Source organism: Caretta caretta, chromosome 1, assembly GCF_965140235.1.
Source record: "Caretta caretta isolate rCarCar2 chromosome 1, rCarCar1.hap1, whole genome shotgun sequence".
Classification (NCBI taxonomy): domain Eukaryota; kingdom Metazoa; phylum Chordata; order Testudines; family Cheloniidae; genus Caretta; species Caretta caretta.
The window spans coordinates 144,177,752-144,249,840 of NC_134206.1; the positions used below are offsets into that span (position 1 = coordinate 144,177,752).

The 72,089-nt window shown below is 44.8% G+C and overlaps 1 protein-coding gene across 1 annotated transcript; it reads left to right on the forward strand.

Moving 5' to 3' along the window:
* The first annotated feature begins 9,987 nt into the window (after positions 1-9,987).
* LOC125642255 (organic solute transporter subunit alpha-like) lies at positions 9,988-58,711 on the forward strand. The gene is made up of 8 exons (XM_048863273.2): positions 9,988-10,695; positions 34,744-34,895; positions 35,012-35,085; positions 38,934-39,092; positions 41,429-41,540; positions 44,268-44,414; positions 48,535-48,640; positions 53,969-58,711. Exons 1-8 carry the CDS (start codon positions 10,629-10,631, stop codon positions 54,154-54,156), a joined length of 1,005 nt encoding a protein of 334 aa, XP_048719230.2. The 5' UTR covers positions 9,988-10,628; the 3' UTR covers positions 54,157-58,711.
* Positions 58,712-72,089: the final 13,378 nt, after the last annotated feature.

Consider the following 72,089-nt stretch of genomic DNA (forward strand, 5'->3'; position numbering starts at 1 on the left):
CCACCATCAACCTCAGCCTGGACCACTCCAGACAAGAGATCCACTTCCTGGACACTACAGTGCAAATAAGTGATGGTCACATAAACACCACCCTATATCGGAAACCTACTGACCGCTATGCCTACCTACATGCCTCCAGCTTTCATCCAGACCACACCACATGATCCATTGTCTACAGCCAAGCTCTACGATACAACCATATTTGCTCCAACCCCTCAGACAGAGACAAACACCTACAAGATCTCTATCAAGCGTTCTTACAACTAAAATACCCACCTGCTGAAGTGAAGAAAGAAATTGACAGAGCCAGAAGAGTACCCAGAAGTCACCTACTACAGGACAGGCCCAACAAAGAAAATAACAGAACGCCACTAGCCATCACCTTCAGCCCCCAACTAAAACCTCTCCAATGCATCATCAAGGATCTACAACCTATCCTGAAGGATGACCCATCACTCTCACAGATCTTGGGAGGCAGGCCAGTCCTTGCTTACAGACAGCCCCCCAACCTGAAGCAAATACTCACCAGCAACCACACACTACACAACAGAACCACTAACCCAGGAACCTATCCTTGCAACAAAGCCTGTTGCCAACTGTGTCCACATATCTATTCAGGGGACACCATCATAGGGCCTAATCACATCAGCCACACTATCAGAGCTTGTTCATCTGCACATCTACCAATGTGATATATGCCATCATGTGCCAGCAATGCCCCTCTGCCATGTACATTGGTTAAACTGGACAGTCTCTATGTAAAAGAATAAATGGACACAAATCAGACATCAAGAATTATAACATAGAATCATAGAATCATAGAATATCAGGGTTGGAAGGGACCTCAGGAGGTCATCTAGTCCAACCCCCTGCTCAAAGCAGGACCAATCCCCAACTAAATCATCCCAGCCAGGGCTTTGTCAAGCCTGAACTTAAAAACTTCTAAGGAAGAAGATTCCATCACCTCCCTAGGTAACTCATTCCAGTGTTTCACCACCCTCCTAGTAAAAAAGTTTTTCCTAATATCCAACCTAAACCTCCCCCACTGCAACTTGAGACCATTACTCCTTGTTCTGTCATCTGCTACCACTGAGAACAGTCTAGAGCCATCCTCTTTGGAACCCCCTTTCAGGTAGTTGAAAGCAGCTATCGAATCTCCCCTCATTCTTCTCTTCTGCAGACTAAACAATCCCAGTTGCCTCAGCCTCTCCTCCTAAGTCATGTGTTCTAGTCCCCTAATCATTTTTGTTGCCCTCTGCTGGACTCTTTCCAATTTTTCCACATCCTTCTTGTAGTGTGGGGCCCAAAACTGGGCACAGTCCTCCAGATGAGGCCTCACCAATGTTGAATAGAGGGGAACGATCACGTCCCTCGATCTGCTGGCAATGTCCCTACTTATACATCCCAAAATGCCATTGGCCTTCTTGGCAACAAGAGCACACTGTTGACTCATATCCAGCTTCTCGTCCACTATAACCCCTAGGTCCTTTTCTGCCAAACTGCTGCCTATCCATTCGGTTCCTAGTCTGTAGCGGTGCATAGGATTCTTCCGTCCTAAGTGCAGGACTCTGCACTTGTCCTTGTTGAACCTCATCAGATTTCTTTTGGCCCAATCCTCTAATTTGTCTAGGACCCTCTGTATCCTATCCCTACCCTCCAGCATATCTACCTCTCCTCCCAGTTTAGTGTCATCTGCAAACTTGCTGAGGGTGCAATCCACACCATCCTCCAGATCATTTATGAAGAAATTGAACAAAATCGGCCTGAGGACTGACCCTTGGGGCACACCACTTGATACCGCCTGCCAACTAGACATGGAGCCATTGATCATTACCCGTTGAGCCCGACAATCTGGCCAACTTTCTATCCACCTTATAGTCCATTCATCCATCCCATACTTCTTTAACTTGCTGGCAAGAATACTGTGGGAGACCGTGTCAAAAGCTTTGCTAAAGTCAAGGAACAACACGTCCACTGCTTGTCCCTCATCCACAGAGCCAGTTATCTCGTCATAGAAGGCAATTAGGTTAGTCAGGCATGACTTGCCCTTGGTGAATCCATGCTGACTGTTCCTGATCACTTTCCTCTCCTCTAAGTGCTTCAGAATTGATTCCTTGAAGACCTGCTCCATGATTTTTCCAGAGACTGAGGTGAGGCTGACTGGCCTGTAGTTCCCAGGATTCTCCTTCTTCTCTTTTTTAAAGATGGGCACTACATTAGCCTTTTTCCAGTCATCCAGGACTTCCCCCGATCGCCATGAGTTTTCAAAGATAATGGCCAATGGCTCTGCAAGCACATCTGCCAACTCCTTTAGCACTCTCGGATCCAGCGCATCTGGCCCCATGGACTTGTGCTCATCCAGCTTTTCTAAATAGTCCTGAACCACTTCTTTCTCCACAGAGGGCTGGTCACCTCCTCCCCATGCTGTGCTGCCGAGTGCAGCAGTCTGGGAGCTGACCTTGTTCGTGAAGACAGAGGCAAAAAAAGCATTCAGTACATTAGCTTTTTCCACATCCTCTGTCACGAGGTTGCCTCCCTCATTCAGTAAGGGGCCCACACTTTCCTTGACTTTCTTCTTGTTGCTAACATACCTGAAGAAACCCTTCTTGTTACTCTTAACATCTCTTGCTCGCAGCAACTCCAGGTGTGATTTGGCTTTCCTGATTTCACTCCTGCATGCCTGAGCAATAATTTTATACTCTTCCCTGGTCATTTGTCCAATCTTCCACTTCTTGTAAGCTTCCTTTTTGTGTTTAAGATCAGCAAGGATTTCACTGTTAAGCCAAGCTGGTCACCTGCCATATTTACTATTCTTTCTACACATCGGGATAGTTTTTCCCTGTAACCTCAATAAGGATTCTTTAAAATACAGCCAGCTCTCTTGGACTCCTTTCCCCCCTCATGTTATTGTCCCAGGGGATCCTGACCATCAGTTCCCTGAGGGAGTCAAACCAGTCGGAGAACACTTCAATCTCTTTGGTCACTCGATTACAGACCTAAAAGTTGCAATTCTTCAAAAAAAACCCTTCAAAAACAGACTCCAACGAGAGACTGCTGAATTGGAATTAATTTGCAAACTGGATACAATTAACTTAGGCTTGAATAGAGACTGGGAGTGGATGGGTCATTACACAAAGTAAAACTATTTCCCCTTGTTTATTTCCCCCCTCAGCCATTGCCCACTGTTCCTCAGACGTTCTTGTCAACGGCTGGAAATGGCCCACCTTGATTATCACTACAAAAGGTTCTCCCTGCCCCCCTCCCCACTCCCCGCCCCCGCTCTCCTGCTGGTAATAGCTCACTTTTTTTGATCATTCTCCTTACAGTGTGTATGGTAACACCCATTGTTTCATGTTCTCTATGTATATAAATCTCCCCACTGTATTTTCCACTGCATGCATCCGATGAAGTGAGCTGTAGCTCACGAAAGCTTATGCTCAAATAAATTGGTTAGTCTCTAAGGTGCCACAAGTCCTCCTTTTCTTTTTGCGAATACAGACTGACATGGCCGCTACTCTGAAACCTGAAATTAGGAAAATGTGGTTTAATGTTGAACTGACTCTAAACAGAAAAGGAGTACTTGTGGCACCTTAGAGACTAACCAATTTATTTGAGCATGAGCTTTCGTGAGCTACAGCTCACTTCATCAGATGTTTACCGTGGAAACTGCAGCAGACTTTATATACACACAGAGAATATGAAACAATACCTCCTCCCACCCCACTGTCCTGCTGGTAATAGCTTATCTAAAGTGATCAGCAGGTGGGCCATTTCCAGCACAAATCCAGGTTTTCTCACCCTCCACACCCCCACACAAATTCACTCTCCTGCTGGTGCTAGCCCATCCAAAGTGACAACTCTTTACATAGTCAAGTCGGGCTATTTCCTGCATAGATCCAGGTTTTCTCACATCCCCCCCACCCCCATACACACACAAACTCACTCTCCTGCTGGTAATAGCTCATCTAAACTGACCACTCTCCAAGTTTAAATCCAAGTTAAACCAGAACATATGGGGTGGGGGGGGTTAGGAAAAAACAAGAGGAAACAGGCTACCTTGCATAATGACTTAGCCACTCCCAGTCTCTATTTAAGCCTAAATTAATAGTATCCAATTTGCAAATGAATTCCAATTCAGCAGTTTCTCGCTGGAGTCTGGATTTGAAGTTTTTTTGTTTTAAGATAGCGACCTTCATGTCTGTGATTGCGTGACCAGAGAGATTGAAGTGTTCTCCAACTGGTTTATGAATGTTATAATTCTTGACATCTGATTTGTGTCCATTTATTCTTTTACGTAGAGACTGTCCAGTTTGACCAATGTACATGGCAGAGGGGCATTGCTGGCACATGATGGCATATATCACATTGGTGGATGTGCAGGTGAACGAGCCTCTGATAGTGTGGCTGATGTTATTAGGCCCTGTGATGGTGTCCCCTGAATAGATATGTGGGCACAATTGGCAACGGGCTTTGTTGCAAGGATAAGTTCCTGGGTTAGTGGTTCTGTTGTGTGGTATGTGGTTGTTGGTGAGTATTTGCTTCAGGTTGCGGGGCTGTCTGTAGGCAAGGACTGGCCTGTCTCCCAAGACTTGTGAGAGTGTTGGGTCATCCTTTAGGATAGGTTGTAGATCCTTAATAATGCGTTGGAGGGGTTTTAGTTGGGGGCTGAAGGTGACCGCTAGTGGCGTTCTGTTATTTTCTTTGTTAGGCCTGTCCTGTAGTAGGTAACTTCTGGGAACTCTTCTGGCTCTATAAAGTCTGCTGCAGTTTCCACGGTAAACATCTGATGAAGTGAGCTGTAGCTCACGAAAGCTCATGCTCAAATAAATTGGTTAGTCTCTAAGGTGCCACAAGTACTCCTTTTCTTTTTGCGAATACAGACTAACACGGCTGTTCCTCTGAAACCTGTCATTATGCAAGGTACTGCATTTAGCTGTATGGAGTGGAAATCTATCAACTGCATGAAAAAACTTGTACAGATACAGACAGACATCATCTTCCTTTCCAAATGCAAACAGATGGACATCGTACCAAAAGGACTGAAGGTCAAAAATCCATTACAATCTACATACCACACAGACTATGCTGACAGCTTGTGCCTCACGCTCTCAAAGAAACTGCGGAATCACCTGATCAAGATCCTCTACAGCAAACAGGGAAAGATTAAGAATGAGCTCTCAAAAATGGATACTCTCATAAAGAACCAACCTTCCACACAAACTTCCTCGTGGCTGGATTTTACTAAAACTAGACAAGCCATTTACAACGCACACTTTGCTTCTCTACAAAAGAAAAAAGATACTAAACTTTCTAAACTACTACATGCTACAAGGGGCCACAGCAATGGTTCCCTCACCCCACCTAGCAATACTGTTAACCTATCCAACTATACTCTCAGCCCAGCAGAAGCAGCTGTTCTATCTCGGGGCCTCTCCTTCTGCCCCTCCACCCCCATGAACATGATACAGTTCTGTGGTGACCTAGAATCCTATTTTCGACGTCTCCGTCTCAAGGAATATTTCCAAAATACCTCTGAACAACATACTAATCCACAGAGGTCTCCCTGCCAACACTACAGAAAGAGGGATTCTAGATGGACTCCTCCTGAAGGTCGAAACAGCAGACTGGACTTCTACATAGAGTGCTTCCGCCGACGTGCATGGGCTGAAATTGTGGAAAAGCAGCATCACTTGCCCCATAACCTCAGCCATGCGGAACGCAATGCCATCCACAGCCTCAGAAACAACTCTGACATCATAATCAAAAAGGCTGACAAAGGAGGTGCTGTTGTCATCATGAATAGGTCGGAATATGAACAAGAGGCTGCTCGGCAGCTCTCCAACACGAGTTTCTACAAGCCATTACCCTATGATCCCACTGAGAGTTACCAAAAGCAACTACAGCATTTGCTCAAGAAACTTCCTGAAAAAGCACAAGATCAAATCCGCACAGACACACCCCTGGAACCCCGACCTGGGATATTCTATCTACTACCCAAGATCCATAAACCTGGAAATCCTGGGCGCCCCATCATCTCAGGCATTGGCACCCTGACAGCAGGATTGTCTGGCTATGTAGACTCCCTCCTCAGGCCCTACGCTACCAGCACTCCCAGCTACCTTCGAGACACCACTGACTTCCTGAGGAAACTTCAATCCATCGGTGATCTTCCTGATAACACCATCCTGGCTACTATGGATGTAGAAGCCCTCTACACCAACATTCCACACAAAGATGGACTACAAGCCGTCAAGAACACTATCCCCGATAATGTCACGGCTAACCTGGTGGCTGAACTTTGTGACTTTGTCCTTACCCATAACTATTTCACATTTGGGGACAATGTATACCTTCAGATCAGCGGCACTGCTATGGGTACCCGCATGGCCCCACAGTATGCCAACATTTTTATGGCTGATTTAGAACAACGCTTCCTCAGCTCTCGTCCCCTAAAGCCCCTACTCTACTTGCGCTATATTGATGACATCTTCATCATCTGGACCCATGGAAAAGAAGCCCTTGAGGAATTCCACCATGATTTCAACAATTTCCATCCCACCACCAACCTCAGCCTGGTCCAGTCCACACAAGAGATCCACTTCCTGGACACTACAGTGCTAATAAACAATGGCCACATAAACACCACCCTATACCGGAAACCTACTGACCGCTATTCCTACCTGCATGCCTCCAGCTTTCACCCTGACCATACCACACGATCCATCGTCTACAGCCAAGCTCTGCGATACAACCGCATTTGCTCCAACCCCTCAGACAGAGACAAACACCTACAAGATCTCTGTCAAGCTTTCTTACAACTACAATACCCACCTGCAGAAGTAAAGAAACAGATTGATAGAGCCAGAAGAGTTCCCAGAAGTTACCTACTACAGGACAGGCCTAACAAAGAAAATAACAGAACGCCACTAGCGGTCACCTTCAGCCCCCAACTAAAACCCCTCCAACGCATTATTAAGGATCTACAACCTATCCTAAAGGATGACCCAACACTCTCACAAGTCTTGGGAGACAGGCCAGTCCTTGCCTACAGACAGCCCCGCAACCTGAAGCAAATACTCACCAACAACCACATACCACACAACAGAACCACTAACCCAGGAACTTATCCTTGCAACAAAGCCCGTTGCCAATTGTGCCCACATATCTATTCAGGGGACACCATCACAGGGCCTAATAACATCAGCCACACTATCAGAGGCTCGTTCACCTGCACATCCACCAATGTGATATATGCCATCATGTGCCTGCAATGCCCCTCTGCCATGTACATTGGTCAAACTGGACAGTCTCTACGTAAAAGAATAAATGGACACAAATCAGATGTCAAGAATTATAACATTCATAAACCAGTTGGAGAACACTTCAATCTCTCTGGTCACGCAATCACAGACATGAAGGTCGCTATCTTAAAACAAAAAAACTTCAAATCCAGACTCCAGCGAGAAACTGCTGAATTGGAATTCATTTGCAAATTGGATACTATTAATTTAGGCTTAAATAGAGACTGGGAGTGGCTAAGTCATTATGCAAGGTAGCCTGTTTCCTCTTGTTTTTTCCTAACCCCCCCCACCCCATATGTTCTGGTTTAACTTGGATTTAAACTTGGAGAGTGGTCAGTTTAGATGAGCTATTACCAGCAGGAGAGTGAGTTTGTGTGTGTATGGGGGTGGGGGGGATGTGAGAAAACCTGGATCTATGCAGGAAATAGCCCGACTTGACTATGTAAAGAGTTGTCACTTTGGATGGGCTAGCACCAGCAGGAGAGTGAATTTGTGGGGGGGGTGTGGAGGGTGAGAAAACCTGGATTTGTGCTGGAAATGGCCCACCTGCTGATCACTTTAGATAAGCTATTACCAGCAGGACAGTGGGGTGGGAGGAGGTATTGTTTCATATTCTCTGTGTGTATATAAAGTCTGCTGCAGTTTCCACGGTATGCATCTGATGAAGTGAGCTGTAGCTCACGAAAGCTCATGCTCAAATAAATTGGTTAGTCTCTAAGGTGCCACAAGTACTCCTTTTCTTTTTGCGAATACAGACTAACACGGCTGTTCCTCTGAAACCTGACTCTAAACAAAGAGCCCTGGCTTTCAACAATCCCAAATATTCAGAATCAGGTGAAAGGAAATATTTCATTTTTGTTTTCCCAATAGAAAATGAAAATGGCAGCATAATTGACATTCTCCTGTGAAACATGTCAATTTTGTGCAAAATGAGTTTTCCATTGGAAAATACTTCCAACAAAAATTCCCAACCAGCTCTACCTGTTACAGAGATCAAATTGAAAAATTCCGCCACTTAAAAAAAACAAAAACAAAAACAAAAAACCGACTGTTTGGAATTTTTATTGTTTTCTTGAAGTTTATAAATACATTGTAATGTAATTCTCTCTCTTGAACTCCCCTCCCCTTTTTATGCAAAAGGTAGTTTTGGTTTATGTGGCAAGAACTTGCAAAACTGGATCAAAACGACACAGTTGTTTGTTTAAGCTTTGAGTAAAATCCAGCTCTCCTGTTTAAGCATTTGTAAACATGATGGAAAAAGTTTAATTTTCACTTGCTTCCCTTCCCCATTTTTGGTTCCTTTAGAGGTGAAGTCTGTGGTAGTTTTCCACTTTAATAGGAACACGATCTGGTCCGAAATGTAGCCATTACTCTCCCCTGCCCCTAACTACACACAGAGGGGTAAATGCGGAGTGCAGTACATATGCCTCCTGCTCATAAGTTGAAAATAGAAAAGGAGTACTTGTGGCACCTTAGAGACTAACCAATTTATTTGAGCATGAGCTTTCGTGAGCTACAGCTCATTTCATCGGATGCATACCGTGGAAACTGCAGCAGACTTTATATACACACAGAGAATATGAAACAATACCTCCTCCCACCCCACTGTCCTGCTGGTAATAGCTTATCTAAAGTGATCATCAGGTTGGGCCATTTCCAGCACAAATCCAGGTTTTCTCACCCTCCACCCCCCCACACAAATTCACTCTCCTGCTGGTGATAGCCCATCCAAAGTGACAACTCTTTACACAATGTGCATGATAATCAAGTTGGGCCATTTCCTGCACAAATCCAGGTTCTCTCACCCCCTCACCCCCCTCCCAAAAACCACACACACAAACTCACCATCCTGCTGGTAATAGCTCATCCAAAGTGACCACTCTCCCTACAATGTGCATGATAATCAAGGTGGGCCATTTCCAGCACAAATCCAGGTTTTCTCACACACACCCCCACCCCCACCCCCATACACACACAAACTCACTCTCCTGCTGGTAATAGCTATTACCAGCAGGAGAGTGAGTTTGTGTGTGTGGTTTTTGGAGGGGGGTGAGGGAGTGAGAGAACCTGGATTTGTGCAGGAAATGGCCCAACTTGATTATCATGCACATTGTGTAAAGAGTTATCACTTTGGATGGGCTATCACCAGCAGGAGAGTGAATTTGTGTGGGGGGGTGGAGGGTGAGAAAACCTGGATTTGTGCTGGAAATGTCCCAACCTGATGATCACTTTAGATAAGCTATTACCAGCAGGACAGTGGGGTGGGAGGAGGTATTGTTTCATATTCTCTGTGTATATATAAAGTCTGCTGCAGTTTCCACGTATGCATCCGATGAAGTGAGCTGTAGCTCACGAAAGCTCATGCTCAAATAAATTGGTTAGTCTCTAAGGTGCCACAAGTACTCCTTTTCTTTTTGCGAATACAGACTAACACGGCTGTTACTCTGAAACCGAAATAAGTTGAAAATGTTTGTCTCAGAGCCTTGCAAAAGTGACAATAGCTGACAATTCAGGTGGTGTGGGAGGTACTGTCTGGTGCTGGGGTGTGTGTGAAGAAGAGAGTGAAACTCTGAAGCTTGGAACTTGTAGGGTAAGTATTGGTTTCAGAGGAACAGCCCTGTTAGTCTGTATTCACAAAAAGAAAAGGAGTACTTGTGGCACCTTAGAGACTGACCAATAAATTGGTTAGTCTCTAAGGAGCCACAAGTACTCCTTTTCTTTTAGGGTAAGTATTAACGCTGCATGCCTTAGGGAGCTCTGTCTCTATGTCTCCCTTGCGGAACAGGGGCGTCTTTATTGTATGCCTTTTATCGCACCTCGCAAACAAAGTAGAGGGGACAGGGACACAAGCGTATTGGTGTCAGTGTGGAGCCGCCCGGGGAAGAGGACGCTGCGAATGCGCGAGGCAGGCGTGTAAATGGGGAGACACACAGTGAGCCCAGCGAGGCCGCCTTCAGTCTCCGACCGCTCGCTTTGCCCTTCGCCTTGCGGTCTGCGCCCCGAGCCGCCGGACTCCGCCGCCCGGTCACCGAGCCGCTGCCGTGCCCGGGGCGGCGGGGGGGGGAGCTTCGCCCGGCCCCTCGTGCCGCAGCGTGGTTCGAGCGGGGAGAGACGGAGCTGGCTATTAGGCCCTTTTACCCAATCGCAAGGTGGATGGGAGGAAATGTACATTTGGCAAGTCTCAGCGCCTGACTGGAAAAGCGAAGAAAAAGTAGAAGTGCTCTTGTTACTCGGCCATGCCCACGCCTCTGCGGAGCGGGGACGCGGACAAGGAAGCAACCTCCCAGGGGCAGCGAGAGGAGGCAAGTCTCAACAGAAGCTACAGAAATGGAGAATGGGACCGAGCCTGCCTGCGCGGCAAACGAGCGCCCGTTTGCTCACGAAATTGTCAGAAGTAAGTTTTGCGGCGGCCGTCGCTTTAAAAATAGTGGGTGTGGGAGTGGGAGTGGGAGTGGGTGTGGGCGGGCGGGCCGGCGGGTGGGCGCGCGCTCGCGGGAGGTGGGGGGATTTTTCAGGAAGATTTCTTAACTGAAAACTTGTCTGGAGGGAAAGCCCTGTTTTCTCGATGCAGACCATGTGCAGCTCCATACCCGGGCACTAGTTTCCCGTTTTAGTTCAGTGATATGTAACATGAGGAAGCTGGGTTAGTGTTTGAAAGGGATTCCAATAATTAAAAACGCTAAAAAAAAAAAAAAAATGGACCCACTGTTAAAGTGTGTGATAATTATTAATATTTTATAATAATATAATTTTGTTTAGTACTAAAGTAGTTCACCAGAGTAACAGAAATGTAATGAGGAGTCCAGTGGCACCTTAAAGACTGACGGATTTATTTGGGCATAAGCTTTTGTGGGTAAAAAACCCACTTCTTCAGATGCATGGAGTGAAAATGACAGATGCAGGGATTATTGTCCTGACACATGAAGAGAAGGGAGTTACCTCACAAGTGGAGACCCAGTGCTGACAGGGCCAATTCGATCAGGGTGGATGTAGTCCACGCCCAATAATATAGATGAGGAGGTGTCCATTCCAGGAGAGGTAAAGCTGCTTTTGTAATGAGCCAGCCATTCCCAATCCCTATTCAGGCCCAAATTAAGGGTGTTAAATTTGCAAAGAATTTTAGTTCTGCTGTTTCTCTTTGAAGTCCGTTTCTGAAGTTTTTATGTTCAAGTATAGCTACTTTTAAATCTGTTATAGAATGTCCAGGGAGATTGAAGTATTCTCCTACTGGCTTTTGTATGTTACCATTCCTGATGTCCGATTAGTGTCCATTTATTCTTTTACGTAGGGACTGTCCGGTTTGGCCTATGTACATGGCAGAGAGGCATTGCTGGCACATGATGGCATATATCACATTAGTAGACGTGCAGATCAATGAGCCTCTGATGGTGTGGTTGATGCAGTTGGGTCCTCTGATGGTGTCGCTAGAGTAGATATGGGGACAGAGTAGGCAACGAGGTTTGCTACAATAATTGGTTCCTGGGTCAGTGTTTCTGTGGTGTGGTGTGTAGTTGCTGGTGAGTATTTGCTTCAGGTTGGGGGGCTGTCTGTAAGCAAGGACTGGCCTGCCTCCCAAGCTCTGTGAGACTGAGGGATCATTTTCCAGGATAGGTTTCAGAGGAACAGCCGTGTTAGTCTGTATTCGCAAAAAGAAAAGGAGTACTTGTGGCACCTTAGAGACTAACCAATTTATTTGAGCATGAGCTCACGAAAGCTCATGCTCAAATAAATTGGTTAGTCTCTAAGGTGCCACAAGTACTCCTTTTCTTTTTCCAGGATAGGTTGTAGATCGTTGATAATGTGCTGGAGAGGTTTTAGCTGGGGGCTATACGTAATGGCCAGTGGTGTTCTGTTATTTTCCTTGTTTGGGCATGTCCTGTAGTAGGTGATTTCTGGGTACCCGTCTCACTCTGTTAACCTGTTTCCTCACTTCCCCAGGTGGGTATTGTAGTTTTAAGACTGCTTGATAAAGATCTTGTAGGTGTTTGTCTCTGTCTGAGGGATTGGAGAAAATTCTGTTGTATCTTAGGGCTTGGCTGTAGACAATGGATCGTGTGATGTGTCCTGGATGGAAGCTGGAGGCATGTAGGTAATTATAGCAAGTCAGTAGGTTTCTGGTATAGGGTGGTGTTTATGTGACCATCACTTATTTGCACTGTAGTGTCCAGGAAGTGGATCTGCTGTGTGGACTGGTCCAGGGTGAGGTTGATGGTGGGGTGGAAGTTGTTAAAATCCAGGTGGAATTCTTCAAGGGCCTCCTTCCCATGGGTCCATATGATCATAGAATCATAGAATCACAGAATATCAGGGTTGGAAGGGACCCCAGAAGGTCATCTAGTCCAACCCCCTGCTCAAAGCAGGACCAATTCCCAGTTAAATCATCCCAGCCAGGGCTTTGTCAAGCCTGACCTTAAAAACCTCTAAGGAAGGAGATTCTACCACCTCCCTAGGTAACGCATTCCAGTGTTTCACCACCCTCTTAGTGAAAAAGTTTTTCCTAATATCCAATCTAAACCTCCCCCACTGCAACTTGAGACCATTACTCCTCGTTCTGTCATCTGCTACCATTGAGAACAGTCTAGAGCCATCCTCTTTGGAACCCCCTTTCAGGTAGTTGAAAGCAGCTATCAAATCCCCCCTCATTCTTCTCTTCTGCAGGCTAAACAATCCCAGCTCCCTCAGCCTCTCCTCATAACTCATGTGTTCCAGTCCCCTAATCATTTTTGTTGCCCTTCGCTGGACTCTCTCCAATTTATCCACATCCTTCTTGAAGTGTGGGGCCCAAAACTGGACACAGTACTCCAGATGAGGCCTCACCAATGTCGAATAGAGGGGAATGATCACGTCCCTCGATCTGCTCGCTATGCCCCTACTTATACATCCCAAAATGCCATTGGCCTTCTTGGCAACAAGGGCACACTGCTGATTCATATCCAGCTTCTCGTCCACTGTCACCCCTAGGTCCTTTTCCGCAAAACTGCTGCCTAGCCATTCGCTCCCTAGTCTGTAGCTGTGCATTGGGTTCTTCCGTCCTAAGTGCAGGACCCTGCACTTATCCTTATTGAACTAAGGAACTTATCCTTGTTGAAGATGTCATCAATATAGCGCAAGTAGAGGAGGGGCGCTAGGGGACTAGAGGTGAGGAAGCGTTGTTCTAAGTCAGTCATAAAAATGTTGGCATACTGTGGGGCCATGCGGGTACCCATATCAGTGCCACTGACTTGAAGGTGTAAGCGGTCCTGAAATCTGAAATGACCTACAATATCTTTATCAAGCATTCATTTGCAAATTCAACACTGGGTCCACTTGTGAGGTAACTCCCTTCTCTTCATGTGTCAGGATAATAATGCCTGCATCTGTCATTTTCACTCCATGCATCTGAAGAAGTGGTTTTTTACCCACAAAAGCTTATGCCCAAATAAATCTGTTAGTCTTTAAGGTGCCATCGGACTCCTTGTTGTTTTTGTGGATACAGACTAACATGGCTACCACCTGATACTTGACAGAAATGTAATGGCCATGCGAAGTATAATCTATGCTGTATTGTAAATTTGATGCTATACAAGTAAAGCATTAAGGTCCTGATCCTGCAGACATTTATTACCAGACCAGGTGCTTATATTGTGGTGAGTTACATAAGGTAACTCTAACAGCCATACTGGGTCAAACCAAAGGTCCATCGAGCCCAGTATCCTGTCTTCTGACAGTGGCCTATGCCAGGTGCCCCAGAGGGAATGAACAGAACAGGTAATCATCAAGTGATCCATACCCTGTTGCTCATTACCAGCTTCTGTCAAACAGAGACTAGGGATACCGTAGAATCATAGAAGATTAGGGTCGGAAGAGACCTCAGGATGTCATGTAGTCCGATCCCCTGCTCAAAGCAGGACCAACCCCAACTAAATCATCCCAGCCAGGGCTTTGTCAAGCTGGGCCTTAAAAACCTCTAAGGATGGAGATTCCTCCACCTCCCTAGGTAACCCATTCCAATGCTTCACCACCATCCTACTGAAATAGTTTTTCCTGATATCCAACCTAGACCTCTCACACTGCAACTTGAGACCATTGCTCCTGGTTTTGTCATCTGCCACCACTGAGAACAGCCGAGTTCCATCCTCTTTGGAACCCCCATTCAGGTTGTTGAAGGCTGCTATCAAATCCCCCGCACCACACTCTTCTGATCTGCAGATTAAACAAGCCCAGTTCCCTCAGCCTCTCCTTGTACATCATGTGCCCCAGCCGCCTGATCATTTTCATTGTCCTCCGCTGGACTCTCTCCAATTTGTCCACATCCTTTCTGTAGTGGGGGGCCCAAAACTGGACGCAATACTCCAGATGTGGCCTCACCAGTGCCGAATAGAGGGGAATAATCACTTCCCTCGATCTGCTGGCAATGCTCCTACTAATGCAGCCCAATATGCCGTTGGCCTTCTTGGCAATGGGGGACACTCTGCTGACTCATATCCAGCTTCTCGTCTGCTGTAATCCCCAGGTCCTTTTCTGCAGAACTGTTGCTTAGCCAGTCAGTCCCCAGCTGACTGATGGACCTATCCTCCATGATATTACAATGGCCATTACTGATGGACCTATCCTCCATGAATTTATCTAGTTCTTTTTTGAACCCTGTTATAGTCTTGGCCTTCACAACATCCTCCGGCAAGGAGTTCCACAGGCTGACTGTGCGTTGTGTGAAAAAATACTTCCTTTTGTTTGTTTTAAACCTACTGCCTATTAATTTCATTTGATGACCCGTAGTTCTTGTGTTATGAGAAAGAGTAAATAACACTTCCTTATTTACTCTTTCCACACTAGTCATGATTTTATAGATCTCTATCATATTCCCCCTTAGTCACCTTTTTTCCAAGCTGAAAAGTCCCAGTTTTATTAATCTCTCCTCATATGGCAGCCGTTCCATACCCCTAATATTTTTTGTTGCCCTTTTTGGAACCTTTTCCGATTCCAATATATCTTTTTTGAGATGCGGTGACCAGATCTGCACACAGTATTCAAGATGTGGGTGTTCCATGGATTTATATAAAGGCATTATGATATTTTCTGTCTTATTAATTATCCCTTTCTTAATGATTCCCTTAATGAGTTGTGTGTGACTTGTAAATTTACTCAGGAAGTTCAGGAGGGGACTCCAATGCAATGAATCATCTCTCAGCTGGCATTATTGCATGATGATTTCACAGATACTAAGGTCAGAAGGGACCATTATGATCATCTAGTCCGACCTCCTGCACAATGCAGGCCACAGAATCTCACCCACCCACTCCTGCGATAAAGGATGTCTGATTTCTTCATACTGATTGATGTATCAACACATGCTAAAAATATGGGGCCCAGATCCTAGAGTGTGATTGGTCGCTGTGACCTAAGTCATCACATGGTGTTATTTCTGCTCCTTGATTGGTTAATTCCCAAACCCACAAAGAGTTTTCAGAATCACTGTGTGAATGCTTCTGGAGTGAAAACTCAAGCTAGTCTACACAAGAAGCGCTGTGCTGCTGTAGATGCTATGCCGACGAGAGAGCTCCCACCTCCATGAGAGGCTCTCCTGCTGACATAGCACTGTCCACACCAGCATTAAGTCGGTGTAACTTACATCACTCAAGGGGGTAGCTTATTCACACCTCTGAGCGACATAAGTTATACCGACATAAATGGTGGTGTACAAGCCCCCATACAGCTTCTATGCTGTCCAAGATTGTGGGGAAAAATCCACTGCCAAATTGAGGTGACATTAATTTTCTATTTAATAGAACGGGGAGGGGGAGAATAGATTCAGCAGTGACTGGGACACCTAGAAAAAGAGCTGAGAAAAGAGCTGATGCTTTGTCACTTGCAGTTTATAGACCATTTATAAGAAGAGGAATATTCCTTATTTTGGTGTATCTGTGACTGGGGTGGGGGAGCTGGGCAGAGGTGCTGTGTTTCTGGGTCCAGATGACCCTTCCTCCCTCCCTCCCAAGAAGAGTGGAACAAACAGTCACAGAATCTGTGCAGCAACCATCAAGAGGATGATGCAGCAGCTTCTTCCTTGCTATGCCCACGGTTGCTCTTCCATGTAAACTCAATGCAATCAGGGCTTCCTGGACTGTGAGTGGGTGGGCATCCCAGGGTGGGAAGGAATCAGAGTTGGGGAGCAGCTCTGCTGATCAAAAAGTCTGCTGGAAGCAGCATTAACTCCTTTTTATTTTTAATCAGTGACAGTAGGGAAATGTGTAGCCACAGGGAGTCTCCTAGCATAGCAGGACTCCTCCTGTGCAGCTAGGGGACTGAGAATAGAGAGGCACATGGAGGGAAAGTCCCATGGGATTGTGCTAAGCTCTCCCTGCAAGTCCTTAGGGTCTGTATTGTCATGCCACTTCCTTCCTGTCCTCTAAGGCCATGTCTTCACTCGGAAAAAAGTGTTTTTAAAACATTAGCCAACATGTTAATCTGCCTGGTCTAGAACAGGATTTTAACACACATTAAAAGTACAATTTATCCTGTCTACACTAGGTTTTTTTACACATGTTCAAAATATCCTTTTGTTTCTACTGAAATCTAGGCCTGTGCGGTCACAGACCTCTCCCCTGAGTGGCACATGTAGCTACATCTCTCCAACTTCATGACATTTTTGGAGAGCCCCCACCACCCCCCATAGATTTTACAATGGGAAAGGAGAAGTGAATTCCTTATCTCTTAATGAGTGTCAGAATGGAGCATGGTGGGACATCAACCCTGACCTTGGAGTATGTCTACTCTGCAAAAAACCCACCCTCTCTGCCCCCCTACTGCAGCAAGTCTCAGAGTCCCTGTCAACAGACTCAGCCTCACAGGGCTTGTACTATAGAGCTAAAAGTAGCATTGTAGACACTCCCGCTCGGGCTGGAGCTGAAGCTCTGAGAACCATTGCATCCACTCGCTGGGGTTCACCCACCTCCAGCCTGAGTAGGAATGGCTGTGCAGCTATTCTTAGCCCCACCATAGCACAAGCCCCACCAGCCTGAGTCCGTTGACAGAGTTGATCTGCTGCTGCAGGGTTTTTGTTTTTGGCAGTGTAAACATACCCTTTGTGTCCCATGGTACTGAGAGCTCCTTACATCAAGTAGTATGGCCTTGTATACACATACATTGGCACTGGCTTCCACTAAAAGTGCATTGTAAAATTATTTGATTTAAAGTAGGTGCAAAGCCCTGTGTGGACACGCTATAAGCTGCCCAGTGGATAGAGCAGGATCTTGCCTGTGGTTGTACTAGCAGTTCCAGTAATCGAGTATAGATCCAGGAATCAGGTACCAGTCCAAGAGTGAAACTGGAGTCAGGTTTGAGGGGTCAAACCAAAGGTCAGAAGCCAATGGGTTAACCAAGGGATGTAGCCAAAAGTCAGAGCCAGGAGTCAGAAACCAGAATGGAACAGGTACAGGCTGAGGTTGGAGCAGGAGTAGGCTTTAAGCAGAAATGGAGCAAGTTAAGCACTGCTGGACATGCGGTATGCACTGAACGGCCACTGATGTGAGACTTGGCAACACAAGGGGAAAAAAGCAGCACTGCCTTTCAGAACAAACCCAAAACTAGTCCAGCCCATTTCAAAGGGAAGGGTATGGGGGCAGTGCTTAATTTATAATGGAAGAGGTGCCAGGACTCAGGAGTACTGGAAGAGCCCGAGAAGTGGGGGGGCCACCGGCACCTGAACGGTGGCCCCTCCTCTTCTCCATCTCTTCCCCCGAGGCCCCGTGCCCGCTCCGCCTCTCCTCTTGAGGCTCCGCAACCTGCCACTCACTCCTCTCTGCCTCCTACCCCCTTTAAGGCAGGAAAAGAGTGATGGGACCATGGCCTCATGGTCCCCCCATTCCAGCTCCCCTGCGGGGCTCAGCCCCAGCACAAATTAAGCACAGGCTGGGTGGCCAAACAGCAGCAGCTGCTGGCTGGGCGTCCAGCTCTGAAGGCAGCACCGCCGCCAGGAGCAGCAGAGAAGTAAGAGTGGCGTGGAAGTCCACTATTACAAAAAAGCCCAAATAAGCAACCTCCAAATAAACCAAGCCCCAAAACCCCCAGCCCGCGGCTCTCAAAAAACTTACAGCGGACTTGGCAATGCTCCTCTGCACAATCAAAGTGAAACCATTTGGAGGGAGCACATTGGGTCCAACTGAGCTTGCTGGGTTCCCTAGCAACCAGGCTGGGAGCCAGCGTAAAGACAAACACTAAAAAAGAGAGTTTAACCTGATTTGTGATGCTTTATATTAAGTCAGAAAGGAATTGATTTAATTGAGACAAGCCAGTTTTAAAATGCGTTAAGAGGTTCCAAACAAGTATCTTGCGGTCATTTAACTAAAGTGGTTTTAAATCTGAGTTCATTTTGGCCCATGCAACTTACTATGTATACAAAGCCTGAGTTTTGATAGTGAGTACAAAACTATGGGATTTATACCAGGTCAGCACAATAGCATTGAAGCCACAGCAGCCCCAGCAGTAGCACAAGCTAGTCCTGCCCACCCAGCACCCTGGGTACATACTCGAGTAGCCACCAGCCGTGTTACCATGGTTTCACTGCTGTTGTCACTTGAGCTAGCTAGATCAAAGCTAACTTGGGCATGGGAGTACAGACGCTATTTCCAACTCTGGAGGTTGTATCACGAGTCTTGTGATATTTGGGATTTTTCGTATTGCCCTGTCTCTGGAATCCTGTGACTGTGAGACTCTTACCTTTCATTAAAAAAAGGGACTTTCTAGCATGATAGTTGTAGAGGAAAGTGTAAAAGCATGAATCCTAAAGTCTTCAAAACTAGAAAGAAAATAAAATCAACCCTCCATTTATTATTTTTTAAAATTCCATGGTTTTTAGTCAATCTCATGAGTTTTTGTTTCCTGACTCCTGAGTTTTGCGTGCTTGGGATTGGCAACACTAACTCCTGTCCCACAGCGCACTGGGGTCACTATAAAACCTGAGATGGATCCAGGGAAGGGGTGCATGTATTTAATTTCTTTGTTGTCCAAATCCCACTCAGGAATCCTGCACACTGGGTACTGTATGACATGTCACATACCTTTTACTAGAAGGGCTCTCAATCTTCATCTCTTGTCGAGTACTTTTACTCACCTCATTATCTTGGAGGGCCTGTAACATGGCTTCTGTGGTCAAGGCTCAGCTGTCAAGATAGTATCCTAAACATAGCCTTGAAGAGGGGCAGCCTTGACACAGGACAAGGGGAAGTGGGTGCTTTGTGTGCTGGCTGAAGTAGGGGACTGAGTGAGGCTGTCAGTCCAACTGGCCTGAGGGAACTAGAACGGGAGGGGAAAGCCGCTCTCACTCTAGCATTCTGCTGTTTATGTTATTCTTGTAAAAAGATAAATTAAGTCAAAAATGACATGAAAGTGACATTGAAAGTGTGACTTGGAGGGATGTGGGAGCGTGAGGGTTTTCAGGGTACATTTACATTTAAGCTGGGAGGTGTGATTCGCAGCTCATGTAGATGTAGCTATGCTAGTTTAGCTCAAGCTAGCACCTGAAAGAAGCAGTGTGTCCGGGATGACATGGGCGGCCACTTAGGCTAGTGCAATCCCGCCTGGCCCCTGGGTTTGTCCCTAGGAGGCTAGCGCAGCCTGCCGCAGACACACTGCTAGTTTTAGGTGCTAGCTTGAGCAGAGCTAGCGCGGGTATGTCTGCATGAGCTGGGAACCACACCTCCTAACTCACACGTAGACATTCCCTAAGAGTGCTAACAAAAGGCCCTTGCCGCTAATAAAGTTTGACTGCTAGTCAATGATACAGGACTGTTAAGCTGAGCAGGTTAGTGAATAAAGGCCGCCATCTTGACAAACTGCATTTTCTTATTATTTTTTTCAACATACAACATAACCCAATAGTGAGCACACCTTAAATCATGTCAGTGTGGTTACACATAGTCCTGCATCGGAATATCCCCTACTGGCACAGCATTAGAAAGAGGGTAGTTTTAGAGTGTGTGAAGGCAGTGAGCCAGGATGTTAGGGCTGGCAGAAGAAAACACGCCTTATTTCTTCCTACAGGAAGATCTCAGGTTCTGAGGAGACTGCAGACTCAGGGTCGGTCTATGCTAGAAAATGATATTGACCCAGCTGCATCCCTCAGGGGTGTGAAATATCCACACTCCTGAGCAACATAGTTAAGCCAACTTAAGTCCCAGTGTAGATGGCGCTAGGTTGATGGAAGAATTCTTCCATGGAATTAACTACCAGCTCTGGGGCAGGTGGATTACCTGTGCTGACAGGAGAACCCCTCCCCTCAGTGTAGATAGCATCTTCAGGGAAGCACTACAGCAGCTCTTCCACAGTAGCATTTCAGGTGTGGACACACCCTCAGCTAAATTACCCAGCAACCTTAAGAACATACAAGTCAGTGCGTGGCTCTTCACAACACAGATGACCTCTGCCCGGATGTTGCAATGGTGACCGGTTCCAGATTGGAATTGTCAGTGTGTCTGCAGCAGGGATTTAAAACTGAAAGCTGTAGAAGCTGTTACTGCAGGTCACCAATGAATTGAAAAAGTAAAGAATCTTTTCCTACTGCCCGTTGCACAACATTATGCTGTGCCCATTATGAAGCACTTGGATACACGATTCGTAGGGTTCAGAAAAAGCAGAGACATTTATATAAATAATGATAACATCCACAGGCCTGAAATGTTTGCTTTAACACGGGATGGGAACCCACGTACTTCAGGACATAAGACTAACTGATGGGGCTAGAAAGAAACTTCCTCTTTGGGCAGTTTATTCCACAGTTGTCTGTTGTGTAGTTTCTGCTCCTGAAGCATGTAGTACTAGCCGCTCTCAGAGAGAGAGGAGCAGAAGTTAGGTGGGCCACCACTTTGGTCTGGCATAGCATTTCCTGTCTCTTCTGGAACACAAGACAGCTGAAATATTTCCTGTAAAAGCACAGCTTCTTGGATTTCATAGTATTGTGTACAGCTGTTGTCTGTGGATTCCCTCACTTATTCATTACTCACACTTAATCTCCTAGTCATGTACACAGTGAGTGACTGTAGGCTGCTGTGGTGTATCACCAGCCAGGGAAGGGAAGCAAATGCTCTGGCCAAGTCCTTGTTAAGGTCCTTTAATCAGATCAAGGTTTATTGTGTATAACAAAGGATATAAACAACTCAACAGAAAATGCTGGACACACAATCCACAGCCAGGACTTACCTGTGTTCCCATCTTCAGCTTCCTTACACACCCTGCGCAGCCAGTTGATAAAGGGGGATCCCTTAACCCTTTCTAGGCTGCTGCTTTACCTGTTCCCAGTGGTCTTTCTGCAAACTTGCAATGATGCAGACGACTGCATGAAACAGAATGGCGAATGAAAGACAGAATTATGTTGCAGTTCTGTCCTGCATAAACCAGACTGTACACCGCATATGACTGTGGGCCTGCTTACTGATACTTTTGTCAAACTGCAGGACAACTGGGAATCCCTCCTTTGTAGACTGCGGCAACAACTGTGTTTGAAAGCACAAGCTGATGGGTTTTTTAAAAAATGTACCTACATTTATTAATCATTTATTCAGTGGCATAATTGTGCATTAGGCTTTATAGAACAAATAAAAAGCAAGGCCCTTGCCCAAAGGATCTTACATCTAATCTTACACAAAATGTGTACAGTGATGATAATAGGGGGACTGGGAACGGGGAGACAAAGGCTACACAGATGAGATGCTTTGGTAAGCTATAAATGCTGCTTGATGAGTCCAATGTTTAAAAATAAAATTTTGATGAAAACCAGATCAGGTGTGTTCCAATGGTTCTTTCTTTTTCATACGTGTACACAGTACCTAACTAAATGGGGATCAGTGACTGGGACCTTCGAGCACAAAATATTTGCAGTAGAAATAAAGAACAATAAGTGAGACCAGACTGAATTCAGGTTTGGAACAGGCATTTCACACTGCTCTCGTAAAGGTCACGGAGGAAGTGGAATTGTTTATGGTGTTTAATGGGAAAAGGAAAACTCAGGCTGAATGTCAGGAAAATTGCCTGTTGAGATAAAATAGAGTGTGAAATTCTGAGCCAGGGTTTCAGAAGACTACAGTGGCAGATGCACTCAGGAAACCTTCTATGTAAATTGCTGTACAGCAGGGCAACCTAACTGACTAGTTTAACAGGTCTGGCTTGGATCAACCAAGTCTGAGACTCAGGGGCCTGCCAATAGCTAGAATGTACATAAATTCCAATTTATGAGGCTTATTAAAGCCTTTGTCCATTGTTATATGTTGACACACAGGGAGATATGGGGCAGGAAAGACAGTTTTTGTTTTATTGAAGCAGGGTGAACGTTCCCTGCCGAAAGGTCAGGCTATCTTGTCTGCTGTAAAACCAGCAAAAGCAGGAGTTTCACAAATTGGTGTTTGGTGCAAAACCATTCAAACACTGTAAACTAATTACTGAGTGCTTCCTATCCATGGCAAACAGTTTTGCTGCTGCCTCACAGACCAGGAAACAAGGCTAGACGTTACCTACCGATGGAGAAACCACAGATAGTCAGTCAGCAAACTTCCAAGGAGAGCTGCAGCTCCCTTTAACACCTCTGGAGAATTGTGGATGCTCAGCACGCATCTGGAGTGGGTCCTGTGTAAAGGGAAGTGAGATTTTGCTAACTGTTATGTGGCGTGTTAGCTGTTTTCCAGTTGCACTAAATAATGCACTAGTGTCATTCTACTGACTTCAGTGCTGTTCCAACTGAGTTACAGGTGTCACATGAGAAACGACTCAAGCGCCTAGTGTCCCCATCTAATAATGTCCTAGGCTTAAAGAAAAAATCTTTGCAGCTTTTGAATATACTGACCAGAAATGAATACAATGAGACACTGTGCTGTCCAGCACATCTCACTCCCGGCAGTAGTAAAGAGGCAGAGTGAGAGAATCAGTCCTTTGTCGAGTGTTGCTAACCAATCAGCCTTCGCTGAAGGCCTGACAATGGGTTCCTGGCCTTGGTGAAACTGGTTGCCATGATGCTGGCTTTACTGCCTCTCACCCCTGGGGTGGGGTAAGGGCGATATGACAGCATGGTCACTCCTTACTGCTTGCAGCCAGGCTGGTGTTTGGATCATGGAAGGGGGACAACTACTGAGAGAGAAAGTGAAGCAATCCTGATAAACTTCACGTAGCTCCTTTGACCCAAATCCTAAATTTTGCTCCCAGTCACACTGGGGTAGATTCAAAGTATTTCCACTTTAGTCTATAGCCCCGTCTACACAAGAAAGTAAAGGTGCTTTTATCTTAAAATGACAGGGAAGCCCCCTTAGCACTTGTGTAGATACCATTTAATATAACGGTTCTCAAACTTTTGTGCTGGTGATCCCTTTCACATAGTAAGCCTCTGAGTGTGACCCCCTTATGCATTAAAAACACTTTTTAATATATTTAACACCATCATAAATGCTGGAGGCAAAGGCTGGGGTGGAGGCTGACAGCTCGCAACCCCCCAGGTAATAACCTCGTGACCCCCTGAGGGGTCCTGACCCCCAGTTTGAGAACCCCTGATTTAACAGCTTCTCAAATATTCTATAACCTAGGCAAAGCAATACCAGTGAGCAGTGATAGATGAATGGGTGCCTATTTGAATGGGATGTGGTGTCATTGCATTTTTTCGTCTATCTCAGGCAGCATCTTTCTTTGGGAGAGTACATCTCTTAGGCCAGGGCTATCCTACCAACGTATGTCGACTCAAATTACATTGGCATACTGTTGCCTCATTTAGTACTTTGCTTGTGTGCATGCATACTTGGCACCTTGTGTTGGCCGTGCACGTACTCACCAGGAGTGCTTGAGTCGATGCAGAGTGCCGTGCACCATGGTTAGGTATCCCACTGTGCAACTTGCCCCTGTCCAGCGCACTGTGTTTTTGGAAGTTTTGCCAAAGCATGATGGGACTGAAACAAGTCGTGCAGGGTGACTGGGAATACGGGGTCAACTGCCGAGTTTGCAACTATCTCCATCCCATAATGTTATCTGTATCCCATAATTTTTGTGCCTTTTTTTCAAAATCCCACAAACCTGCACAGTCCTCCTTGCTATCCACCATCTCTGACAGAAGCATGGAGCCTACACAGCTCTGAACTGTTGTCATGAGCATTGTAAGCACAAGGCACATGATCCTGGAGCGTTTGCAGAGCTGCAAGAAGAACTGAATGAGTGGGCAACATAACAATTTCGTGGAGTGCTGTGGAACCTAGGGAGAGCCATTTCAAGGTTGTTGCTGGCATTCATGGAGCAGCTGCACATGGTGGAGCACCACTTCTGGGCCTGAGAAACAAGCACAGAGTGGTGGGATTGCATCGTAATGCAGGTGTGGGATGATGAGCAGTGGCTGCAGAACTTTCAGATGCTCAAAGCCACATTCCTGGATCTGTTCGCTGAGCTTGCCCAAGCCCTCCTGTGCAGGGACACCAAAATGAGAGCTGCACTGAGAGAAGCAAGTGGTGATCGCACCAGGCAAATCTGCAACTCTGGATTGCTGCTGGTCAATGGTAAATCAGTTTGGAAGTGGGAAATCCACAGCGGGGGCTATTGTGATGCAAGTGTGCAGGGCTTTTTATCACCTACTGCTATGCAGGACTGTGACTCTGGACAATGTGCAGGACAAAGTGGATGGATTTACAGCAGTGGGGTTCCCAAACTGCAGAGGAGCAATACATGGCACACATATCCCTATTTTGGCACAGACCACCTTGCCACTGAGTACATCACCAGAAAGGGCTACTTTTCTATAGTTACTCATCATTGGTGGATCACCAGGGATGTGTCACCAACATCAGTGTTAGGTAGTCAGGGAAGGTGCATAATGCTCATATCTTTAAGAACACAGGATGTACAGAAAGCTACAAGAAGGAACTTTCTTTCCTGACCGGTGGATTAGCATTGGGAATGCTGAAATTCCAGTAGTGATCCTGGGGGAGCCAGCATATCCTTGGGTCATGAAACCCCCTTTCCAGCACTAAGTAACGATTCAACTACAGGCTCAGCAGGTACAGAATGACAGCTGAATGTGCTTTTGGTCATTTGAAGGGTTGCTGGCATTGTTTACTCATAAGATTGGATCTCAGTGAGAAAAATATCCCTATGGTTTATAGCTGCCTGCTGTGTCCGGCATAATATCTGTGAAGCAAAGGGGGGAAAGTTTCCACTGGAGTGGAGGGCAGAGGTGAAGCAGCTGTCTGCTGAATTTGAACAGCCAGATACAAGAGCTATTAGAAGAGCTCAACACGGAGCTAGATAGCTCTGGGTGGTTCTGAAAGACCATTTTAATAGTGAGCCAGATAAGTGTGTGCTGTTGTAGTGGCTCTCCCTGGCCCTCCTCTTTTGTGGCCAAGTCGGAATCATTTGGAGATCGCTGGACATGTAGGAATATAACTTTGTCAATGCACCTCTTAATTTTGTTTGTGAATGATCCTATGAGTTATGTGACATGGTTACTCTCAGAACTGCTGAGCACTCATTGGTATATGTTTTGACCTAATAAAGCAGAATGAGTTCCAAATACTGTAATTTTATTCTGTAATAAAATCAGTACAAAATAACCCGTGCAATTTTAAAACAAATACATTAAAAACTTAATAAAACTTAATAAATTAAGAGAGCAGAGCTTATGAAGAGCAAAGAACATTCAGGTCCATTTCAGCTACACATACACCAACCGTCGCTTTCACAGGTCAGTGTAGGTGAAGCTGTGATTGTCTTTAATGTGGAGTGGAAGGGATAGTGCAGTGACCCCAGATGCCACATGGAATATTGATATGGATATAGGGAGCCTGCAGCATCTGTGTTTGCTGCCTGAGAAGCCCCATTATGTCCTGGTGCAGCTCTCTCTGCTTTTCCTGCTGGGCCTCCTGGGCCTCTCTCCTCTCTGCTTTTTCCTTCTTCCGGCTGCCTGTAGTGTTCATTCTCCAGGCGCTGTGCTCACAGTCTGATCGAGCACTGGCTTGCATGATGCCCTGGAACACGTCATCCCAAGTCCCCTTCTCTTTCCTCCTTATCTGGCTCAGGTGTTCAGCAGGTGTAGAGGGGGAGATCCTGAAGGCTGCAGTGGCAGCAGCTGAAGATAACACACACACAGGTACCATTGTCGGCATATTCACTGCAGAATGAGAAACTGAAGATGCTGAATTCACTCCCCTTGATCCCCACAAGTTTTAAGCATGACCTTCTCACTTCTGCTTGGGATTGCTTATGCACAGTGCCAGTCACAACACCAGCCATGGAGAGTATGGCCCCCCAGGGGAGGGGAAATGAGGAGGAATTGCTTGGTTGTATGATTCTAGTAGTATAGGACAAGGGCACTGAATACTGGCACAGTGATTTTAGCTGATGTCTCACTCCTGAAGGTCACAAAGGCTGCTGCTTGTGGCCCAAAGCTGCCCAGGCCCATACTTTGCTAGCCTGCGTACTGCAAAGATGCTAGCTGAAGTTATGGCTGAGTGGTATGGGAAAGTGTCCTACTGTGGAGAAGAAATAAAGCAGCCCTCCCTAGAAACCATGGGCAGAGGATTGCAGAGTAACTCCATGAACGTTTCATCAAGATCTCTCAGGAGGATACAAGGGACATCCCTGTGTCCATAAACAAACTGCTCTGCATGCCATCCTCTGCCCCGCTTCACGCCTGCCTAACTGTAGAGGAGACTGAAAAGCAGAGTTGTACCACTGCCTCTTCTAGCACAAGTAAATTGATGAAAAGGCAAAAGATGTGTCCTGCTACTCTGGGGGGCCATCCCTGTCATTGAAAGCTTATCTACACACTTACCCGAGGTTCCTTCCCCTGCACCGGGTTTGCCCATGCTTTACTGGTGGGACTGGCTAGACTGCAGTGGAGTTAAAAATGGGTCCTGGCTCACTGGGCAGCTGGATTCCCCCGACACCTGTTCCCCATACTCCTCCTCCTCCTTGCTGTTCATGGAAGGGGCTTGTGATTTGGGCTCCTTGGAGGTATCCACAGTGCTGTGGGGCGTGGTAGTGGGATCTCTGCGGAGGATAGCATGCAGCTCTTTGTAAAAGGGGCAGGTCTGAGGTTTGGCACTGGATTGCTGGCCTCTCTGGCCTTCTTGTATACCGGCCGCAGCTTGTTGGCTTTCACGTGGCCCTGCTGCTAGTCCCTGGTGTAGCCCTTCTCCTGCATCACCCCAGCAATCTGCTTGGATATGTCAACGTTTCTATGGCTGGATTGGATCTGTGCCTTCACAGCCTCTTTTCCTCACAGACCAACGGATCCAATATCTCCTGTCTATTGCAGGCAGGGGCGTATCTGGAGCATGCAGCCGGCATGGTCAGCTGGGCAGTTGCGCACAGCAATGGAGAGCTGCTAGGTGTGCTCACCATGCTGGGCAATCAGGAAAAGGAATTTCAAAAATTTGTGGGGTTTTAAAGGGAGGGGAGGGCTTTTGGGTTCTGTGACCCCTGGGCAGTGGAGGTCACAATGGTAACCAGAACTGTCCCTGTGGGTTATTGTGGGACAGCTTCTGGAGGGTCGACATAAGTAATGCAGTATCTACACTTATCCGGCATTGACCTAAATACATTCACTGTGACTCTACACTGCTCAGGGAGGTGGTGTTACTATCTCAGCATAGCAGTGGGAGCCCAAATGAGTGTAGACACATGCACAGCTAGATTGATGTAAGGTGCCTTTTGTTGACCTAACCAAGTAGTGTAGACTGGGCCTTACACTGAGCCAGAGGTAAATATTAATATCAATACCTAGTGCCAAGGAAGAGAAGCACAATGATAAGAGAAGCCTGGCCAGAAACAGGCAGTTGTGTCCCAGACCCCTGGGAATCTATGATTAATGCATTCCTTGTGCAGGTAAAACTCCCACAGATATATGGGAATTCTGAATGCCCAAGACATAGAGTCATAGACTTTAAGGTCAGAAGGGACCATTATGATCGTCTAGTCTGACATCCTGCACAATGCAGGCCACAGAATGTCACCCACCCACTCCTGTAATAAACCCCTAGCCTATGTCTGAGCTATTGAAGTCCTCAAATCATGGTTTAAAGACTTCAAGGTGCAGAGAATCCTCCAGCAAGTGACCCGTGCCCCATGCTGCAGAGGAATGCAAAAAACTCCCAGGGCCTCTGCCAATCTGCCCTGGAGGAAAATTCCTTCCTGACCCCAAATATGGCAATCAGCTAAACCCTGAACATGTGGGCAAGACTCAGCAGCCAGACTCGCAGGAAAGAATTCTCTGTAGTAGCTCAGCTCCCACCCCATCTAACATCCCGTCACAGGCCATTGAGCATATTTACCGCTAATAGTCAAAGATCTATTAATTGCCAAAAATTAGGCTATCCCATTATACCATCCCCTCCATAAACTTATCAAGCTTAGTCTTGAAGCCAGATATGTCTTTTGCCCCCATTGCTCCCCTTGGAAGGCTGTTCCAGAACTTCACTCCTCTGGTGGTTAGAAACCTTCATCTAATTTCAACTCTAAACTTCCTGGTGGCCAGTTTATATCCATTTGTTCTTGTGTCCACATTGGTACTGAGCTTAAATAATTCCTCTCCCTCCCTGGTATTTATTCCTCTGATATATTTATAGAGAGCAATCATATCTCCCCTCAGCCTTCTTTTGGTTAGGCTAAACAAGCCAAGGTCTTTGAGTCTCCTTTCATAAGACAGGTTTTCCATTCCTCAGATCATCCTAGTAGCCCTTCTCTGTACCTGTTCCAGTTTGAATTCATCCTTCTTAAACATGGGACACCAGAATGGCACACAGTATTCCAGGTGAGGTCTCACAAGTGCCTTGTATAATGGTACTAACACCTCCTTATCTCTACTGGAAATGCCTCGCCTGATGCATCCTAAGACCGCATTAGTTTTTTTACGGCCATATCACATTGGTGGCTGATAGTCATCCTGAGAGCAACCAATACCCCGAGGTCCTTCTCCTCCTCTGTTACTTCCAACTGATGTGTCCCCAGTTTATAACAAAAAATCTTGTTATTAATCCCTAAATGCATGACCTTGCACTTTTCACTATTAAATTTCATCCTATTACTATTACTCCAGTTTACAAGGTCATCCAGATCTTCCTGTATGATATCCCGGTCCTTTTCTGTATTGGCAATACCTCCCACCTTTGTGTCATCCGCAAACTTTATTAGCACACTCCCACTTTTTGTGCCGAGGTCAGTAATAAAAAGATTAAATAAGATTGGTCCCAAAACCGATCCTTGAGGAACTCCACTAGTAACCTCCTTCCAGCCTGACAGTTCACCTTTCAGTATGACCCATTTGTAATCTCCCCTTTAACCAGTTCCTTATCCACCTTTCAATTTTCATATTCATCCCCATCTTTTCCAATTTAACTAATAATTCCCCATGTGGAACTGTATCAAATGCCTTACTGAAATCGAGATAAATTAGATCCACTGTGTTTCCTTTGTCTAAAATATCTGTTACCTCTCAAAGAAGGAGATCAGGTTGGTTTGGTATGATCTACCTTTTGTAAAACCATGTTGTATTTTGTCCCAATTACCACTGACCTCAATGTCCTAAACTACTTTCTCCTTCAAAATTTTTTCCAAGACCTTGCATACTACAGATGTTAAACTAACAGGCCTATAGTTACCCGGATCACTTTTTTTCCCTTTCTTAAAAATAGGAACTATGTTAGCAATTCTCCAGTCATACGGTAAAACCCCTGAGTTTACAGATTCATTAAAAATTCCTGCTAAGGAGCTTGCAATTTCATGCATGCAGGATTAGCCCCTTAAACTCATTGTTAAGGTAAGGAAATAATACTGAATAAACATGGTTTTGCTTATGGTCCAGCTGGAGTGAGTAAATCTCCCAGAATATTTGATGTTATTTATTTAGATTCATACAAGAGTACTTGTCTTAGAACCTTGTCCCAACATGCATTTCTCATCCTTCCTGCATGAGAACCAGCATGGATTAATCCTCAAGAAATGTCTCTATTGCTGGCATGTAAAAGTCCGTGTTCAGAATCTGAAGGGGATTTTTGCAGGATGTCACACAAAAACAGAGATACGTTCTTTCTACTGTGATAAACTCAGGACAGACAGCTGCAGGGACTGGGGTCAAGGAATAAACATTCCCAGAAGGTTAAAAGGCCCTCCTCCCTAGCAGACTGGGGAGGGGTGACTACAGGTCAATCAGGTTCAGCTGAGAAGGTACCAGAGGTCAATTAGGATCAGCTGAGAGGGAATTACCTGAGGTCAATTAGGATCAGCTGAGAGGGAATTACCTGAGGTCAGTTAGGATCAGCTGAGAGGGAATTACCTGAGGTCAATCAGGATCAGCTGATTCCAACTAAGGGCTGCCTGAGACCTTTTTAAACCCTCCCCTGTGGGGAGAGGGAGGGGAGAGAGAGAAGGAGTCAAGCTACCAGTAGACGAGGAGCAGCAAGAGAGCAAGCCTCTCCAGGAGGGGCGGCTGTATTTCCTCCCATAAGGGAGAAAAACAAGCCCAAAAGACTAGCTGAGAGAACAATGGACTGCCCCTGTGCAGCTAAGAGGGACTGTTTTACCCCAAGCCTGTCTCACCAAGGCTAAAAGCAGCGCAGGCTGGTGAGACCGAGAAGGTGCCTTGCCACACTACACTTTGCTGCTGGAGCTACATGTGTATGCACCAAGATGAATATGAAGCCTGAGACCCAGATCCTGCAAAGACTTACTCATGAGCTTAGCCTGATGCACTGTGAGGCATCCCATTGAAGTCAATGTCAGTGCGTCAAGTTCAGAAAGCCTTTGCAGGAGTGGGGCCTAAAACTTCTTTCTGAGGGTATGTCTACACTACGGAATTAGGTCGAATTTATAGAAGTCGGTTTTTTAGAAATTGGTTTTATATATTCGAGTGTGTGTGTCCCCACAGAAAATGTTCTAAGTGCATTAAGTTCATTAACTCGACGGAGTGCTTCCACAGTACAGAGGCAAGCGTCGACTTCCGGAGCGTTGCACTGTGGGTAGCTATCCCACAGTTCCCGCAGTCTCCGCTGCCCATTGGAATTCTGGGTTGAGATCCCAATGCCTGATGGGGCTAAAACATTGTCTCGGGTAGTTCTGGGTACATATCGTCAGGCCCCCGTTCCCTCCCTCCCTCTGTGAAAGCAAGGGCAGACAATAATTTTGCGCCTTTTTTCCTGAGTTACCTGTGCAGACGCCATACCACGGCAAACATGGAGCCCGCTCAGGTAACCATCACTGTATGTCTCCTGGGTGCTGGCAGACGCGGTACTGCATTGCTACACAGTAGCAGCAACCCATTGCCTTCTGGCAGCAGACGGTGCAATACGGCTGGTAACCGTCATCGTCATGTCCGAGGTGCTCCTGGCCACATCGGCCGGGAGCGCCTGGGCAGACACGGGCGCAGGGACTAAATTTGGAGTGACTTGACCAGGTCATTCTCTTTAGTCCTGCAGTCAGTCCTATTGAACCGTCTTACGGTGAGCAGGCAGGCGATACGGATTGCTAGCAATCGTTCTGTACCATCTTCTGCCAGGCAGGCAAGAGATGAGGCTGGCTAGCAGTCGTACTGTACCATCTTCTGCCGAGCAGCCATGAGATGTGGATGGCATGCAGTCCTTCTGCACCATCTGCTGCCAGCCAAAGATGTAAAAGACAGATGGAGTGGATCAAAACAAGAAATAGACCAGATTTGTTTTGTACTCATTTGCTTCCCCCCCTCCCCTGTCTAGGGGACTCATTCCTCTAGGTCACACTGTAGTCACTCACAGAGAAGGTGCAGCGAGGTAAATCTAGCCATGTATCAATCAGAGGCCATACTAACCTCCTTGTTCCAATAAGAACAATAACTTAGGTGCACCATTTCTTATTGGAACCCTCCGTGAAGTCCTGCCTGAAATTCTCCTTGATGTAAAGCCACCCCCTTTGTTGATTTTAGCTCCCTGAAGCCAACCCTGTAAGCTGTGTCCTCAGTCGCCCCTCCCTGCGTCAGAGCAACAGCAAACAATCGTGCATCTGAGTTGAGCGTGCTGTCCAGAGCAATCACAATGGAGCACTCTGATGGGGCTAAAACATTGTCGCGGGTGGTTCTGGGTACATATCGTCAGGCCCCCGTTCCCTCCCTCCCTCCATGAAAGCAAGGGCAGACAATCGTTTCGCGCCTTTTTTCCTGAGTTACCTGTGCAGACGCCATACCATGGCAAGCATGGAGCCCGCTCAGGTAACCATCACCCTGTGTCTCCTGGGTGCTGGCAGACATGGTACTGCATTGCTACACAGCAGCATCAACCCCTTGCCTTGTGGCAGCAGACGGTACAGTATGACTGGTAGCCGTCATCGTCATGTCCGAGGTGCTCCTGGCCACATTGGCCAGGAGCGCCTGGGCAGACATGGGCGCAGGGACTAAATTTGGAGTGACTTGACCAGGTCATTCTCTTTAGTCCTGCAGTCAGTCCTATTGAACCATCTTATGGTGAGCAGGCAGGCGATACGGATTGCTAGCAGACCTATTGCATCATCTTCTGCTGGGCAGCCATGAGATGTGGATGGCATGCAGTCCTTCTGCACCGTCTCCTGCCAGCCAAAGATGTAAAAAATAGATGGAGTGGATCAAAACAAGAAATAGACCAGATTTGTTTTGTACTTATTTGCTTCCTCCCCCATCTAGGGGACTCATTCCTCTAGGTCACACTGCAGTCACTCACAGAGAAGGTGCAGCGAGGTAAATCTAGCTATGTATCAATCAGAGGCCATACTAACCTCCTTGTTCCAATAAGAACAATAACTTAGGTGCACCATTTCTTATTGGAACCCTCCGTGAACTCCTGCCTGAAATACTCCTTGATGTAAAGCCACCCCCTTTGTTGATTTTAGCTCCCTGAAGCCAACCCTGTAAGCCGTGTCGTCAATCGCCCCTCCCTCCATCAGAGCAACGGCAGACAATCGTTCCGCGCCTTTTTTCTGTGCGGACGCCATACCAAGGCAAGCATGGAGGCCACTCAGCTCACTTTGGCAATTAGGAGCACATTAAACACCACACGCATTATCCAGCAGTATATGCAGCACCAGAACCTGGCAGAGCGATACCGGGCGAGGAGGCGACGTCAGCCTGTTTAGCCACAGGCAAACAGCCCAGCAGGAATGGGCTCCTCTGAGTGTCCCCTGAAGAAAAGCACCCTATTTCAACCAGGTGACCATGAATGATATCTCACTCTCCTGAGGATAACACAGAGAGAAAAAGAACGGATGTTGTTTGAACACCAGCAAACATACACTGCAATGCTTTGTTGTACAATGATTCCCGAGTACGTGTTACTGGCCTGGAGTGGTAAAGTGTCCTACCATGAAGGACACAATAAGGCTGCCCTCCCCAGAAACCTTTTGCAAAGGCTTTGGGAGTACATCCAGGAGAGCCGCGAATGCCAGGGCAAAGTAATCCTTTCACATGCTTGCTTTTAAACCATGTATAGTATTTTAAAAGGTACACTCACCGGAGGTCCCTTCTCCACCTGCCGAGTCCAGGAAGCAGCCTTGGGTGGGTTCGCGGGGTACTGGCTCCAGGTGCAGGGTGAGAAACTGTTCCTGGCTGTCGGGAAAACCTGTTTCTCCGCTTGCTTGCTGTGAGCTGTCTACAACCTCATCATCATCATCATCTTCTTCATCCCCAAAACCTGCTTCCCTGTTGCCTCCATCTCCATTGAAGGAGTCAAACAACACGGCTGGGGTGGTGGTGGCTGAACCCCCTAAAATGGCATGCAGCTCATCATAGAAGCGGCATGTTTGGGGCTCTGACCCGGAGCGGCCGTTCGCCTCTCTGGTTTTCTGGTAGGCTTGCCTCAGCTCCTTAAGTTTCACGCGGCACTGCTTCGGGTCCCTGTTATGGCCTCTGTCCTTCATGCCCTGGGAGATTTTGACAAAGGTTTTGGCATTTCAAAAATTGGAACAGAGTTCTGATAGCACGAATTCCTCTCCCCATACAGCGATCAGATCCCGTACCTCCCGTTCAGTCCATGCTGGAGCTCTTTTGCGATTCTGGGACTCCATCATGGTCACCTGTGCTGATGAGCTCTGCATGGTCACCTGCAGCTTGCCACGCTGGCCAAACAGGAAATGAGATTCAAAAGTTCGCGGTTCTTTTCCTGTCTACCTGGCCAGTGCATCTGAGTTGAGAGTGCTGTCCAGAGCGGTCACAATGGAGCACTCTGGGATAGCTCCCGGAGGCCAATACCGTCGAATTGTGTCCACAGTACCCCAAATTCAACCCAGCAAGGCCGATTTAAGCACTAATCCACTTGTCAGGGGTGGAGTAAGGAAATCGATTTTAAGAGCCCTTTAAGTCGAAATAAAGGGCTTCATTGTGTGGACGGGTGCAGGTTTACATCGATTTAACGCTGCTAAATTCGACCTAAAGTCCTAGTGTAGACCAGGGCTGAGGCACTTTCTTACATTGAACATGTTACACTCCTAAAATAAAATGTGTCTTTTTCCTTTTTTTCAGGCCTTGATCTAACAGGTATATTTCTCTTTGCCATCTTGACTCTAATGACGCTAACAGCCAACCTGGTGTTTGTAGAGGAAGTGTTCTATATCTACAAGAAAACCCCCTCCTCTAAAAGGACAATTTTTATTTGGATAAATGCAGCGGCTCCGGTAAGAGCAGGGAGAAAAAAATTCAATTGAATATCAAAAAGACCCTTTCTCTAAAGATGCTGTAGTTAATGCATAAACCTCTTTTATCTCTGACCCCCTCCTGTCTTTCTGTCCAGGTTATAGCTACTACATCATGCGTCGGGATGTGGATTCCTCGCTCAACAATGTTTACAGATTTCACTGCAGCAGTGTATGTATTCTTGTTTCTCTGAACCCTGAATTTCCTGCCTTTAAACAGCCTCTAGCATTAGGTAAACATAGTCATTTTGAAAATTTAATAATAGATTTTTAGTTTGAGATGAAATCTCTTGGCAGCTGTTTTAGCAGGGAGGGAGAAAAATAAAAAAACAAATTCCCAGTACTACAGCTCCCTTAGTGTGGGAACTGCAGAATGAAAGAAAATAATTGATTCCTTTGATTGGCAGCAACCTTGAAGTAGCAGAGTCATTCCTTTATCTCTCTCAATGCCATGTAGAATGAGACTCTGACCTACGACTTTTCACTGTGCTTTTATTAATGATGCACTGTATGGGCCTTTTATTAATGATGGCAAGTAAACCTTCAGTGAGTATATCAATGAGAAAATGTTCCATACATGTCCTGATAAAAGCTCTGGGTGAGGGTTTGACAGCTGTGACATGTAAAGGGGAGGATGAAGAATTGTGGTCTCTGCTCCCTGGAGGTAATGGTGCAAGCCTCTAACTTTAAGGCAGAAGCTGAAAGGTTGAAGGTTATAGTGTGGGATTTTTCAAAGCTGTCTAAGTGATTTAGGAGCACAAGTTCCATTGGCAAGGCAATGGGAATTGTGCTCCTAAATCACAAATGTTTTTTCAGATCTCCCCTTTAACTCCTCGTGACTTCTGGCTGCATTTACTACGAGTCTGAGATGGAATAAAACAAGATGGAGCAATGCTTATTATTATTAGATTCCCAACTTTAACTCTAGAAGTAGCGTGATGCTAAAAATACGTATAAAAAGAAAACAAAATAGTAAGAATGGCCATACTGGGTCAGACCAAAGGTCTATCTAGCCCATCGAGCTCAGGATCTGAGTCCCTGTGGTGGACACTGTAGAATTTAATTTCAGAAAGGGGAACTACACAAAAATGAGGAGGTTAGTGAAACAGAAATTAAAAGGTACAGTACCAAAAGTAAAATCCCTGCAAGCTGCATGGAAACTTTTTAAAGACACCATAATAGAGGCTCAACTTAAATGTATACCCCAATTTAAAAAACACAGAGAACCAAAAAAGAGCCACCGTGGTTAAACAACAAAGTAAAAGAAGCAGTGAGAGGCAAAAAGGCATCCTTTAAAAAGTGGAAGATAAATCCTAATGAGGAAAATAGAAAAGAGCATAAACTCTGGCAAATGAAGTGTAAAAATATAATTAGAAAGACCAAAAAAGAATTTGAAGAACAGCTAGCCAAAGACTCCAAAAATAATAGCAAAATTTTTTTTAAACACATCAGAAGCAGGAACGCTGCTAAACAACCAGTGGAGCCACTGAACGATCAAGATGCTAAAGGAACACTCAAAGACGATAAGGCCATTGTGGAGAAACTAAATAAATTCTTTGCATCAGTCTTCACTGTTGAGGATGTAAGGGAGATTCCCAAACCTGAGCCATTCTTTTTGGATGACAGATCTGAGGAACTGTCCCAAATTGAGGTATCATTGGAGGAGGTTTTGGAACAAATTGATAAACTAAACAGTAATAAGTCTCCAGGACCTGATGGTATTCACCCAAGAGTTCTGAAGGAACTCAAAGGTGAAATTTCAGGACTACTAAATGTAACCTATCATTTAAATCAGCTTCTGTACCAAACGACTGGAGGATGTGACACCAATTTTTAAAAAGAGCTCCAGAGGTGACCCTGGCAACTACAGGTCAGTAAGCCTCATTTCAGTAACGGGCGAATTGGTTGAAACTATCATAAAGAACAAAATGGTCAGACACATAGATGAACATGATTTGTTGGGAAATAGTCAACATGGTTTTTGTAAAGGGAAATCATGTCTCACCAATCTGCGAGAATTCTTTGAGAGGGCCACAGGAGATCCAGTGGACATAGTGTATTTAGATTTTCAGAAAGCCTTTGACAGTGTCCCTCACTAAAGGCTCTTAAGCAAAATAAGCAGTAATGGGATAAGAGGGAAGGTTCTCTCATGGATTGGTACCTGGTTAAAAGATAGGAAACAAAAGGTAGGAATAAATGGTCCGTTCTCAGAATGGAGAGGTGTAAATAGTGGTGTCCCCCAAGGATCTGTACTGTTCCCAGTCCTACAAATTTAACTTATTCATAAATGATCTGGAAAAAGGTATAAACAGTGAGGTGGCAAAATTTGCAGATGATACAAAACTACTCAAGATAGTTAAGTCCCAGGCAGCCTCCGAAGAGCTACAAAAGGATCTCACAAAACTGGGTGACTGGGCAACAAAATGGCAGATGAAATTTAATGTTGATAAATGCAAAGTAATGCACATTGGAAAACATAATCCTAACTATACATATACAATGATGGAGTCTAAATTAGCTGTTACCACTCAAGAAAGAGATCTTGGAATCACTGTGGATAGTTCTCTGAAATCACTCAATGTGCAGCGGCAGTCAATGTGCAGCGGCAGTCAAAAAAACAAACAGAACGTTGGGAATCCTCAAGAAAGGGATAGATAATAAGACAGAAAATATCATATTGCCTCCATCTAATCCATGGTACACCCACACCTTAAATAGTGCATGCAGATGTGGTCGCCCCGTCTCAAAAAAGATATATTGGAATTGGAAAAAGTTCAGAAAAGGGCAACAAAAATTATTAGGGGTATAGAACAGCTTCTGTATGAGGAGAGATTAATAAGACTGGGACTTTTCAGCTTGGAAAAGAGACGACTAAGGGGGAATATGATAGAGGTCTATAAAATCATGAATGGTATATTGAAAGTAAATAAGGAAGTGTTATTTACTCCTTTTCATAATACAAGAACAAGGGGCCACCAAATGAAATTAATAGGTAGCAGGTTTAAAATAAACACAAGAAAGTATTTTTTCACACAACACATTGTCAACCTCTGGAACTCCTTGCCAGAGGGTGTTGTGAAGGCCAATACTATAACGTGGTTCAAAAGGGAGCTAGATAGATTCATGGAAGATAGGTCCATCAATGGCTATTAGCCAGGATGGGCAGGAATGCTGTCCCTAGCCTCTGTTTGCCAGAAGCTGGGATTGGGTGACAGGGCATGGATCACTTGATGATTATCTGTTCTGTTCATTCCCTTTGGGGCACCTGCCATTGGCTACTGTCAGAGGACAGGATACTGGGCTTGATGGACCTTTGGTCTGACCCAGTATGGCCATTCTCATGTTCTTATGTTCAGTATCCTGTCTTCCGACCGTGGCCAATGCCAGGTGCTTCAGAGGGAATGAACAAAACAGGTAACCATCAAGTGATCAATCCCTTGTCGCCCTTTCCCAGCTTCTGGCAAACAGTGGCCAGGGACACCATCCCTGCCCATCAAATCATAGGCCAATCATAGGCTATATACTTACAATGAAAATTCTGAAGGCCAAATGTGGTTTGCTTACAAGTTCTGACTGTGTGGGTACAAAGTATGACTGCATTGGTGAGAGCTCAGCCAACAAGTAGAAAAACAGTACAAAAAGCAGAGGCAGCGGAGTCTAATGGATAGAGCACTAGCGCGGGAGCCAGGAGCTCCTGCATTCTAATGCTGACTCTCCCACCTACATGCTAGGTGGCCTTAGGCAAATCATTTAGTTGCTCCGTGTCTCAATTTCCTTATCTGTAAAATGAAACTAATAATTAACTCAGCCTGCCCTTGTAAAGTAATGTTTCTATGCAATTAGCGCTAAATATTACTATTTATAACAGACTTTTTAGGAAATGTCAGCATTGCAAATCCTGGAGTAGGATGGTTAAAGATACATGTCTATGCTGGTATAGATGCAGAACGGTGTCTATGCTGGTATACAAAGAGCACATGCACATTGTGTATGTTTAACCTGATATTTTTTCTCTTGTAGTTTTTTTGCCATTGTGATCCACAAGTTCATGCTGATGATGATTAAAGAGTGTGGAGGTCAAAAGTTATTTCTCACTAGATTTGAAAATGATCGTTTCAAGATCAGCACAGGTCCCTTCTGTTGCTGTTGCCTTTGCCTCCCTCATGTACACATCACTAGGTGAGTTTCACTTTAGAGCTCCCCAGCTAGAGTACTGGTGTCAGAAACCAGCAGCTTAGCAGAGCCATACATATGATACTGGGTCTTCCTGCTTCAGAGAAAATTTGCACCCAGCGCATATTGAATGTGTCACCTCTGTGAATCTCATGCTGTCTATTTTAAGGTGTATTATCATTATGGGGCCACGTCAAAATTTACTCTTTCAGCTTGCACCATGCAGCTATCCTCCACTGTTTTGGGGTAGAAGGGCTTGGAGTTGGGGACCAGACAATTCTTGGTCAACCCAGTGGACATTCAGCCTTTCGGTGAAAGTGGGGCTGTTGCTGGAGTCATGCTGCCAGTGGGCAGAAGGATGGCTATCTTTGTGGGATGCCTCCTACCTCTGTAGACCTATGGTGGGCTCCTTCTCATCAGTACCTAGGGTTGGGAAGCCTTGCCTTCTACCTACTCTTGAGCTCTCTAAGCTTCTTCCAGTACAGAGGATGATGTCTTGACAATTTCAGCCTCCTCTGGCCCCTCCTGCAGGTGTCTCTTGTTTGGCTGAAAAGAGCTTTTTTTTTAAAATAACAAATAAGGATGATACATAAGACAGGATAGTGCAGATAAGAGCGATAAGGGTCAGGAACAGGGGGAGGGGAGGTACAGTAACAGGTTTCTATCAGCAACAATTGCTCTGTTGTCACACTATTCTCCAAATGCTTGAAAGGGCAAATGCACTAATCGGGTGACCTGTCTCAGCCCATTTCACACTTGTTTGTACCGTTTATAGTTCTGTAATGATTTGCGGGAGTAAAATTACCACTGTAATGATGTAATTATGGCTGTATTAATTGAGCAATTACAATAAATCAAGCTTCATTAATATATCACATTTCACATTAAATGGCAGCTGGCTGGCTGCTGAGCCTTCATTAGGTAGAGTGTCTGAGGGGCCAAGGGCACAACAGTGAAGACCGAAATAACCAGAGAGAGCGAGAGCTGGGAAATAGGTGAGGAATAATAAAGTTGACAAAGAAAAGGGGATCAGGAGCTGGACCTTGCCCAGTGTGCACTTAGATAGTTCAGATAGATCAGCTTTCATGTGCCTGAGTGGCAAGGGTCTTCCCCTTCCCTGCCCCCCACCTTTTCCTTATGGTATTTTTAAACCAGCATTAAAATCTAAAGGATGTTTTTTGGTCTGTGATTATGACTCACTGAAAAGAGGGAAGCTTGCACCATCTGTTCTGCTGGGGCTAGGTAGCGTAGTGATCAAAGGTGGATGATTTCCTCCGACCTAGGAAGAAAAGTGAATGGCTACTGAACAGTGTTCATGGAGGAATACTCTGGAAAATGCTGATCCTCTCTCCTGATCCTGCAAAACCCTTGCTTTCCTGGACTACCACAAAACTGGGGGTTCGCTAATCAGGAAGGGTGGAATCAGGAAGAAGCCACCATATGTGACACGGTTTCTGTAGACAAGGACTAAAGATCTATGGCAGGAATTCTCAAACTGGGGGTTGGGACCCCTCAGAGGGTCGCGAGGTTATTACATGGGGGGGTCATGAGCTGTCAGCCTCCACCCCAAGCCTTGCTTTGCCTCCATCATTTATAATGGGGTTAAATATATTAAAAAGTGTTTTTCATTTATAAGCGGGGTCGCACTCAGAGGCTTGGTTTGTGAAAGGGGTCACCAGTACAAAAGTCTGAGAATCACTGATCTATGGTAACTTGCCATTAAGTTTAATGCTGGTAATGAAGCACCAACTTGCCCACTGTAGCAGAAGGTTGGGATAGTATGGCTGCAGTGGAGGAGCTAAGGGCAAATTTCAGGTGCTAGCTGTTCTGCCATTGGCTCCCCAGTAGACTCTAATACATCACCTTTTGCACAGCTCCATTAGTTACTGAACTGCTGCTGCAGAGCCAGCAATGGAGCAAAAAACATTATTTTGTGCCTGTTCTGCTAAGTTAGTGTCTACATCTTTCAATATGCTGTGAAAAATTAGAGAATTCTAGACCAGTGGCTCTCAAAAATTTTTACTGGTGACCCCTTTCACATAGCAAGCCTCTGAGTGTGACCCTCCTTATACATTAAAAACACTTTGTTGTATATTTAACACCCTAATAAATCCTGGAGGCAAAGCAGGGTTTGGGGTGGAGGTTGACAGCTCGTGACCCCCAGTTTGAGAACCCCTGCTCTAGACAAGCTGTTTAGGTTCTAGAAGATGTTCCTTGCCAGATTTCAGCCATGTACAGTACATATGGAAAATGTGGGGCCTCTACTATTAGACAATATCTAGTGAAGTTGTGTTAAGCTTATTAACAAGGTATTGAGCAGCGGTGGTTTTTTGACTTGCCAGACGAACCCTGTTTCTGCTGAAGTTGGGGACCTTTCAATTTGCTTTCCTTCGACCTGTGCTAATGTTTCTATCAATAGTGCTTTGGACCAATGGAAACTACAGCCTTTCTGATGTAAGTAAATATTCTAATCAGCCATTGCTCACCAAGCTTGTAAACTTTGGCTTGACAATGAGTGTCTAAAAAGCCAGGTTTATGTACTAACCAGCATCATATAAACAGCAGCCCCAATTTATCATCCCACCGCATAGTGTGCTGTCATTTATACTTGTGCAAACTCAGCGTAAAGTAGCATTGTACATTCACCTTCAACGGCTGCTGGTTGTCATGCAACAAAATAACGCTCACAGCCGGTTCCGGTTCAGTTGAAGGAGTGTCCGGCTTTATTCCAAGAGCACAGTACCTAGCAGGTGAGGAGCCAGGGACTGGCATTGAGCAGCCATGGACTGGCAATCACTGAGTTCCTATTCAGCTGGTGTGGACAGCCTCGGGTGGGCAATGACCAATCAGGGGTAAGCTATACTAATTCCATTACAAGGTCTGCACAGGCTATACATGTGAGTTCCTTACGCTAATAATTACATAAGTTGCCAGGCAACAGCGAATGGGCCAAGTGTGTTTAAACAAATGTGTTGCACCAAGAACCAGGACCATTTAGACAGCACCAGCACTGTCACAGAATTTATGTAAAAGGCAGTGTCCGCATTAACCATGCCCCAAACAAGGCGTCTCCAACCTTTTTGTCGTGCGGCCCACTGCTTGAGGTAGACATCATCTCAGAGCTAGGCGAAAAATACAATATCTCTCTTAGAAATGTCTGCAAATTCGAATGAGTTTTCCGTTCCATGGTATTTTGCAATGATCAGATTTTTCATGTTCTCATTTTTCAGTTTTGGAAAAATCCCATCGCGTGGTTTGTCTGACCACTTCAAATTGGCAATAGAAAACCTCCAAGCCCTTCAAATATTCTGACAAATAACCAACAAGTGGCTATTATTTATTTATCTTACACTTAGGGTATGTCTACACAGCCCGCAGCGGCAAGCTTCTGAGCCTGGGGCTTGCACTACCATGCTAAAAAGAGCTGTGTAGACGTTGCAGCTGTGGCTGGAATTCGGGGTCTGCAGCCTAGGGCGAGGGGTGGGCTTCAGAGCCAAGCTCCAGCTGGAGTTACAGCTAAAAAGCACTGTCTACACAGTTATTTTGAGCATGGTAGCACAAGCCCAGGTCTGTGTAGACTTGCTGCTGTGGGCTGCCACTTGCTGTGTAGACGTACCTTTAGCGACCTCAACCAAGATCAGATCCCCAGGTGCTGTACAAACACATAGTGAAAGATGGTCCCTGCCTGGAAGAGTTGGCAATCTAAACAGACAAGGCACACCAGAGGTAGGAAGGAAAACTGTGGCATAGTAAGGGGTAATGACTTGTTCAAGGTCACATAGCATGTCAATGGCAGAACCAGGAATAGAAGCCTGGTTTCCTAGCTCACGCTCCAGCCCTACTTACTAGACAATGCTGCCCCTCAAGGACAATTTTTTCCATTAAACATTTCCATTGGAAAATTTCCAAAAAACCAGAAAATTACAAAAAAGTCTTTGTGAAACATTCTATTTGTGTAAAAAGTTCAAATTTCTAAGAGATTTAGTTTGAAAAATTCCAGCCAGCTCAAATTGTGGATTCAAAATCATCATCAGACAACCACCTGCCCTTTAATCCTCCTCTGATTCCATTCACACATCTCTGTGGCACCCATCGTTCAACTCACTCCACATACGCCGCTGCCTGCTTCTCCTTCCCCTAGTGTCTGGTGGCATCCTGGAGAATTACCCAGTCTGTGGTAAGATCCCCTTGGCCTTGAATGAAGGAACTGATTTTCATGTTCTCTGTAAAACACCAAGCCGAGAAGCACGTGAATAAAGGTAAATCTGAACTGCCTGATGTGTTGGCTCCGCCCTATAAACTCAAATGGATTGTTAAAATACGCAAAAAGCGAGACAACTCTGAGGATAATTACACCACTGCTAAAGCCAGTGGACTCAGCATGTTTTCTCCCATTCACAAAAAGCAAAGACTGTTTTCAAGCCAAATTTTTAACTCTTTCCACTGTAGCAAAAATGCAATTATTTGTAGGTGAAAACTCAAGCAAAGGAGTTGCCTGGGCATTTTGCAAACAGGACTGTCCCAAAGTTAAACGGGGTCCCCTGAAAACTTCAAAATAAGAGGCCTCTCAAAAAATGTTAAAAGGTTGGTCACTGTAAGCCGTACTTCACTTGATAGGCTCTCTGGTCACAGGATCAGTAGGTGCTGAGTACTGGCCTGGAATCTAAATGTCTACACACCTACTGAAAAGTTTGGACCTCTTACAAAAAAAAGACATGCTGCGTGAGTCAGAGTAGTAGTAATAATAAAGCCTTTTGTATTATTTTACAGCAATACAAATATAACCTAAAATATCTTTGAGTCTTCTGGGGGAGACAATTTGTCTTTCAGAAGAAGCCTCTGGTGGGTCATTCTGGGCTTGATCCTACAAGATGCTGAGCACCAGCAACTCCCATTGGTGTTGACGGGAGAGGGATGGTGCTCAGGTCCTGGAATAATCTACCTCTTCGTCACCTTCCCAGGTCCTGCCAGTTTTGCAGGCCACTGGCTGATTGGTGATCAAGTACTGCATTCCGTATTATCCCTTCTGTTGGCAGTGTCCCCAGAGCAGTTTCCACTGCAAATCCCAGGAGCCTCTGCTGTTGATTTCAGCTTTCATAAAAATAGAAATAGGTGTTTTATTTTTGCATGTTTTCACAATTGCCAAGTCTTATCCATATGCCTGTTTAATTTGCTTTTTAGTTTACTCCTAATGGAGCTGCAATATGGATTAACTGCTTTGTCGGTGTCCTTACAATGATTGCTCTATGGCCAATTGGAATCATGTTTCAACAAGTTCAAGTTCTTCTTAACCCTAAGAAGATCAGCCCTAAGTTTGCACTTTATCAGGTGAGAATCTTCACATTCCAGTTTAGAATTTGCATTGCTGTTGATATAGAATAACCCAAGTCCTGGGCAGAATTTGGTACAGCGTATTGCTTCTCAGTTCAAAGACTGTAATTTAAAACTTACTGTACAAAGGCACACCCTTTGATTGGTTAAAGATGTGGTTTCTCTTTGAAGTGTTGTTCTTATTCATGCTCAACTTGTATTAACTTGCATCTGGTCTTTGTATAATGCTGGAGAACTGAGAAATATTTATAATCCATTCTTCCTTGGGCTGTGGGAAAAAAATAGCACAGAGCTGAGCTCTCTTTTCTCAGCATAAAGGAAGCCTCATGGTGTATCCTGTAATACAATGTTAAAATTCTAGTGTGTACTTTAAAAGATGGGAAGGGTTCTGGAACTGGGGGGCGTGGGGGTGGTTCTTCTTGTTTCAATTGTTGCACCATGCTGCTGTTTCTGTGATGTTAGTTATTTTTCTTGGCCAGTCTACAAATGAGAATAAGACAATAATAAAAACATTGGCAGGAAACCACTGAATAATAGATATGGGCCAGATTTAGTTCTATCCATTTTCCATATTAAAGAAACCCATGAAAGATACCTCCATCCTCAAGAAAGGATTGAGTCAGGATCCTCTTATTGCGGCGCTGCCATCTGTGGGCATCCCTAGGAGGTGGTACTGTAAGGCCTTGTCTATGTCGATGAAAAACCTTAGTGTAAATGCCATGACTCACACCGGGGCAGTTTACCTCACTAAGTTGACCTAGTGCAAGTCACACTAAGTTGTAACTTTAGCATCCTCATGGCCAAGACGGAATCTGCTCTGCAGGCAGCTCTGGCCAGGAAAAGGGGCACGCAGGAACACAGCAGGGAAAGTCCCTTCTGCCCCAGGGACACGTTGTTCCATACCCCCCGATGTGAACACACGCACACACCAGAACAGTACAATGAATACAGGAGAGGGAAATATTTATTTACAGGGGGATGAATGGAGAAGAACAACAAGAGGGAAGATAGGGGGAGCGGTAAAACAGGATTACACCTACCACGAGGCCCCACAGGCCCAGCGGTACCACAGTCTGAAAGGGCAGACACCGAGCACTGTGTCTGCTCTCAGAGTTCAGGAGTCCCGGGCAGAGTGGCAGAGTTCCAGTCTGGCAGCGAGTCTTGGGTGCTCCTGGTCATCTTGGGCACCAGTGAACTTTCCCACAAACCGCTCCAGTGCCCTCTTCTGCCACTCTGCAATCCCACACAGAGCGGCAACCTCCCCACTTAGCTAGCTACAGCTTCCCTCCTTATTCCAAGTGCAAGGTCACAATCCCCAGTACTCTTGGCACCATACAGCTCTGGCCAACAGTGATCCTGAATCCAGCTCCTGTTTCTCGGGTGATTCCACTCTGGCATGGTGCTCCTCCTGGCTCCTGTCCTGGGGTGTCCCCAATCGGCCGCTCTGTCCCTCCCAGGTTTCAGGCAGGTTCTTGGCTGCTTCACTCTGTGAGGGCCCCCTCGCTGCAGTCTGGAGCTACAGACACCCCCATCCCCCTGTCGTTTCCCTTCTCTCCATGCCCACCGCTCCCAAAACGGAACTTCCTCTTCCTGGAACAATCAGCCCTTCCTCCCCTCAGGGCAAAGATTTAAAAGGGCCATTCTCTCTAAACCCCAAACGGGTTACACACTGGTACAGTGTGTCTACACTAGGGCTGTACACTCAGTGTAGAGAAGGTATAGGCCAGTGTACAGCAGGCTGCATAGTCTCTGGCCATATTCTGTCAATGAGGAGGTGCAGCCTGTGTCCATGAGACACTCACAAGTAGTCAGTACATGTCAGTACAACCTGAAGGAACGGGTAGGAGGCAGGCAGCAGCTGGATGCCATCCAGCAACGCACATCTGATATTGCCGTTTGTCTGGCAGGATGGAGATGGCAAAGTTTTTTTGGATCTGAGACCAGTATAGTTTTAAATTCACTCTGGTATTTAGGATTTTCACCATCTAACACAGTACAAAAGCTGCGTGTAGTTTTTACTGGATTCTGCTCTCAGGTATAGATCTATGTATGATAGTTTTCAGGCTAGTTCCCCCAACCCTATTTAATTGAAGTCAGCCTGTACATTAACTTCAACATGGAATTAAACACGATTTCAAGCTAGTGAGTCACTGATACTCCATATGTGCCCCCTAAATATTTTGGATGTCCACCAAGATATATGGCGAAGGCCAGCACAGACTAAGAGGTGTCACACTCTAGAGCACTCTCTCTATTCTGAGATCACATGCATTTGTTTGTTTTTAAAAATTACTTCATTGGGTGATTCATCCTGATGACGTGGCCCTGAAATCTGTTTTGCATGATCACAGCTGGCCTTCGCATCTGCTCCTACAGCACTTACTTTCAGTAGTCAGACTTACTACCACAAGCAGTCCCATTAAACTCAAGGCACTACTCACAGAAGGGAATATTACACCTCGTATGAAGTGCTTCAGGCCATTAGATTATAAAATCCTTAGGACAGGAACAGTCTTTCTCTGTGTCCCGGACACTGACAGCACTAAACTAGTAAACACAATAATACTGGAGGTGAATGAAAACATTTTTGTGTTTGTATTTTTATGGGAAATGTATTCATGGGGGAGTTCTGATCATTTTAACCTATGCAATGGATTTTATAATCTTACACTGAACCACAGATTTTCTTTCCCTCCTCCACACTTATCAGTTCCCAAGAAAGCAGTTGAATGTTATTCTGTTCTCACTGGCCTTAAGGAATTTCTTGATTTTTACATCTGTTTATGGATGGACTACTTTATGGGCAGGGCAGGGAACATGCTGAGACAGCGAACGCTCTGCAGTAAATGTAAGCAAAGCTCAGTTTTCCTGACCAATTTCAAAAATGCTCTGGTCACACGCCAACTAGAGACATGGGTTCAGAAAGAACTTCTTAGTGAGACACTGACTAGCTCAGGGGGAAAATTCTCAGGTCAGGAACAGAGCAAGAAAAGTTTGAGGGAGCAGGCCATGTTTCTAGCCTGCTCTAAGAAGAATTTATACACAAAAGGCCAGATTTACAAGGGTATTTAGGTGCATAAAGATGCAGATCGGGACCTAATGGGATTTTCAAAAGCACCTAAGCAGGCCAGGTGCCTACAATGGCTTCAGTGAGAGTTAGGCACCTAGGCCCAGATTCTAAACGTGTTGCCCATTGACTGTCAATGGGATTTAGTTTTGTGTGTGTCTAAATCCCTTTTGAAAATGAGAGCTAGGCTCCTAAATCAATTAGATTTTGCAACATTGAGCACAGCAGTGCCTAAATACCTTTAAAAATCTGGGCCCTAATCTGTTTAAGCGTGTCTGTGAATCCCACTAGGTTCCTATCTGCATCTTAATGCACGTATACACCTTTGTAAAGCTGGTCCACAGAATTTAGTCCAAACTTACTCCCTTCCTGACATTTGGCTTTATTGGTTACTCAAACAACAACAATGCACACACATCACCCTGCCCTTTCTTCCCCCAGCTTGGCTTTCCCCAGCTTGGGTTCCACTGCAAAGACCTCTCTGTCCTAGAATCTAGTTTCTTCTGCACCAAAAGTCACTTCCTTTCTAACTAGGGGACAGTTTAAGAGTCACCCCTGCCACAGTGAGTTAGCAGGAATCGGTCATCATCTCCCTGCTGTGTGTGTGCACGTGTGTGTGTTCCAACACCTCATACCAGAGTAGGGCAACAGAAGAATCTTGTCCCCTAGGTACAGGTGGGTACAAATTAATAATTACAGTGCTGGTAAGACTCCATTTTTCTTATGTTTGCTTCTGATATGAAGCAGTAAATATTGATCGATACCCCAAATGGCAGCCTCACAGCCATTGCACCTTTAGACCGAAGAGCTGAGGTCAAGCCTTTTTTACAGCTAGGAAGTTTGATTTAATTTTCAAGCTGTGAGCTATATTGCTTTCACCAAAAGATTTATTCTGCAGGGGAGGCAGGCTTAGGGTAGGAGATGAGGAGAGGGGAGAAAGAAGGTGGAAGAGGAGTTTATATTCTTCATGAAAGCAAGATCACTGTGCTGAACTACAGCCCTTCTGTGGTACTGATGCATCAATCTTCTTTTCTTTGTTTCTTTTCATAGTTTGTCCTCATTCTGAGCCAACTCCAGGCAGCCATCATCAACATCCTGGCTCTACAAGGAATTATTCCCTGTGCACCACCTCTGGCTTCTTCAGCCAGAGGAGCATGTAGGTTCTTTTGGAGGGCTGTAGAGTGGGGAAGGGTTGTTTTTTAAATGTATAAAGGCCTGGAAATCAGTGTTGCCAACGCTCTCGATTTTAATGTGTGTCTTGTGACATTTTGGCATTTCCCTTAAATATCTGTTTCCTGGCATCTTGCAGTTACATGAGCATTTCAGCTTTCCCAGAAAAACCTTTCTCTCTCTCCTGGTTGCAGAGATAAGTGATAATGACTCAGAAACCAGATGTCAAAGACAAAAAATCCAACACATATTAGGATTAAAAATCATGAGATTGTAAAAACAACTATCTCATGTTTTTTTGGGGGCCCATCTTATGATTTTTGAATGCTTGAGGTTGGCAGTACTGTACATTTTGAAAAATGACTGGTGATTCTGAGTGTCTAACCTGAGATGTGGTAAAGGGTCTGATCTCATAAAGTACTGACCATCGAGCCTTTGAAAATTAGGCCCCTTCAAAGGTTTCTGAAGTTGGACAGCCACAAATCTACTGGGAGATAAAGTATGTATTTACTAAAGTGCTTTCATGAGCAACAGAGCACTTTACAGAGATCTGAACTCCAAAACAGTGAGAATTAAGGAGCTGATCCTACAAGGTATTGTGTGTGCCCAGACCCCCAGTCTGGTCTTCCCTCCCTCCCCCCCCCATTTCTCATTTCTTTTCTTTCTGTTGGGAGATAAATCGTTCAGGCTGTTGGCATGTTAAACTCGGTCGGGAGGCTGGAAAGAGATGAGATGAGATGAGATGGGCATCGTTAGGCTGGAAAGTGTTAATGGCTACCATCCATAGAAAATTATGGAGGCGCTTGAAGCTGTGACTCTGCTAACCAGATGCCAGGGGCGTGGTGTGTCCCCCGTTTTTCCCCTTTTGTTTTTTTACCATTTTCTGCTCTTTGACGCCTAGAATATTCCCTGAAATTTTGGAATTGATCAGATGTGGTATTCAAAAGTTACCGTAGAACAGACAAATACCACTCAGCTGAGGGTTAGGCCATGTCTACACTCTGGGCGCTAGAGCAGCACAGTTATGGTACTGCAGCCCCATAGTATAGACCAGTGGTGCCCAACCTTTCCCTGTCATGCCTCTCCCATCCCGTAATGGAATCTGTCTGTGCCCCACTCTACTCCATTACTCGCAATTGGTTCAGCAAAGGAGCTGGGGCTGAAGGTGGAGCTGAGGGCAGAACTAGGGATGGGGGGAGGAGCTGGGGCTAGAGGTGGAGCTGGCCTCAGGGCAGAGAGCGAATGATGGCAGAGCTGGGCTGGGGGCAGAGCAGGAGGTGGAGTGGAGCTGTGGCTGGGGGTGGAGCAGGGCTGGGTGGCTCTCCTTCCCCACCCTCCCATGGGGGCTGGCCCGGGCCTGCTACATGCCTCTCTAAAGTTTCTCTGTGCCCCCCTAGGGGGGCAGGTGTGATGGACTTCCCCAGGGTGCAACCTGAAACTGGGGTATCACTGAGCCTTCTGTCTCACCAGCCTAGGCTCCCTCACTCACTGTGATGCTGGGACAAGCTGCAGCTCCCTCCAGATCCTGCACTTACACAGACATTCACAGACAGAGACACCCACTGCTGCAGTTACATGAATGCTTTTCCTATCCACTCATGGACTAACAATAGAGTGGCTCCAGCCAGTCCCCCGACTAGCTCTCCAGCCTAGGACCCCTTACCATCTTGCTCTGGTCAAAAGCCTGACCAGTGTAAGTTTATATCCCAGTCCAGCCTTCAGTGTGGAGAGGCCAATGCACCAACCCTGAGTGGATTTCCTGAGCGGATTTCCCTTTTGCTCTTCAAGCAACACACTGTTTTAGGTAAAAAATATAAAACAGATTTATTAACTATAGAAAGATAGATTTTAAGTGATTGTAAGTGATAACGTACAAATCAAAGTTGGTTACCTAAGAAAAAACAAAACAAAATTGCAATCTAAGTTCAATACACTAGACAGGATTTGCAAAAAGAAAAGGAGTACTTGTGGCACCTTAGAGACTAACCAATTTATTTGAGCATGAGCTTTCGTGAGCCACAGCTCACTTCATCAGATGTGTACTGTGGAAACTGCAGCAGACTTTATATACACACAGAGAATATGAAACAATACCTCCTCCCACCCCACTGTCCTGCTGGTAATAGCTTATCTAAAGTGATCAACAGGTGGGCCATTTCCAGCACAAATCCAGGTTTTCTCACCCTCCACCCCCCCACACAAATTCACTCTCCTGCTGGTGCTAGCCCATCCAAAGTGACAACTCTTTACATAATCAAGTCGGGCTATTTCCTGCATAGATCCAGGTTTTCTCACTTCCTCCCCACCCCCATACACACACAAACTCACTCTCCTGCTGGTAATAGCTCATCTAAACTGACCACTCTCCAAGTTTAAATCCAAGTTAAACCAGAATATCTGGGGGGGGGGGGGTAGGAAAAAACAAGAGGAAACAGGCTACCTTGCATAATGACTTAGCCACTCCCAGTCTCTATTTAAGCCTAAATTAATAGTATCCAATTTGCAAATGAATTCCAATTCAGCAGTTTCTCGCTGGAGTCTGGATTTGAAGTTTTTTTGTTTTAAGATAGCGACCTTCATGTCTGTGATTGCGTGACCAGAGAGATTGAAGTGTTCTCCGACTGGTTTATGAATGTTATAATTCTTGACATCTGATTTGTGTCCATTTATTCTTTTACGTAGAGACTGTCCAGTTTGACCAATGTGCATGGCAGAGGGGCATTGCAGGCACATGATGGCATATATCACATTGGTGGATGTGCAGGTGAACGAGCCTCTGATAGTGTGGCTGATGTTATTAGGCCCTGTGATGGTGTCCCCTGAATAGATATGTGGGCACAATTGGCAACGGGCTTTGTTGCAAGGATAAGTTCCTGGGTTAGTGGTTCTGTTGTGTGGTATGTGGTTGTTGGTGAGTATTTGCTTCAGGTTGCGGGGCTGTCTGTAGGCAAGGACTGGCCTGTCTCCCAAGACTTGTGAGAGTGTTGGGTCATCCTTTAGGATAGGTTGTAGATCCTTAATAATGCGTTGGAGGGGTTTTAGTTGGGGGCTGAAGGTGACCACTAGTGGCGTTCTGTTATTTTCTTTGTTAGGCCTGTCCTGTAGTAGGTAACTTCTGGGAACTCTTCTGGCTCTATCAATCTGTTTCTTTACTTCTGCACGTGGGTATTGTAGTTGTAAGAAAGCTTGACAGAGATCTTGTAGGTGTTTGTCTCTGTCTGAGGGGTTGGAGCAAATGCGGTTGTATCGCAGAGCTTGGCTGTAGACGATGGATCGTGTGGTGTGGTCAGGGTGAAAGCTGGAGGCATGCAGGTAGGAATAGCGGTCAGTAGGTTTCCGGTATAGGGTGGTGTTTATGTGGCCATTGTTTATTAGCACTGTAGTGTCCAGGAAGTGGATCTCTTGTGTGGACTGGACCAGGCTGAGGTTGGTGGTGGGATGGAAATTGTTGAAATCATGGTGGAATTCCTCAAGGGCTTCTTTTCCATGGGTCCAGATGATGAAGATGTCATCAATATAGCGCAAGTAGAGTAGGGGCTTTAGGGGACGAGAGCTGAGGAAGCGTTGTTCTAAATCAGACAGGATTTGAATCAAGCAGTGTCTCACCCTGATGCTACAAACAGTCCAACAATCTTCCTTACACAGGCTATAAATCCCTTCAGACTGGGACTACATCCCCAAGTCAGTCTTTGTTCCTAAGGTGCTTTGTTGTAGGAGGAGTGAGGCCCAGTGATGATGTCACTTCCCCCTTGTATAGCTTCTTCAATGTGGAGGGAACTTCTTTGTTCGAAGCAAAGTCCCCAGCACAGTTTGTACAGTAAAGTACAGGCACAAGATGGAGTCCAGTGTCACATGATCAAGCCACATGCCCTTGCATGCTTGGATGAGTCCTAGTAGGGGCCATTACCCATATTCTGGCTAGAACGTTCACAGGAAAGTCCATTGGGTGGGGAAAAGCTTTTCCCATGGCCCATTGTGTTTATTGATGGTCCTTGATTAGTCCATTCACAATGTGTTGGCTAGACTGGATGTAAACTACTTTATGGGTGTTACCCAGGAGTAAACACATTTGAAATACTGGCCCATAGTCAATATTCATAACTTCAGATAGAAAAATGATACCTGCATACAAATAGGATAATCATAATCAGCAAACCATACCTTTTCCATTGACACCTTACATGACATATTTTGTACAAGATTTGTTGCAATTCTATAACACTGGTGACTATGGGGGCACCAAGGTGTTACTTTGGGGTACAGAATGTCACAGCGTGCCCCACAGATTGGGGACCACTGGTGTAGATGCATCCTACAGTGATGAAAAAGGTTTTTCTATTGAAGTCGGTAATCTACCTGCCTCAGTGGTGATAGCTAGGTCAGTGGAAAAATTGTTCCATCAGCAAGGCCGCATCTACATCAGGAGTTAAGTTGGCATAGCTAGGGCGCCCAGGGCTGTGAATTTTTCACATCCCTGAGCTCCATAGCTATGTTGACCTAACTTTTAAGTGTAAACCAGGCTTTAGACCTTATTCACTCCCATCTCCCAGCAGTGTAACCCTGAAGCAAGGCTCCCAGCAGCAACTCCACCCAGAAATGGGAGGCAGTAGCACCAGTCTCATCCTTGGAAGGAGCCAGGAGCAAGGAACCTTCCCCCCACCCTCCCCAAGCCAACTCTTGCTAGGGAGGGGGGAGGCCTGGGCATCTAGGAGATGTGCTGATTCAACCCATCCCAAGGCAACTTTTGCCTAGAGCTTCTGTGGCTCTTTGGCAGCTTAGCCTGAAAATCCTGGCTACCCTCTGCAGGGGTGAATCCCACCTGGGCTACAACAGCCACTTGCTGGCTTAGGAGGAAGCTGCTTCCCTTGGCATAGGTGCTGACTCTGTGGGTGCTCCAGGGCTAAAGCATCCATGGAAAAAAATAGTGGGTGCTCAGCACCCACCAGCCACAGCTGTTCGGTGGCACCCCAATCAGCTGTTTGGCGGCTGGGGGGAGCTCTCAGCGGAGAGCAGCGAGCGGCGGGTGGGTGGGGGCCCCCAGGAGCGGTTGAAGTGGGGGCGGGAAGAGGCAAAGCGAGGGCAGAGCTTCAGGGAGAGGGTGAAGCGGGGGTGGGAAGAGGTGGAGCGAGGGTGGGGCCTCAGGGGAAGCGGTGGAGTCGGGGCAGGGCCTTGGGGCAGAGCAGGGGTGGAGCACCCCCAGGGAAAAATAAAAGTCAGTGCCTGTGCCCTTTGGGCAAATGGGGATGAGTTAAACCTACTGTTCTCTTCTTCCCCAATTCTGACGTGATTTCTTTTCTTTTTTTTTTTTTGCCAGATATGAATCAACAGCTCCTCATAATGGAAATGTTTCTGATAACACTGATCTCAAGGGTGGTGTATAGGAAAAGATATGATGATCTGGAACTTCCAGAGTGCACTGACCAGGAAACTAGCGACAACAAACAGAACACCAAGATCAACCTAAATGGCAAATTTATTGAAGATGGAACCCAAAATGTATAGAAGGTGGACAGATGTGCTGTCTTGTGAAAGCTGGGACAATACTTGTAGCCCAACTCAGCTTGCCCATGGCAAGATCCTGACTAATGTATATGCTTTACTTGAATCATAGAATCATAGAATCATAGAATATCAGGGTTGGAAGGGACCCCAGAAGGTCATCTAGTCCAACCCCCTGCTCAAAGCAGGACCAATTCCCAGTTAAATCATCCCAGCCAGGGCTTTGTCAAGCCTGACCTTAAAAACCTCTAAGGAAGGAGATTCTACCACCTCCCTAGGTAACGCATTCCAGTGTTTCACCACCCTCTTAGTGAAAAAGTTTTTCCTAATATCCAATCTAAACCTCCCCCACTGCAACTTGAGACAATTACTCCTCGTTCTGTCATCTGCTACCATTGAGAACAGTCTAGAGCCATCCTCTTTGGAACCCCCTTTCAGGTAGTTGAAAGCAGCTATCAAATCCCCCCTCATTCTTCTCTTCTGCAGGCTAAACAATCCCAGCTCCCTCAGCCTCTCCTCATAACTCATGTGTTCCAGTCCCCTAATCATTTTTGTTGCCCTTCGCTGGACTCTCTCCAATTTATCCACATCCTTCTTGAAGTGTGGGGCCCGAAACTGGACACAGTACTCCAGATGAGGCCTCACCAATGTCGAATAGAGGGGAACGATCACGTCCCTCGATCTGCTCGCTATGCCCCTACTTATACATCCCAAAATGCCATTGGCCTTCTTGGCAACAAGGGCACACTGCTGACTCATATCCAGCTTCTCGTCCACTGTCACCCCTAGGTCCTTTTCCGCAGAACTGCTGCCTAGCCATTCGGTCCCTAGTCTGTAGCTGTGCATTGGGTTCTTCCGTCCTAAGTGCAGGACCCTGCACTTATCCTTATTGAACCTCATCAGATTTCTTTTGGCCCAATCCTCCAATTTGTCCAGGTCTTTCTGTATCCTATCCCTCCCCTCCAGCGTATCTACCACTCCTCCCAGTTTAGTATCATCCGCAAATTTGCTGAGAGTGCAATCCACACCATCCTCCAGATCATTTATGAAGATATTGAACAAAACCGGCCCCAGGACCGACCCTTGGGGCACTCCACTTGATACCGGCTGCCAACTAGATATGGAGCCATTGATCACTACCCGTTGAGCCCGACAATCTAGCCAGCTTTCTACCCACCTTGTAGTGCATTCATCCAGCCCATACTTCCTTAACTTGCTGACAAGAATACTGTGGGAGACCGTGTCAAAAGCTTTGCTAAAGTCAAGAAACAATACATCCACTGCTTTCCCTTCATCCACAGAACCAGTAATCTCATCATAGAAGGCGATTAGATTAGTCAGGCATGACCTTCCCTTGGTGAATCCATGCTGGGACCTTGAGGGGATGTCCATTGCAACTTTTATATCCTTATACTGCAAATAGCAGATTTCCAAGCTGGAACAGCTTCTGGTATAAATTCCTGTGACCTGGACAGAAAGGACCGAAAAGTGGGAGGATAAACCTCCTTATTTTCCAGAGATACATACACAGAGTGAGAGATTTCTGTCTCCATATAATTTCATGCAGTTGTCAGACAGTTTGGGTCCCATCAGCTTGTTTGAACCCTGCAGTATAAATGTGAATTGATAAAATACAGGTTTGCACACATTATGGTCTTTATATAATGCGGCAACACTGGAGACTCACTCTTTTTGGTTTTTTCCTCATTTCGTGTAGCCACCTCTGTGTTTGGAGCTCTCTCCCTGTTCCAACACTTCAGGTGCCCACCCTCTCTTTGTTCAAATCCCTCCTCAACTCTCACTCTTCTCACCAAACCCACAACAGCTAACATACCTCAGTAAATATATCCTCTCAGACCCCAACACATCCTGCATGCGATATCCAACTCAGTAATGATAAGCTCTTTGGGTGAGGGCTGTCACTTTTTCCTGTCTTTTTTATACCAGTGATTCTGAATCTTTCCAGACTATTGTAACCCTTTCAGGAGTCTGATTTGTCTTGCATACCCCAAGTTTCACCTCACTTAAAATTACTTGCTTACAATATTGACATAAAAATACAGAAGTGTCACAGCACACTATTACTGAAAAATTGGTTACTTTCTCATTTGTCTGTATGAAATTTAAATTGGGACTGACCTCGCTTGTGCTTTTTATGTAGCCAGTTGTAAAACTAGGCAAATACCTTGGATGATTTGATGTACCCCCTGCAAGACCTCTGCGTACCCTCAGGGTTATGCATGTCCCAGGTTGAGAACCACTGTTTTATACCAGTAAGCACACAGTAACCATTCATGACTATTTAATAATAGCTATCAATAGTCCTCCCCATGGGAGGCAGTGTGATCCAATGGATCGGGTATGGGACTAGGAGATAGGAGAGGTGGGTTATGTTCTGTGCTCTGCCACTGACCTGCTGTGCCTTAGTGTCCCCATCTGTAAAATGGGGATAATGATACTTAACTATCTTTGTGAAGCGCTTTGAGATAATGTATACACATTTTTCTATAAAGCTAAGTATTTTTATTAACAGGAATCATTTTCAAATTATTGCTCCCCCCTCACCCCCAATCCTGAGCCATCCTGAAGCCCACTAGGGACAGGGGTTCTCAAACTTTTTTTGCTGGGCTGCCATTTGAAAGCTCTGATGTCCCTCCTCCCATACCATGCCACCCTTATTTCTGCTCTGCTGCTTACTTCAGAGCTGGGCACCTTGCCAGCAGATGCCGCTCTCATGACCCCCCCACAATAGCCTTGTGACCCCCCTTTTGGGTCAGGACCCCCAGTTTAAGAAACACTGCACTAAGACTTAGACTGTTTTTAGACTTGTTGGTCCAAATACTGCCATCACTGACACCCATTGGTTAGTCTCATTTCAATGAATTTCCATCTATCATAAGGGGTCCCTGGAAATCCAGTGTTCTTTGAGGAGGCTAATTGCTCCATTTTGGTTTGATATAACTTCTGACACCATGTAATGTTTAGAAAGCTGTCAGGAGTTGTGTGTGTCATGAGAGACCAGCATTCAGCTCCTTCTCAGTCTCTTCTGGCTTCTCTAGTTCACATTGGGCATGGATGCTTTGACCATATATACACTAGGAAAATGTATCTGTTTTAAATACATGATATCAGATATGACTTAGCTTCTAGATTCTCCCACTAAGGTTAATCATGACCAGCTTACACTTTTTAAACACGATTGTACTTGTCCATGCTATATGCCAAAGCATGTTTAACATCTTGTTATTTAGCACGTTTTCTAACATGATATATTTTCTAAGTGTAGACAAGGCCATAGATACTTAACCACAGCAGTTAGCATAGTTACTCCCATAGTTGTAATCTATTACCTATCCACATAAGATGGCATTTGCTAGTGTTTTATTGTGGCTGGCTGTGACTTCCTGGGACCCCAAATGGGGAAAATAGACTATTTAGAGCCAACAAGTCTTCTCATGAATTGGGATTGGAAACAATTTAATTGCTCGTGCAAATGGGACAAAATCGTTTTCAAAAGTCATGCTTTTTCTCTAATGATGTTGAAAATTGTTTTGTTCCATACATTAAATTCAATGGCTTTCAGCATTGCTTCACTGGGACCTGTTGCTACTAACTGATCAATTTCCTAGCATACATGGGGATTTAGAACTCAAATCAAGTGTTTGGAACAGGCATGGAGACTGAATGACTTGGATCTTCCCACACACAGTTAAAGGTGTGTTATCTGGGCAAAACAAGAAGCCTATATTGATACTGCCTCTGATTAACCTATTCTGTGGAGAGAAGGCTTCATTTTCCATCACTGTCAACCAAGCATTTGTCACAATCACATATCTGAAATGCTCATTAAAATAGATTTATATTTTAAAATCAATGTGAGCTTAGTTTAACCATGAGAGTCTCTTTAGCTATTATGCTTTTAGAGTAGATTTTTAATACTTCTACTATTATTCATGTGTCATATTTGAGCAATAGAAAGATGAGGTGGGTGAGCTAATATCTTTTATTGGACCAACTTCCGTTGGTGAGAGAGACAAGCTTTCGATCCACACAGAGCTCTTCTCTAGGTCTGGGAAAGGTACTCCAGCATCACAGCTAAATGCAAGGTGGAACAGACTCCTGAGCATAAGTAGTTAGCATATACTCTAAGCGACCATTCAAGGTAAGACTGACACAACTACAGCTACACTGCATATTTGAGCAATGAAATTTACAGCGTAGGCAGTGATTAGCAAGTGGATTAAGTGGACTTTTGCGCTGGCAGCTAAGAAGACAGATTTCCACTGAAATCAGTTGAAGTTAGGAACCTAAATACCGTTGAGGATCTGGGCCCAAGGCCCCAATTCTGAAAAGCATTTATGCACATGCTTATGTATAACCCTAATTAGGTCAGAACAGGTCTTGCGTAATTTTAAGCATGTGTTTAAGTGTTTTCCTGAATAGGAATGCTTTCCTGAATAGAGCCAAAATGATCATGAAAGTGGCAGAATGTATCATTTTTGTTGTTGTTAATGTTTTATTTTAATTATCCAAAAATAAAACAGGACCATTTGTTCTACTTTATATTTGTAATGTGTCTTTCCTCCTAGCTCGACCTCCAGCATTCTGAGGTGCTTTCTCCTCACTCTGGTAACAATCACGTCTCAATGAGTAAGAACATTTTGCTTCCAATGGTGTGTATTTGTGATGTTAAAGGTTTACAAATACTATAATGTCAAGGCTCTCTCGGACGGAGAGTAACTGATCTTCAAGTTCCATGAGTCAAATTTCAAACAGCTGCCATAAAATGAGATATCTCGGGGTGAACATCTCATATCTTTGATGCCAAGCCTGCTTCAGATTGTCATATAAGAAAGGAGAGATATTTTTATCATGCCTTTTGTGATGATAAAAAGCACCATCCATATTAAACAAAGAACTGGAGCGAGAAGTGCAGGGGACATGCAATCAAAGGTTAAAATGTTGTAAGCATTTGGAAAACTAGTGAGACTGAGGAGAATAATAAACAGAAAAGGACAAGAGTGACAGTACAGTTCTTGTGTGGTTGTATAGCAAGGTGTGGCCATGCGTGGACAATTTGGGCTTTTTATTGTTATTTTTCTTCCCCCTCACTGCTAATAGGTGAGATGGCAGAAGTGCCTTTTTAGAATGGTTTGGATGTGGTGAGGGAGGGGCAGCTCAGGCGCTGACCCTGCAATTGCACCTTCACAGATGCTGCAGCAAGATCAAGGCGGTTGGGCCCAGCAGCATTGCCATCCCCATATTTTCAAAAAACCACAAGTCGGGCCCCCAAAATCAGGAACTTGGCTTTAAAATCATGAGATTTTTGAAAAATAATTTACTTGCCTTCTGCTTTCTGAGCCTTTAGGGTTCATGCTTTCAGGCTTTTCTCCACAGTTATAAGGAGTGGAAACTTACTTTTTAAAAAATGAAATCTGAGGTTCCCTGGTAATCCCATGAATCCAGGGGCTCGGCCTTTAGGAAAACCACCAAATATTGCAATAAACCCACAAGCATTGGCAATGCTGGAACAGGGGAGGGAAGAGCATGCTAAGCTTAAGGGTAGCATGGAAGAGGCCTCAGAGATGCGGCCATCTGTGAGAGAAGGACATAACAGGAGTACTGAGGCTGGTGTCATTGGTAGAGTGGAGAGGGCAGGTGGGGTGATGTATAGGGAGACTAAGTCAAATAATATAATTTGCAAATATCATTACTGTCATGTTTATCCTCTTCAGCAGATCATGACTGGTAAATAAAGACCACAGATCCCTATGCTCTCTTTCCCCCAAACTGATACATTGCCATTTATCATCTTTACTCTTTTTGTACAGTCTCTTAACTATTTTGGACCCTGATTCTCTTCCTGACCCTACCACTGGTTTGCCTTCTGGCCCCAGGCAAATTATTTAATCTGCTTGTGTCTCTGCATCGCCAATGTAAAATAGACAAAGCAAATTTATAAATAATAATTTATAATTTTAAAATTATAAAGCAATTTAAGAGTGATGTGTGAAAAGCAGAATATATGCACCATTTTGTTGCATATTTTGAAAGTCCTTTAAAACTGTGTACCAACTAGCTAATCCGACCATTATTGTACAGAGGGGGAACCAGCACCTCCACAGCACCTCCACAAAGTGGGTAGTTTTCTTTTTCATTCCACCTCGAGGAGAAGATAACTTACTAGGCAGAACAATACAATGATTTGCTGTTTGCTGTGTTCAGGTCTCCAGCCTGCATAATCTTTGGGTGAGAGGTCATCTAGATCAATTTTTCCAGCCTGTGGAATTGGTGTGAGAAGTGGACCTTTATACAGTTGATTCATAAGAGAAAATATACAGAATACTCCTGTGCTCTTTTCTCTTTAAGGCACACCCTAATGTAGTTTCTGAGAGGTCAAAGTGCAACCTCAGAGGCAGACAAGCTCTACAGTCTCCTTGCATAAATATGGCATTCTTCACGCCTCAGAATCTCAGTTTCTATTAAAATACCTACTGCTTCAGCACAAAGGCAGTCAAAGAGGCAGCACATACAGGTGTATCTCTCAAGTGTCCTTTGTTTTTTTGCAAAAGATTCTCTTTACCCTTTCTCCGCTGCATGTTGTCCTTTTTTTGACTTGCTGACGTGTTCTCTGGGCATATACTGATGCCAGTTACAGTGACAAATGATAAAGCTCTTGGTATGCCAGGGCTGCACCACTGTAGGACAGGGATTGAAAACTTGCGAATCTAATTGAAAACTTTTCCATCAGAGTTCCCAATTGCTGTAAAATGTTAACCGCTGTAAAACGCTTGTTTGAAAACAGCAAATGCTTTTCCCAAATGTTAACAAATTAAAAAAAAAACCCAAAAACAAAAAACAAAACTGGTGAAATTTCAAAGGTTTTCAACCAATTCTAGTGTAGATCACAATTTAACAGTGAGATTATCTTGTGGACATTTCCCCTTGCATTGACTGTTGTATTCTGCCATTCACAACTGTATATGGACCGCCTCTTCTCTGATACCTAATTGCACAGCACCCATCTGGCAACTACTGCAGCTGCTCATGTGGAAAAGTAACATTAGGGAAGTAATATGGGGTTTTTTTAGCATCTTTTAATGCAGTTTAGCAACTGGAAACAAGGAGGCGAGCCAGGATCATGTGATCAGCCAGCTCTTCAAGGACCATAATCCTTGAACTATCAGTCTAAAGGCTACGTAGAGAAGTAGGATAATATTTCTGGGTTTTCACTGAAAATCTTTGAATAGGTGAGTTTCTGAGCCTTTCTGTAGCCCTGTCACACACAGCCAGGAAAGGGTATGAGCTAATTGTTAAATTCAGTTCAACAAGTTCCTCATTAGGGGCAAATTACCTGAGTTTGAAATCTGCTAATTTTCCAATCAGGGTGAGTGTTTGCACTTGTGATTCGGAAATAATTACCACATGGTATAACATCTAAACCTATGTGAAGGCTAATGGGTAAAGGATTAGTTTCCTTGGAATGAGAGAGGGTGTGATCTATGTTCCCCAAGAGCTTTGTTTGTTGCCATACTTTCAGGAGGTCTCGAATGCATAATGTCTGATGTTTTTTATGTAGTAAACTTGATTTTATATTTACTTGTCTCTCTTAGCGTTAGTGTGGATAAGCAACATGGGCCTCAGACTTGGACTTCATTTGCTACAGGCCACTAATTTTGAATGAAGATTTCTCTATTTCCCCACTCTCACTTGTTAATCTGTTTTCTCCACCAACCTCCCCGAATTACTGGCCCAATCCTGTAATGAGATCTGTTTAGGTGAACCTTGTTGTTAGACCAGTGCCTTGGTTTGAAGCTTCTAGATTGCAATAGGACAATTCTTATGGAATTTCTATCCTGTTGCAGAATCACCTTACTGAAATATGAATATACAAATGCATGGTAACTCTTCTTTTGGAATGCTATCTATGTAGCAGTATTGGATGGTGTCCAGGTTCCTTCCCCACTCTGAACTCTAGGGTACAGATGTGGGGACCTGCATGAAAACCTCCTAAGCTTACTTTTACTAGCTTAGGTTAAACTTTCCCAAGGTACAAACTATTTTACCTTTTGCCCTTGGACTTTCGCTGCCACCACCAAACGTCTAACCGGGTTTATTATTGGGAAAGAGTCGTTTGGAAACATCTTTCCCCCCAAAATCCTCACCAAAACCTTGCACCCCCCTTCCTGGGGAAGGTTTGATTAAAAATCCTCACCAATTTTCATAGGTGACCACAGACCCAAACCCTTGGATCTTAAGAACAATGAAAAAAGCATTCAGTTTCTTACAAGAAGAATTTTAATAGAAGAAAAAGTAAAAAGAATCACCTCTGTAAAATCAGGATGGTAAATACCTTACAGGGTAATTAGATTCAAAACATAGAGAATCCTTCTAGGCAAAACCTTAAGTTACAAAAAGACACAAAGACAGGAATATCCATTCCATTCAGCACAGCTTATTTTCTCAGCCATTTAAAGAAATCATAATCTAACGCATATCTAGCTAGATTACTTACTAAATTCTAAGACTCCATTCCTGTTCTGTCCCCGGCAATAGCATCACACAGACAGACCCAGACCCTTTGTTTCTCCCCCCTCCAGCTTTGAAAGTATCTTGTCTCCTCATTGGTCATTGTGGTCAGGTGCCAGCGAGGTTATCCTAGCTTCTTAACCCTTTACAGGTGAAAGGGTTTTTCCTCTGGCCAGGAGGGATTTTAAAGGTGTTTACCCTTCCCTTTATATTTATGACAGATGGTTTAAGGGATTAGCAGAAGAACAGGATTTAATCTCTAGATTATTAAACCTACACTAGTCCAGGGGATTCATTGGCCTGTCTAGTACAGTATAGGTTTTTGACAAAAGGGTGCTAGCTCAATTCATGAGAGGACTAGTCATGTTCTTATCGTGAGCAAGGGGGCTCAGAAAGTGGTGTATGCAGTCTGTTCGTGGACAATGGCAGCAGATGGGCAACATCCAAGTCTTCATTAACTATGTTCCCCTTGAGAAACAACATTTTTTTAAAAAAGGCAATTGAAAACTGCTTAAGGTAGCTTTAACTTGCACCTCATTCACTCTGAATGTACTGGATCCTCGGCAGAAATTGGTGCCTGGGTAGGGTTACTAATCCCTGGGAGAACTTGGGGTGGATCAGTGACTAAGATAGTAAAAAGTCTATTATTTATATGCTGGTCACATTACTGGTCTACTGACTATGCATATATTGGAAGTCATCTGTGTAGGGTTGTGTACTGTTTATCATTCAGGGGTGTGTAACTAGTGTGGGGGCACTTTACTTTTGAATTAATGTTTCATTTAACCAATGTGTTCTGAATAGGTCAAATAGCTGTTATGGGTTTGGGCCTTGGTCTTTTTTTACTGTATTTCTAAATTAATGTAAACTAAATTTCCACTCTCCATGAAAATGCTGTTGCCAATCATACATGTGTATGGCTGTCCAGCAACATTAATGCTGTGTGGGCAGTGTCATTGGATAGGATGTTAACAGTGGGAGCTGTTAACATTCCTATTTGCATCATCTGTCCAATCTCTTCTCATGCACATCTGCTTTAGGGTATCTCATTAGGTATGGATTATTTTTCTGCTTGGATTCTGGACTGCAGTTCCATTATCCATTCATCTGTTGCACGGTCACTGTGTGTCTATGTGCTTTTGTCAATGCCATCAGCAGCTGCTACCTGTGAGCTACATATAATACAGATCTTGCACATTTGATTTGGTTGCATTGGTTACAGGCAGTTTGCTGAATGTAAGATTCTAAGAGTCATAAGTGAGGTTTCATGACTTGGGTTTTTTTTTATTTTATTTTTTTGCAACATTTAGGTAAACATTTTCTCTTCTTTATGTGGAACATCCACCCTCGCTGAGCCCACCCCCACCAGCTGCAGATCACATTGCAATCACATGTAGACTTGATGGGAGAATTGGGTGCAGTTCAGGTCCCTTGTTTGGAGAATTTCTATAATTTCTTTTACTTCAAAGAAATGGAGTGGGTCTGAACTGAGCTATCATCTAATGCCAACTTCATACTCCATGAGAAATAAATTATTGCGCTCAGGACAGTTCTGACTGAACAGGTCTCCCCACTAGCAAAACTAAAATGGGCAGCTTAGGGCTAAATTGTGTTCTTTCATTGGTGCAATGCTCTTGAAATTTTGCCTGTCTGAATGAAGGCAGAATCAGGCCTCTGGTTAATGTATCCGTTATATTGGGTCCTGTCTACTTTCCCATCCTGGATGGAATATTTTTGTGAGACTAAGTTAAGAACAACCACCCACTCTATTTCCCTCTCCTCTTCTTACCTCTGAGCATCATCTATGTATCCCCTTCTACCAGGAACCCCCTCCCTGGCCTGCTGTGCCATGCTGCTGCCTCCTCCTCCTCTACTCAGCCTCTCTTTAAAAAGTACCTTCTTCATGGCCCTGTAAACCTAAGTTGTCCCTCATTGTGATGGCTTAATTCGAAAACTAACCACAAAGCCCTCAAGCTCTGCAATGTTAACACGAGTACCTGCATTATTCTAACCAATTTATTTGAGCATAAGCTTTTGTGAGCTACAGCTCACTTCATCGGATGCCTCCGCTTTTTATGCATGCGATGAAGTGGGCTGTAGCTCACGAAAGCTTATGCTCAAATAAATTGGTTAGTCTCTAAGGTGCCACAAGTACTCCTTTTCTTTTTGCGAATACAGACTAACACGGCTGCTACTCTGAAACGTGCATTATTCTATTTACCTCTTGCAGTCCCTATCCCTGATTTTTGTTACACCCCCTTCTCATGTTGTGTCGTCACTTGGCACTTGATACCGCAAACCTGCGACTGACTTCAGGGGTACTATCCACCATAGTAAATATACTCAAATGAAACTATTTGGGGCCCTTAGACTGTAAACCGTTTGAGGCAGAGGCAATAGCTACAATTTTCAAAGGCAATTGTTTGGCTCAATGCCCTATTCAACTTTGAAAATCTCAGCCAACATTTTGTATCCGTCCATAAAGCACCCAGCACAGTTACAGTGGTGTACAAGTGGCAATAAAGCCCTTCATAGTATAAGCCCAAAGCTCCCGGGGTGAAACTCACCCCTGGGCAGAGGGTTAGTGTGGTGTTCTATGCTTTATGTTAATCCTATTTTGAGAGCATAAGTGGGACTTGGCCCTGATGAATTTCACCTTGAGGCAAATCTTTCTAAATCAAAAACTGATCTTTTTCCCTGCAGTAGCTTTTCTATTTTTGCAACTGGAGCAGCATCTCAAGATTTAATCAAGTCTCAAACAATAAGTGAACAAATACTTAGTAAAAAGAAAAGGAGTACTTGTGGCACCTTAGAGACTAACCAATTTATTTGAGCATAAGCTTTCGTGAGCTATAGCTCACTAAGCTTTCGTGAGCTACAGCTCACTTCATCGGATGCAGTGAGCTGTAGCTCACGAAAGCTTATGCTCAAATAAATTGGTTAGTCTCTAAGGTGCCACAAGTCCTCCTTTTCTTTTTGCGAATACAGACTAACACGGCTGTTACTCTGAAATACTTAGTAGAATGATTTACTAGTCAGACTCGTGTAGTTGTAATTTTCTGCTTGCTGGTGACATCTGCTTCATTAATATTTTTTATACACCAAAATATGAACTTCCAGAACCAAGTGCTGATTTAAATCCTGTGTAGCAGGCCAATTATAATAACCAGGTAGGTATCCTGCTACACAGGATTTAAATCAGCACTTGGTTCTGGAAGTTCATATTTCGGTATATAAAAGATATTAATGAAGCAGATGTCATCAGCAAGCAGAAAATTACAACTACAGGCGTCTGACTAGTAAATCATTCTACTAAGTATTTGTTCACTTATTGTTTGAGACTTGATTAAATCTTGAGATGTTTCTCCAGTTGCAAAAATAGAAAAGATACCGCAGGGAAAAAGATCAGTTTTTGATTTAGAAAGATTTGATTGAATTAGGTACAAAAGTAGCAAACAAAACATAGACAGACAATAGGCTAATACAGTTGCTAATGCCAGATGAAAAGCCTACTCCTGGTTATATATGAACAATCTAACATATAAATGACAGCATGGAACTATTGTTGGAAACCATTTCTAGATAATATGCAAACATATCAATAGTCTTCATATATATTTTAACTGTAAATTGACTATAGCTGCCAGTCTCTTAATAATACATCCTGATTTTTCAGCCTAAAAAAATTAAATTTGTTACAAAAAATTGACCAAGGTATGCTGACTAGTGCGTGTGTGTGTTATATATATATGTGTGTGTATGTATATATATATATATACACACACACACAATTATCCACATATATTAGTATTCATTAAGCACAAATAGTATAGCGTTATAGCCTAAATTAGCCATGATTTTTATATAACCCTGGTCACTTATTCTAAGAATCCCTTGCACTGATCGAAGTGAGTTTTGGCTTGAGAAAATATGGAAGTTATCAATATCAGGACAGATGAGTGCTTTAGCATAGCAACAGAAAGGAAGTTACTCTTACAGGCTCCTACTGCAACATCTCAAAGGGAGAGGATAAGATACATGACAGTCCAACCTTGATACAATCATACAAACATAGAAGGTTCCTTCATGGACCAGTGCCTGCAATATTAGTATACAAAAGAAAGATAAGGAAAGGAACCAAAACAAACTGATGGGTTGAATTTTAGTGACTTGTAAAATCATCCTATACATACTACCAGCTAAAATGTTTAACTTTGGGAGCACTTTCTGTGTAAGGTGAATGTAACAGTGATGCACAAGATGGCTTCCCAGAGACTAGTATTATATTGAATTGGTTTCCTGTACTATATTATTATTGGCTTTTAACAATAAACTAGACTGACATTGGTTATTTGGTCTCTTGAATATATTTAATAATAAACTGGAGTATAATCAATTGCTTTACCACACAATTTATCAACAAAATAGACTTTTAAAGTGATTTTTAAACGTATATATTTTTTGGATCTCTCTTTCCAGCCGCTCTTGTCTTTTCTTTCAACATCTTAACTGTGAGTGGCTTAACACAGGAGTTGCCGCAGTAAAGTTTGACACATTATTTACTAAATCTGGTATAAGGCGGTCATCCCTGCTAGAAGAAAAGTGAATCGCATGCTGTTCATTTTTTGCCTATTTTACTAGTTTCAAATGAGCTGTACTCATATATAGAAAGGCAAAGACAAATAGTTGTATAACAATCACATCAAAGTATACAAAAAACTGCATTTCTTCTCACAACACACAGTCAACCTGTGGAACTCCTTGCCAGAGGATGTTGTGAAAGCCAAGACCATAAAAGGGTTCAAAAAAGAACTAGATAAATTCATGGAGGATAGGTCCATGAATGGCTATTAGCCAGGATGGGCAGGAATTGTGTCTCTAGCCTCTGTTTGCCAGAAGCTGGGAATGAGCGACAGGGGATGGATCACTTGATGATTATCTGTTCTGTTCATTCCCTCTGTGGCACCTGACACTGGCCACTGTCAGAAGACAGGATACTGGGCTAGATGGACCTTTGGTCTGACCTAGAAGGGCCGTTCTTATGCAGCCTTTTTCCTAGAAGTATCTTTAAGAACCTACTGCAACTTAGAAAATGCATACTATTTCAGGATCAGCTCCTCAAAGGTGTTTAGGTTCCTAACTCCCTGAGCATGCAAAAATTTACACATGTGTAACTGCAGTGACTTGAACAGAACTATTCAATTGAGCAAACTTAAACACTTGCCAAACTCTTCCCAGGATCAGGACTGAGAAAGTTAGGGCTGAAAAAAAATCTACTTCTTCACCCCATTTCAGCTAAGATTACCTCTTACCTATGTTTGGTTCACCATACTTTTGTCAGGTCCTCTGAACACATGTTTAAATTCTTATGTAAATTACTAAATGGCAATGGGCAACAAGATAATATATGAATCTTTCACAGAAATGGATAGCTTTGGAAGTCAGAGTTTCTCCAGTCCTTAGTGTCACTAATTTACTAATTAAAATAGCCCCAGATTGTAATTCTTCATGGGTTATGCAGATTAATCAGATATAGAGGGTTCAATCTGATTTCTTCTTTATCATAAGATGTTGGCTGTTATAGAAAAACACATTGATTTTTAAGCAATCTCACATTCTATTGGTTAATCTCCACAGTATATAATTAGTGACAAGGTGTAAAAAGCTTGTAAAGTGTATACAAGATGATTATTGTGTCATATCAAGTATTCATGTGGATTTCATTATAGTACAAATGAGTGCCACTAGGTGGCACACTTGAACAGTTCACAATTGTCGATTTCTTACTTCTTTCAATTCATTCCAAATATATCCCTAGAAAACATTATTATTGAGAGAAGCAAGAGGTGCCTTAATAAGCACACAACCTTATTAGAGACTCTTTGTACTGTTTACATTTTTCCTTCAGTTTTCTTCTTTAATTGCTAAAATTGCAGTTTAATATCCTAAAGCTCCATTTCTGTGCTTGTAAATAAGTCTAGGTGATTGTAATTTTGAAGGGCAGTGTGCTCCTCAGTTGCCTTGAGGAATGTCCGCAAAAACAGATATAAACTAGGCTTTCCACTTCTGCTGCTGCCATTGCTGCTGCAAGACATGGATTACTTGTTGTGACTTGTTTTAGGGGAAATAATGACCTGGGGCACCCCAAACAAGCACCCTCAGATACTGCTGTTATATTGGAAACAAACAACTTTCACTGATCAGTTTGCTTTCAGGGCGGAGTGGGGGGGAGGAACAACTTAATTTACAATTCCAAATATTTTAAAACTGTAAGAGCTGTCATCATTGATATCTTTGCCACAAATACTGCATGTAGTAGCCTAGCATCACACTTACTTTCAATTACAATCAGAAAAAAATTGTAAACTCAGACTGCATGAGGGAAAGAAATGTTGATTGATAATAACTTACTATGCATTTATCACATAAGCTTCTTCAGTCTGGGGACAAAGGTTTTCTCTTTGTACTATACAATGCCTAGTAGGCCTGGGTGCTGTAAAAAACCCAAATGAATAAATCATCATTAATGCTGTACAAAAAAACGCCCCCTTATAGCTTAATTCTGGGTGAAATTTTCACCTGTGCAAAGGACTCACAAAAGACTACTTATAGGGCATGCCAGCTTGCAGCTGCTGAGGTCCTCAAATCAGGGTTTAGGTGAATGTAAGTGGTGCACAACTTGTACCCTAGTATTACTGTGTCCCATTAATTATTATCATTCCAACAAGTGTCTGTAATGCCTGGTCATTTGTGCAGGGATGAATTTTGCTCTTTGTCCAGTACAGGTTAAAAGCTCCTCCCTAATATTGTGGAGCACCTCTTTCCTGGGTCAAATTGTACCCTAGGTATAACACAAAGCTTCCCAGGTCTCCATCCTTTCCACCAATTGGTCTCCATTCTATGCATTCACTTCAGATTTATAGATTTCAAAATGATTCTCCCCTTGGATTAAGGAGACTATCACTTCTCTATTATTTCCATGTGATGCCAAATATGTCCATCACAGGCTTTGCTGTCCTGAGGTACTGATGGACATGGCATAAAGAATCTAGATAGAAGTCTATTCTATGCTGCAGGCAACTGGTTATGTTTCTGCTATGTATCTAATGGCCTGTGGTGCCCGGGAGAAGCTGAAGATTCTGACAGAGAAGCTCTGTGTTCAGCCTCATTAATTTTCACCTCATCTGCCTGTGTTGGAATAGCAGTCAGCCCACACAGACGTGCTCCTTAACAGCTGTAGTTCTTTCCAGAGGTGACGCATGGGGAGGCACGTGGGGTCACATGCCCCCCCCCGATTTCTGCCAGGGTGGGAGTCAGGCCGAGCAAGGCTGAGAGGGATGTGCCTGAGAAAGGCACCGGCACCTAGCACTCCTGCTGAGCCCAGCTAGGAGGCACCTGGAGCAGGGAAGAGAGACCAGGCTGGCAGCTCAGCTCTGCCAGACAAGGCGCAGAGAAGCCCACTGAGTCCCGTCCCTTCCTTGCCCACAGTCGCAGTTACCGATGCTCAGTAGCAGGTGTCTGGAGCCTGCTCTGAACTGCGCCGTGCCCACAGCAAGGAGACAACGGGACCAGTGTGGGAGGAGCTGTGAGGGGAGCGGGAACGGGGTGGTGCCAGCTTGGGGTGGGTGTGGTAGGCGTGTGGGACATAGGCACCACCTCCATTGGTGCTCTGGGACTGGAGCACCCATGGGAAAAAAACAGTGGGTGCTCAGCACCCACCAGCTGCCCCACAGATCAGCTTTTTCCCTTCCTTCCCAGTGCCTCCTGCCCAGTGCAAATCAGCTGTGCAGGGGTGGGGGTGGACTGAGGGCCGGCACAGGGAAGAGGCGGGGCAGGAGTGGAGTGAGAAGAGCAGGGCTGGGATGGGGCCTTGAGGGAAGGGTTGGAGTGGGGGTTGAGCACCCCCGGGGAAATGAGGAAGCTGGCACCTATGGTGGGGGGCATGGGTAAGGGGCCAGAGGCAATGTGTGAGGCCGTTTTGTCCCCTCCCAACCCCCCAGCCTTTACATTGTGTCTATCAAGAGTTTTGTGTCACCTCTGGTTCTTTCCCTGTCACTGGGATCTTTTCTGCTCCCATGGTTGACTAAACGTGGTTTTGGGTGGCCTAGGAGCAGTATTCAGGCTGGAGAGACAGTTGCTCCTTAAGGGTGGGTGGTGATAGTCTGCTGATGTCACTTAACAACAGAAGATGAATACCTCCTGACACTTACCAGCAACCCCTTTGCCATTCAAGGAGTGCTATTGGTGTGGTCCAGTGGTGCAGTCAGTTTATCCACCACCATCATAGGTGAGGGTAGTAGCTGACCTAGAACCTTGAGACTGATGTGTATGACAGGGATGAATAAAGCAGGGAAGAAGAGAGCATGCCCAGGACTGTATCACTCACATATGGGACCCCCGTGTACTCGAGAGAGGGATCATGATCCGGTGCATAAAGCACAGGACGGGGAGTCTGGACACCGGCATTCTATTCCTGGCCCCTCTGCTAAATTACTTCCCCTCTCTGTGCCTGTTTCCCACATGTAAAAATAATTGGGATAATAATGCTTTTCCTGATCGGAGTTGCTATTGCAGACCAGTGAACCCTTTACCAGTCAGCACTGAGGGGTTCTTAGGGTCACAGTAACACATATGCACCAGAGAGGAAATGGGGGTAAATGAAAGTGTTTGACAGCTAGATGTAAGTTCCCATCAAAATGGAGATGCATGTATTACATCCCTGATTATTATATCACCTATACTGATGTCACACCAGTCATTCAAACAGTATCTTTAACTGGTTTTTGAACATAGCATTTAGATGATTAAGATTCTGAGGCCAGAAGGGACCACTGTGATCATCTAGTCTGACTGCCTGTGCAACACAGGCCATAGACCTTCCCTGGATCAATTCCTCTTTGAACTAGAACACACCATTCAGAAAACAGTCATTCTTAATTTAAAAATTTCCATTGATGGAACTTAGCAACCCTTAGCAAGTTGTTTTGCTGGTTAATTGTTTCTGTAGGATAAGTAGCCTCTAATGTAGGGGTGGGCAAACTTTTTGACCCGAGGGCCACATCGGGGTTGTGAAACTTTATGCCTTTATGCTGTGCCTCTTTATGCTGTGCCTCTCCAAACAGCCTGGCCCCCGCCCCCTATCCGCCCCCTTCCACTTCCTGCCCCCCTCATAACCCCCGATCCATCCAACCTCCCCTGCTCCTTGTCCCCTGATCCCCCCCCTCCTGGGACCCCCGCCCCTAACTGCCCCCCCAGGATCCCACCCCCTATCCAACCCCCCTCCCCCACTCCCTGTCCCCGACTGCTGCGACCCCTATCCACACCCCCGCCCCTTACAGGCCCCCTGGGGTCCCACCCCCTAGCAAACCCCTCCTGCTCCCCATCCCCTGTCTGCCTGCCCTCCCCGA

Bases quoted from the DNA above. Each gene is read 5' to 3' on its own strand.
- LOC125642255 (XM_048863273.2), top strand. From the start codon at position 10,629: ATGGAGAATGGGACCGAGCCTGCCTGCGCGGCAAACGAGCGCCCGTTT. The intron at 39,093-41,428 runs GTGAGTTTCACT...TTGACTTGCCAG, and splicing joins CCTCATGTACACATCACTAG to ACGAACCCTGTTTCTGCTGA. The intron at 41,541-44,267 runs GTAAGTAAATAT...TTTGCTTTTTAG, and splicing joins GAAACTACAGCCTTTCTGAT to TTTACTCCTAATGGAGCTGC.